The sequence below is a fragment of the Phoenix dactylifera genome, unplaced genomic scaffold (genome assembly GCF_009389715.1).
Source record: "Phoenix dactylifera cultivar Barhee BC4 unplaced genomic scaffold, palm_55x_up_171113_PBpolish2nd_filt_p 000007F, whole genome shotgun sequence".
Lineage (NCBI taxonomy): Eukaryota > Viridiplantae > Streptophyta > Magnoliopsida > Arecales > Arecaceae > Phoenix > Phoenix dactylifera.
Window position 1 is genome coordinate 2,042,886 of NW_024067666.1, and position 71,019 is coordinate 2,113,904.

The 71,019-nt window shown below is 42.5% G+C and overlaps 5 protein-coding genes, 1 long non-coding RNA gene and 1 other non-coding gene across 7 annotated transcripts; 4 read left to right on the plus strand and 3 right to left on the minus strand.

The window, feature by feature from the left end:
• Positions 1 to 2,578: 2,578 nt before the first annotated feature.
• On the minus strand, positions 2,579 to 2,670 carry LOC113461515. Its single transcript, XR_003383257.1, has one exon. It is a non-coding gene; the product is annotated as a small nucleolar RNA SNOR75 (small nucleolar RNA).
• A 5,046-nt stretch (positions 2,671 to 7,716) lies between these two features.
• On the minus strand, positions 7,717 to 11,923 carry LOC103698497 (cold-regulated 413 plasma membrane protein 2-like). The gene is made up of 4 exons (XM_008780526.4): positions 11,632 to 11,923; positions 9,690 to 9,797; positions 8,930 to 9,000; positions 7,717 to 8,195 (listed from the first exon to the last, which is right to left on the minus strand). The coding sequence occupies exons 1-4, from the start codon at positions 11,787 to 11,789 to the stop codon at positions 7,942 to 7,944; spliced, it is 591 nt and encodes a 196-aa protein (XP_008778748.1). The 5' UTR covers positions 11,790 to 11,923; the 3' UTR covers positions 7,717 to 7,941.
• Positions 11,924 to 13,935: 2,012 nt separating this feature from the next.
• LOC103721176 (octanoyltransferase LIP2p, chloroplastic-like) lies at positions 13,936 to 21,281 on the plus strand. Its single transcript, XM_008811255.4, has 5 exons — positions 13,936 to 14,334; positions 15,839 to 16,016; positions 19,093 to 19,357; positions 20,097 to 20,247; positions 20,632 to 21,281. Exons 2-5 carry the CDS (start codon positions 15,850 to 15,852, stop codon positions 20,916 to 20,918), a joined length of 870 nt encoding a protein of 289 aa, XP_008809477.2. The 5' UTR covers positions 13,936 to 14,334; positions 15,839 to 15,849; the 3' UTR covers positions 20,919 to 21,281.
• A 237-nt stretch (positions 21,282 to 21,518) lies between these two features.
• LOC103721177 (pentatricopeptide repeat-containing protein At2g22070) lies at positions 21,519 to 23,055 on the plus strand. Its single transcript, XM_008811257.4, has 2 exons — positions 21,519 to 21,606; positions 21,704 to 23,055. The coding sequence occupies exon 2, from the start codon at positions 21,894 to 21,896 to the stop codon at positions 22,857 to 22,859; it is 966 nt and encodes a 321-aa protein (XP_008809479.2). The 5' UTR covers positions 21,519 to 21,606; positions 21,704 to 21,893; the 3' UTR covers positions 22,860 to 23,055.
• A 1,634-nt stretch (positions 23,056 to 24,689) lies between these two features.
• LOC103721178 (protein HGV2-like) lies at positions 24,690 to 36,210 on the minus strand. Its single transcript, XM_039115728.1, has 7 exons — positions 35,686 to 36,210; positions 34,504 to 34,745; positions 29,591 to 29,797; positions 29,437 to 29,503; positions 29,020 to 29,308; positions 28,434 to 28,763; positions 24,690 to 24,886 (listed from the first exon to the last, which is right to left on the minus strand). Exons 1-7 carry the CDS (start codon positions 35,988 to 35,990, stop codon positions 24,821 to 24,823), a joined length of 1,506 nt encoding a protein of 501 aa, XP_038971656.1. The 5' UTR covers positions 35,991 to 36,210; the 3' UTR covers positions 24,690 to 24,820.
• On the plus strand, positions 30,466 to 32,835 carry LOC120104503. Its single transcript, XR_005506889.1, has 2 exons — positions 30,466 to 31,188; positions 32,619 to 32,835. It is a non-coding gene; the product is annotated as an uncharacterized LOC120104503 (long non-coding RNA).
• Positions 36,211 to 57,886: 21,676 nt separating the features above from the next.
• Positions 57,887 to 59,874, plus strand: LOC103715824 (allene oxide synthase 1, chloroplastic-like). The gene has a single exon (XM_008803583.2). The coding sequence runs from the start codon at positions 58,064 to 58,066 to the stop codon at positions 59,618 to 59,620; it is 1,557 nt and encodes a 518-aa protein (XP_008801805.2). The 5' UTR covers positions 57,887 to 58,063; the 3' UTR covers positions 59,621 to 59,874.
• Positions 59,875 to 71,019: the final 11,145 nt, after the last annotated feature.

Sequence of the window (71,019 nt, forward strand, 5' to 3'; positions counted from 1 at the left end):
TAAATATGGATCACTTTTTCATGAAAAAAACTATTAGAATTTCATAAAGAATCATGAAAAATCAATTACAAATCTTAAAATTATTTTTCTCTAACAAATCCAACATCTATTTGTTATTTTTTGTAAAAAAATATTTCTACTCAAAAATTGTTGGTTCCATGTAGAGTGTAATAGACTTCTACGCTTGATTTAGTAGATCTTTAAACTACAATATTAACATGAATTGCAATATAATAGTTTGAAATGTTATTATAATAATTATATAATAATTGCAATGCGATATAATTGGATAGTTATCTCAGTTTTTTAGTTTTTGAAAATGAATGCCTCGAGTAACTTGATTTTGATAAATTTTGTAATTAATTCATGATCAATGATAGGTTTTTTTGTTAAGTCGAATACTAATTCTAGCATGAATATATCCAAAAAAATTAAAAAAAAAGGAGGTGACAAAGAGAGGAGGGAAAAGACTCATAGCCTTCCCATATTCAGCCATCAGAATATTGTGCAACATATGAGGCGACCCAATCGGCTGCCTTATTTGCTGTTCAGTAAATATAGGTGATCCGAAAGACAAATGTCCTACAACAGCCGGTGCTTATTACCTACCGTGACGTGGCCCTGGATCCACCCAATCACGATCGCCGAGTCTCTTTCCTGGTGAATCCGATCAACTCCCAAGGTAAGCTGCATGTGGGTGATCCCTTCCCATACAGCTTTGATCTTAGCTTCAAAAACAGAAGTGTCGTAGAGTCAACTGCCTCTAGATGCAACCAATCTGGAATCGGGATCTCTTATCACAAACTTAGCACCTCCAATTTTTTCTTGAGAAAGCTCGAGGATGGCAGCTCAATGAGACAAATATCGTCTGAGTTGCTCTAAGAGTTGAATGGGAGACCCAAGTATCTCTTACGATCTTAGATCCTTTGACTGTCTGAGCCTGTATGAACTCATCTGCATGATGAAGTGCCCTATCAGCCACAGTTATAAAGCTCTGCCTCCATCCCTCAAATATTCTGGCATTTTTGTCCAACCAAACATGATAAACAATATAGGCAGAACTGATTCCCTCACACCGGTGGCTAGTCTATTCAGAGAACCTTTTAGGTAAACAAGGATTTTGATTCTATTTTTCTTTCTACACGTACAATTGTATATAAACATATCTTGTATTAGTTATGATGCACATGCAAACACATGTGGCTACTAAATCTAGATGAACTAACATATTTTTTTTAAAAAATAAATTCTTTCTTATTAAATTGGATTGCCATTCAAAATAGCAAGTTTTATAACTTTCAACAGCGAAATTTTATTAGTTATTATAAGCATATTTTAGCTTTTCAATAGAGATATAATATCTACGTGTTTGTGCGGATTGAATTGTTTATATAAGATTTGTACCACCCTGGATGATTTTAGCATTTTTTTTGTTTTGCTGTATTAATGTATAAATCAAAGCAAGTCATAACACATTCGATTTTTTGAACCATGGTTATGGTTATCCCATTTAATGGATTGTGAAATCTAATGTTGACAAACAAATAAAAAAGTTGCATTTCGTTTATTTAGTGTATTTTTTTACAGAATATTTATTAAAATAAAAAAAAACCATTCCAATCATTAGGGACTAGGGAGCTAATTATTATTATTTCAAAACCCATGATGTATTTAACATATATATGGGTAGTGTTTAAATAAAAATAATTGATTGAGCTTTCAATATGGTGGCTTGTTTAAACAATAAAATTTTCTCATATTTTTCCACATCTTTTAAAATTCTCGAAATAAAATAGGGAGAGAAAGATGTAGCTCAAAAGTGCTTGAAGACCCATCATCGTCCTACCTCAACAAAAGTATTGGTGAGTTAAGAGAGTAAGTTTGCTTTATTATCATCGCTGCATCAAAATCTCCCCCAAATTAAAGAAAAGAAAAAAACAATGAAACCATTAGAACTAAAATCAAAATTCTTAAAAAAATAAAATGAATCCTGGGCCTCTCTATAAGCCACATATAACTACGTATAAAGCAGAGGATTTAAGTTGTATAAAATCCAACAAGAAAAATTAGACTATCAGCAATAAAAATATCTGGTTTATTAAGCATATTTTTTTATTGTACAATATTTATACAATAAAAAAATATTGCATAACATCTATACAATAAATTGTATAAATATTGCATTTTGAACAATAAAAATGGGTATGACACTAGCAATCAAAAAAAGGATGAAAAATCAAATTGCCCAATTGACGCCAGAGCCCATTTATCAGCATTCTTTCAAATAAGTAGAAAAAAACAATGCAAAATCAACCCAATATTTTTTTTTAAAAAAAGAAAAACTTTTTTTCCGATCTTTCGGATTAAATAAAACTGGCATTCAGAATGAGTAGGAGGATTATTACACTCATCAGTGAGAAATAATCTCAGAAAAAATAGATTCATCACTATGCCCTCTTATTAAGCAGAAAACAAAAAAGATAATATTTTTAGTTGCAATCGAAAAGATTAAAACATTTTTTTTTACTTAGAACACTTTGGAAAAAACAATTAAAAGCAACAGGAGGTGTGGGGTTTTATCTCTCAGACAAATGCCTCGATTCGTCCTCATGGTGTTTTGAATGGATAAATCGGACTCGTCATCTATAATTTCTTTGCTCATCACTGAGAAACCCCTGGACCACGTGCTTTGGCTAATCAGAATACCTACTCTCGAAATTTGCAACGGCTTAAAAAAATAATAACAAAAAAGAAACAAAAACGATGAAAATATGGGAGTGGGGAAAGAGTGGAGGGCTCAAGATATGAGGAATCATCGCCAAGGAATTGGAGAGATCCATCGAATTCGACGTCCGAATTCCAAACAAGAGAACAGGGAACGGGGAGAGAAGGTGACGACGGGGGCGAGCGTGCGACGGGGCGAGGTGTGAGAGCGGAGCGGTTACTTATAAGTAGAGGAATCTAGGGTTAGGGCTCCGTTTTGCCCATTGCTTGTGGATTTACGGAAATGCACCTACCTGGATTGGCCACTTGTAATCTCAGCATAATCTCAACCCATGGATCAAGCCTCCACGGCTCGTTTGATTCGCAAAAAAGTAATTTTTTAAAAATATAATATTTAGAAAATAATTGGACATATTTTAGACTTATACTTAGTTAAGCACCTACATTTCTATAAAAATTATACAAAATATCTATTAAGTTGTACAAAATATTTATTATATTTTTAATAAAAAAACTTATTCATGACTTAAAAGATATTTTGGAAAAAAATCCAAATTTCTAATCGGTGGAGAAGTAGCTTTTTCATATTTTTCATAATTTTTTTCTCATGAGATATGAGAATCTTATTTCAATAAAATGCTAGTTTTTTATTTTTTTAAATCCAACTAAACAATATATATATATATATATATATATATATTTTTTCTGCGGTTCCGAGTCCAAATATCAAGTAAGACATAGAAAAGGCAACAAACAGCTCATGAGGGCCCATGCTTGGCACGAGGAGATCTGTTCATGGGCCAGGCGGGCCAGCTCATGAGACGTTCTAGCCCGAAGTTGTTTTTTTTGTTTCTACGTTTGCCCGAGGCGTTTTAGGCAAGCACGGTCCAGTGGCTTAGGCCTGGAGGGCTGGGCCGGGCTCAAGAATAAGCCTGTTTAGTAAACAGCCAGGCTTGGGCTCAGGAATTAAAGCCTGACCCAGCCCGGATTTTTTTTTTAATTCAGTTAATGGGATTATACAATTGTCGTTGATATGTTTGATGTATTCCAGTTTTTGCATGCTTAATTGATAATTGTCATTGATACATGAAATTAATGGAATAGGAGACATAATATAAGTTGTTGGCAATATTTAATTATTCAAATTTAATTTTTAAATATTTTTATATTTTTTAGAAATTTTAAAAATGGTAGGCCCAGTCTAAAGTCAGGCTTCAAGGTTGGATTGGATGGGACCCACGTCTAAACAAATCGCGTTAATTTTTGGGCAAAAGTGGACCTGGGCTTGGCCTGATCCGGCGCATTAACAAGCCTGGGCACAACCAACCTCCATTAAAGCACAAAAAAACCAATAGGAAAAACTCCCAAGGAACCGCCAACTTAGGTCAACTTCTTCATCTCCTCCCTTCCTCTTTTCTCAATAACAAACGGATGGCACAACCTCTCTTCTCATCAAAAAAAAAAAAAAAAGAACTTCTTTTCGCTTGGGGGGGGGGGGGGGGGGGGGGGGGGGGGGGGGGGGGGGGGGGGTAATGGTTGCGTCCACCTCTTGCTTCGAGATATCTGAACAATGGTGAGGGGATGAAGGGGCCTTTCAGGCCAAGCATATTTTCCGTGAAGCCAAGAAGGCTGCGGATTGGGTGACTACTTATGTAGCCAATCACTTCGGTAGTACCATGTGGGCTGGAGATGGAAAGTTATTCCGGACATTCTGAGGTATTCTATTTTTTGATTTTATTGGTTGCATCCATACTCGTCAGGTATGATCCATCTGTCTTAGCAAAAAAAAAAAAAAAAGACTTCTTCATCTGCTCCGTCGATTGCCGACGCGGATAGGTAATTAAATCTTCAAACCCAATTCTCAACGTCGTCGGTCGCCGTCATTGAACCGAAGAGCATTAATTTTGAGTTCCCCCTTGGACCTATTGCTTCGCCGATTCAAGGACGTAGGCCAACCTGCAGCAACGAGACATTGATGTCGAGCGAGGACGAGATAAAGCAAAGATGGCGATGTCGAACTTCCTTCAATTCTACCATATATGGTTAAAGCCGTCTAAAAGTCAGGCTAGATGGTTGAAGAAACTAATCATTCTTTAGAAAATTGAAGGTAAAACAAGTATTTAAAAAGAAATAGACAAACTTATTTTACATTGATGATCCACATTGAAATAATATGGATATTTTTTTTTTATGATCCAAATCTGGTCAAAACTTATGACTCATGCCTATCATTTCATTTTTGACTCAAAATTTTACTCAAATCCAATGCAAATTGGAAGAACCATGGATCCAAACTAGAACCAAATAGAATGGATATTGTTGGAATGATTGAGGAACGAGGAATGACATATCTCACTAAACTTCAAGGGTTGCAGCTCTTGCAAGCTTTAGTGGTCAATCTGTTTATTTTTAAATTTTTTAGGAAGAGGGAGGGTTGGAGGCCTTTGTATTTTATAACTAACTAATCCTAATGCTTCCAGTTGCATCATCCGCTATTTGAACCCAAAATCTTTGCTTGCTAGGTACAAGGATGTCCCTGGAAATAGTCCCATATTATCTTCAGTAGTAAATATTAGTCATCATTTCTTTTTTCCCTCCTTTAATTGAGTTGAAACCTCTTGTCAGCACACAGCTGTTGAGGATCCAAAGTAGGGGACTGAATTTTTTTTCCCAAGAGAAATAGATTTGCAAGGTTTTCTTACTGTTTCTAATGTATATAATTGCTGTTTTCTATTTTTTTTAATTATTCTCCTCATCATTCATTAATGAATAGACTACGAGAAATGCAAATTTGCAAAGAAAAATTCCAGAAAATACATATTTAATATGTTTTAGTAATATCCAAGATTTGAATTCTAAACATCCTCCAAGCAATGAAGAGTTGTTTAAATTCAACACCGACCTTGAGCATAAAACAAATGCTATGGATAACCTTTCCTCTCAAGAAACATAGCAGATAACCAATGTACTAATCAAGTCTGAGAAGTTGTGAATATTATAAGGGCCGCCGCTTACTTTTTGCAAAGAAGTTAGCACATACTTGCTGTGTTTCTCTATCTGTTGGTGTTTTTCACCCTCTCTTGTAAACTTTGGTGGAAACTTTTTCTTCTATAATAAATTGGATGGCTAAGCCTCCCTTACATTTATTTATCAAAAAAAACTACTTAAATTTCAATGTTAAGGTTGATAAATGGGATTTTTTCCCCCAACAATACTTACTTTCAAGAAAATGGATAGAAAGATGATGAAATTATCAAAAGGAATACAAAGCAAAGTGCTAAAGAGAGTAACCAGTCGCTTCTCATAAATTTTACTTCAACATGGATCGATTGACTTCCGCAATTCCACTTGTAGTCCAAAGGCAAGGCCAGCTTCATATAAACGCTAACCTGGAGGTACGAGGATGCTTGTCAACAAATTTCTTAGCAATAACAGGGAACAGTACTCGGAATGCTGAATTGATATAGGTGTGTATATGGTTAATGATCTGGCTCTCGAACTCGCAACTAAATCTCAAGGTATCGTACGATTGTGAGATTAACTACCTCTTCACACCCTCCTAATTTTTCTTTTGAATCCTCTCCTCAACAAAACCTAAGGCATAAACATCTACGTATTAGATATATGGAGCCGTCCTTTCTGTAATTTCGATAGAGGAATTTCAGCTACCAACACAACAACATAATCAACTCCATTCGTTAGAACAGCTTCCATTGAGTCTCTACACCTATCCTTTTTTTTATTCTAGTTTTATAAACCCTTATCTTCTCAAAATAAAGATTTAGTTCAGAATTGCCCATTTTGAATTTCAAAGTTTCTCTGAATTTGAAAGTTATCACTTAGTAGGTTGGAATGCCTACCAATGGGACTGGTGTATTGAAATTCATTGCTAAATTATAATCCTATTAAAATTTCTGTTTAGTTAGTCATTAGTCTTAATGACTTTAGGATTTAGATTCTATTTTAATTGAGTTGAGTCTTAGACTTAATATATCTGAATATGTTTTTTAGTTGGAATGAAATATTGATGTTTTTATATTTTAGTAGGAGATATTGATATTTTTATTTTGTTGTAGGAGAAAGAATGTGATTTTATATATAGAGGAGAGAGTTATATGAAAAATTAAGGAAAAATTTGGCAAGACATCTTTTCCGGTCAGAGGTAAGGCATCTTAGAAAAACATTAGGCTTCTTTGTGAGAGAAGGCTAAATCTATCGTTTTGATTTTTATTTTTTTTAAAATAATTCTTTTTTCTCTCAAATTTTCTTCTACTATTATTTTCTTCTCGTAATTTTCTGCAAATATTATTTTAATGTGTTTGGTATCTGTTCTGGGTCTTGGATCAGCACAATCAGTCTATTCTGGATGGCATGCTGTTCTACACAGATAGCATCAAAACATCTCTTATTTTATCGACCACAAGGAACACCTTGATTAATTATTGTCATCCATCAGGTTCCTTCAAGACGATTTTACTAAATCTTCTGTGTACTATGCCAAATTTTGAATTTGGATGGTGAGGATTAAAACAGTATGGAGCAGCAATCTCCAAAGAATGAAGTAAATAATGAAACTGCCATCATGGTCCTATACTGAAAATGCCATCCTTAAATCAGCCATATGCCCACATACAAGTTATCAAAATTATGGTATAGATTACCTTTTCTCCCATGCACCAAACTTCTCAAGAAGAATTTCATAGCTTTCTAGTTCACCTTTATAAGGAGCAGATACATGACCTCTAATCCCACATAGAGAGTTCTTAAGATGTTTTCAGACATGGTAGATGACTTGCGATTTCCCCACCCAACAGAACAGGGAAATGCAGCAAGAGCTCATCAATTCAGATGAATCAATTAAACCAGAAAAAGAACATGAGAGGATGAACCACAAAATCCAAATCCTATGCACATGGTGTCAGCGCTTGCACTAGCTTAGACCTACATAAAATTTATGCAAGCCAAACTCCATCTCCGACATGAAAAATATCATGGTTGAAGTACAAATCCATTTTTTTCTAGGAAATGTAAATCTCAATATTTTCATGGTTCATTACATATACAACATATGACAGGAAACCCCACAATCTCAAAGTTGCTACATCCAATAACAGATTTCGAGCTTTACAAACAAATGAAGACACACAAAACCAGAGTATTTAATGTACTGTCAATGGCAGCAAGGCAAAACATATCCAGAACTGGAATGAAAAGAACCTACAGAAAATACAGCACCAAGCACCAGATAGGGTAGACCAACAAAAGAATGATACCTACAGTATTTGATATGCCATGTCTCTTTGTGAATGAATTCCTAAAGCCACCGGATGCTCGGATGTGCTCCTGAAGCAGGTAGCAGCCAATAGCTAAGCATATGAAGATGCCAATCAGACCGTTCCTGATCGTGTCGGCAAAGAGGCTAGGGGCAACCACAAGAAGAAGGATCAATGATCCAGGCATCTCCAACCAGTCTGCATCAAAAGGAACAATATTCGCATCAGAAAGGATCCAGTTGCTCTCTCTAATACCTACAGCATTATGATGTCTTAACATGTTACACATGTAGATATCTTTCTATTGCAAGGATGAAAGCTTCGTAAGTGTACTGTGTCAGGGCACTTTGATATGGGAGGATCTGGGATTTAACGATGCACAGATAGATCAGAGAAATGGCTAGAATCACGTGCCTACATGTTTCAACTAATTATTAGTGCAAATAAAGGAGGAAAAGAAAGCGACACTTTTTTTTTTGAGAAAAGAAAATAACACATTTGAAACAATCAATATTTACAGCTATAAGGTGGACAAGTTAGCAAAGCTTTCAAACATCTAGTGCCAAATCTATGTAGAACACAACATAACAGAATGCTGACACAGCTACTCCATGATCCAAGAAATTTGTGGATCAAAGTGTTGAACATGACCATATGTAGACAATTCAGAAGAAATTTAACACTGAAATAAATAGTACGATGAAGCATTTCTCAATTTGCTGATAGGGAAATGTGAGAGACTAGAGAAATAGAACGCCCATCAGGAAAAAAAAAAAACAAAGAAATAGAACCAATTACCATTGCGTGAATCTGTAGACATATGATCACTATACAACTGCAGATAATCAAAACCTTCAGTGTGTTCGTGCCACCGCAGGCATATATAAGCAGGAAGATGGTAGATCAAGCTAGATGGATATTAAAAGCCATACCTGGGAAGTGCCGAGGAAAGAAGAGTCGCAGCACAACAGCAATAAATGCAATCCATTTACCAAATTCCCCTCTGCAAAAATATTTGAATAAAATTGAAGACCAAACCATGGAAAAATATTCAATAAACAACTAGGATTGTCCGATTTGTTTGATGCTACTTACATTTGTCCTCAGTTAATTTCTAACCCAGGATAAATCATCTGAGATTATTAAGTTAATCATTTCTCACAGTCTCCTTCCAAATCTTGTTTTCGTTTTTTTTTAGCTCATTCCATGAAACCACACTCAGGCAGTCTTTCAACCATTCAACTCCCTCCACAAGAAGGGCAGTTTTGGTCTGAACTTCCATCCATACCATACAAAGTTGTCTATCCTCGCTTTATATGGGTGACAACTAACCACATCTAATATACTCACTGTCCATGCTAGTATCATGCTCATGGGCCTCGTCCACCACCTAACATCCTGATGCTCTGACAAAGGTGGCCTGACCATTGTTTTTTGAAATTATTTTTTGAATCTAAATGGCATTTGATGATTGCATATTACCCCAAAGGCATATCAACACTTCATTTACCTCAATTTAATCCTATCAGGGATGTACTCATTTACCCATCCATCATTCAGTAAAGTTGATTCAAGGTGGCAAAAGTGATTTATTTGGGACATATCATTTTAATAGCACTAATTACATCTCAAATCCTCTCATGTTCCCACTACATCAAAATGCTAATATAAAAGAAAGGAAAGGATAATCACCTCAGTAAAGAAAACAGCACAGACGGCAAGCTCAGGAAAATATAAGGAACTAAAAGTGTAGTCAACATGTTTGTCCTCCAGTTTGTCCGGTCTAATATCAACAGATATCTGCAGATAGAGAAGCAAAAAAAAAAAAAAATTATATTAACTGCAAAGTAAGCTAAAACATTCAAATCAATAGAACGTCCTGGCTGCACAAAAAAGCACTTCTCATAAATTTCTTTTTCGAAAAAAGGCTGAACATGTATATCTATATCTGTATGTAATGAAGATTCCAGGCATTCCAAAAACTCTGGAGTGCATTTATTGATCTATACAGTTAAAAAATGGAAGATAAGTTGCATGAAAGTGGGTAAATTCTAACTAAACATACATGCAACATCATATAAGCATCAACATAAAGTCTATGGCAACGGCAATTAGAATTCACCATCTCTTGCGTAGATCAAGTTAAATTACTGTATCCAAGAAAAACAACCAAGTATCAACAAAAACAGGCAAAATTGCAGCTTTTTTTTGTTTGAGTCACAAAAACGAAGCATTTCCTCGTACATATATTGTTGTTTTAATCTGAGTGTAACTATGTATCTTAATCAGATGTCAGAACCTTTAGATCCAGCAGATACAGAACAATCAACAATCAAGTCATAACTGAAAACCTAACCCCAGTTCCCCTGTGAAAGTACAAACAATAATGATTTAGCTGTTTTATTTAATTATAATATATAAATACTCTCAATATGTAAGTAGAAAGTTGCAATCCCCAACATTAAGCTGGGAAAGAGATGTAATTGTATAAAGAGCTATCTTTTACATAGATAATTAGTAAGAGATTTGTGATGGATGAGCTTGTGAAAGCCCTACTAGGGAATGGAGTTGTGCTTTCATCTTGCGAAAAGTCTATAAGAGAGGAAGAAAATATGCTCTCACAAATTTAGATTTTCTAAGAGACTCCATATTAAGAGGGCGTACTCCACAAGCCCCTTTCCTTTCCTAATTATTCTTTCTTCTTTTTCTTCTCATTATGCAAATCCATCACCAAATTTGTGTAAGAGTCTGAACTCAAGTTGCATGAACTGAATATCAAAGCAAACAATTTAGAACTCGGTAGCAATACAATGGCATGGTGTTCATAAGAATAGACCCACCTGATATTACTAGAAAGTATCATATCATAAATTCAGGACATCAAAATCTTCAGCAATTGATGGAATCTGATGAATACTTTATGGAATCCAGAGCTTGAAGGGTGTAGATGTGCATGTGATATGTCGCAAGCATGTCAAGGTTCATTCTGTATGCTGCTTACATATTTGTGTTTATTTATCTCCTCTCCTCTCTCCTTTTTGCATGTGTTCTGCTACAAGAACTATAGCAATGGCCATGCCACCTGGCACCCTGTATATGTATATAAAATTATTGCCTCCAGTATTGATCTGATGTATTTGGCATTTCTTTTAAGCCTTCAGTCTCTAAATAACATGTCATAGAAGCCCCTTCAGGCCCCTTTATGAAATCATCAAATAATATTTGGAGCTTATACCCACCTTTGTAATTACAATTCAAATTATAGCATCATCAATTTTATCCTACTGAATCACTCTTGGAAGTATAGGACTTGAACATAGCAAGTCTTAGGCAAGTTGATTGTAGTTGATAAAACCTCGAGTCAGATATCCATGTCAAAGCTTTTCTCTTCCATCCAATTCTTTTCCCTTCTATTTTCAATTAATGGCGACAGAAAAGAAATTTTCCAGCCACCATGCTCTTGCTAGGAACTCACAGCCCTGGCAAGTGGCAACATGAACCGGAGAGAGTAATTCGTGTCCGAGATCAAGTTAATTCCCTTTTAAAAGTATCCGTACAAAGAAATCGGAACAAACGCAAACAAAGGCAAAGGGATCATAGAAAAGGGAAAAACGATCTAAAAAGGCGAGCTCACATTGCTGCTACGGAGGCAAGGAATTTGAGGAAGGTGGTGCCGAAGCCCAGGCCGCCGCCAAGCTTGAAGGCATGGTTGGCGAGCTTCTTCGCGGCGATCCCAAGCTCCTTGAGATCCGACTCGATCAAATCGTCGGCCAGCCGATCCGCATTCCGCATGTTCGCCAAGCTCCAAAATTTCCCAATTAGACGAAGAATAATTATCGAAGAAGATGAAGAACTACTCCCTTTTTTTTTTCGGGGTTTGTCTCCAGATTTCACAGCTCAAGCTATAGAGTGCGAGAGAGGAGAGAGTGGATAAAGACGAGCGGGGCGCAATAGGTCGGTTGGCCTATGGACACCTGTAGAGCCGTACGGACTGCACCTGGCGCTGTCGGCACGCCTTTGAGAGTAGTGCTACGCCGTGCCATTCCCCCGGCCAGGATACCTGATGTGCCACGAGGGGATTGGTTCTAGTGATGGTGTTGGCTCTTCTTCGGGCCTCCTGGTGTCGCCGCGTGGAAGGGCAATGCAGCGAGGAGTCATTTGGTGCTGTAACATTTTTTTTCCCGGTGTCCCTCCTTCGGTTCCGTCACTTGGCCGGAACGATGCAACGGTGTCCTTGCTGGTACACGTGGCTTTATCCGAGTCCTGGGGTTCGAAATTTCCAAATCGAGGGAAAGCGTCGTTTGACCGTTCGATTTGCACCGGCGGTTTTTTTGGATAATGACGTGTCCCTAGTTTTGCTTACTGTCGGGTTTGCTTGCCGCGTGTCTTATATGCTTTTCCTTCTTTGTTGGATGCTATCTGGTCAGCAACTATTTTTCTTTTGCAGGTTCGCTGGAACAAGCTATGTTAAGAGTTTGAAAAAGATGGGAGGCCTTGCTTTGTTCCTCTGAATATGCTTTTGAGATGTTCAGAAACATTGGTTATGATTTCCTTGGATAATTTTGCTAGACCTTTTTGTATACTTCTTTCTCCTACAATTTGTTGAGAAAATGGATGGCTTGTTATGATATGAATTTCAGTCTTGTTTTGTTCCATCTTGATATGGACTTTGGTTAAGATTTTAAGGGTGATAATAAAAAAAATACGAGAGACTATTCATAGTTTACACATATAATACAATTTAAAATTTTATATTTCTCAAACATAAATTGCACATGTTGTTTGCTAGTGGTTTGATAACCATTATTTGGAAATATGAATTGAGTCTCATTATGATTAATGAACTATAAAAGTAACATGCTAGGAAACTTCATTTTAATGTACATATAGTGTTTGGAAAATAATTTTGTGGCCACTATATTACAAAAGCAATATCTAAACTTTATTATAACCAGTAGGTAAAAAAAAAATTGCAATCAAATTTTATTTTTCATATTTCATCTGCAATTATTGAACATATATATCCTAGAAATGTACTAATATAATTTGATAAATCTTATTAGCTAAATTATAATCAACTATAATTTTAATCATATTTTATTTGACTAGTTATAATGCATACGCACATGACTGCTAAAAGTATTGAATTCCAGGTAGTTTGATATTTTTAATCTAACATTAAAGTAAACTAATTATTAATTTTGTTTTATAAAACCAAAAGAACCATTTTTAGTGATCTATTCCATCTTAGATGCAAAGGTGCATAATAGAGTGATATGATTATCATGAGTTGTCCTGTAATAATTAATAAAACCAATTGTTAGAAGAGCGAAACATGGCCCATTGCTCATGCAATTTGGGATCCTTGTTTTGGTCAATAAACCTTTGCTCAAGGAGGTGCAATCAGCCTAGTGAATATTATTTATTTTGATATTTATCAATATTGTTATGCTTGTGAAAGCAGAGGACATCAATAATTATCGAAGATTCAGTTAAATGAGATTCAATAATTGAAAATTCACCTCTTTCATGATTTGTTTGAGTTGAAGTCACAAGCTGGCACTCAGGATCTGGGAGGGCCTTTCTTTTAAGCCTCTTTGTTCTTTTATATGATCTAATGCCTTGGAAAAATTTAGGAATCCATACCATGTAGCTTGTCCCTTGGGAGGGCCTGGACCTGGATTTTAAGACCGAGGGATGGGCCGGGCCTGAAAAATGAGCCCGTCTTATAAACGGGTCGCATTCGTATGTAGATGTTGAACTCGATGAGGCTGGTTCGCCGCCTGGCCCGTCTCTCATTCCGAGTCCGCTCTTCCCCTCTCCTCCTGCAGTCCTGCTCCTGCCTCTTCGAGAAGATCGTCCTCCTCTTCTTTCTTCTCCGATCGTCGCCGGCAGCGACCCCTCTCATCCTCTTCTTCTTCCATCGCAGCTGCGGCATCCGCTACAATCATCTTCTCTTTATTCCATTCGACGCCTCTCCCTTCTCCATCCCCAACTTCAAAAGATCCGTCGCCGCCGTCAACTGGTGCACTGCCACGCCAGCCCTCGGCGGCGGGCAACCGGCGGGTCACATCGTCGACCACGACATCGCTGAGGGCGTCCACTGGGCGTCGCTGATCCAGGCGCTCGTCTTCTGCAAGGAGGGTCCCCCGGCGCCGCACCTGCAGATCACCGCCGTCACCGCGGGGCGGAGGCTGGGGGCATTCGGGGAATCTTTCGGTCGGAAATCGGGGATTAGGGCACAAATCAGGTCTTTTCTCCTCTTCTTCCTCTTCCTCCGCGCTGCCAGCGGCTAGCCGGCGGTGGACGTCCGGTGAATGTTGGACGCACAACACCGGTAAGCCTTTCAGTCTCTCTCAACCTCTCCCTCTTTCTCCCCATTTCTCTTCCTCCATAGTCCAGGCTACTAGCAGCTGGCGATGGACGGCCGTCGGACGGGTGATTCTCATCCTCGAACTTTTCTCTTCTCCACCCTTCTTCTTCATCCTGTCTGTTATGATACCAGTCAACGGCAACAGTCGTCTCATCCGCCCTCCGAAAATCTCCCCTTGAACACGCCGCCCCCATCCTTCCGTTTCTCTCTCTCCCCTTCCCCATGAACTTCCCATCTTCCTTCCCCTGCTCCCCTTCACTCTATTCACTTTCTCTGACTTTGCCTAGCAATAGCTGGAGCTTGGAGCCAGCTATTTTTTCTCTAGTTTTCTTTTTTTTTTCAGCGTTAGATAGTGAAGTAACTAAGATTATAAAGTACAATTCTGTGTTCCTCTTCTGAAGAAATTTCTAATTATAGATCATTAAATTACATATGTTATTTGATTTCTTTTATCTTTGATTAATGATTTCTTTTTTGAGATTGTTCTTGAATTCATATTGTAATGTTTTTAAAGTTTTTTCATCACTGTATTTTTCATGTTAGTAACTTTTGTTCTGAAAGTGCCTAATGATGGATAGCAGAAGGGAACAATATAGGACAGGGAATGACTCATCATTCAGAAAGCTATCTGATTTGGGAGACTAGACCACAATATAGTTAATTAATTGGAAGCTGGATGGGATTGACTTTGTATTCTGGATGTTATGCATGTTTAATAGAACTGTTCTGTAATATACTAGTATTTTTTGGTATTTTCTAAAACATTTGCAAGTATTTTTTTGCATTTTCTTTGGTTTTAAATGAAGTTTCAGGAAGCCTGAGGCTCGGCCCAAAGCTCGAAGCCCGAGTAAGTACTGGGCTCGAGCCTGGGAAGTAGGCCTGAAGGTCGGGCAGGGTCCGGGCTGACCATATTTGGTTATACCTTGGACGGAGCCCGGATCTAACCTGACTTATGAACAGGTCTACAACTACAAGTACCGAGTTCATAACAGAGATCCCATAGCAAAAATTTCAGGCGTGGCTACTGATTTGCAGTTGAATCTTTTCAAAATATGCTGTTTTTGTCTGATTGTATGGTTAAATTTCCCTATTTCATTATCATGCCAATCCATGTTTTTCCTTTAAAAATTACATCATTAAATTTTTTCCTTTCAGCTTTTAATATATTCTTTGTGTCATATGAATTCCAACATGGATTTGTTTTCTTTTCCCATGTATCACACTTTTCTCTTTTCTCCGATAATCTTATGTGAGTTCTTATTGATCTATGCTTAACAAAAAAATCTAGCTGCTGAACTCTTTCTACTCTTGTATGGTATTTAGATTAATTCTATTTACTGATTCTCTACACTTGTTGCTAAGTAATTTACATTTAAGTTTTTTTAATTTGTAACCAATCATTTCACTTTGAAATAATTAATCTGTTCCTTAGTTCTTTATTTTGAATTCTTTGGGAATTATGGTACAGATAGATGAAACATGATGAGCTTGATAAATCTTGGGATTATATTTCCATTTCCACCTCATATGTCCTCGGAGAAGGTGCAACATAGACGATTTCATTGTGTCGGGTTCTCAAAGGTTGGTCAAGTTTATCATAGTGAGGCTAAAGAAGCTGCCAGAATAAGTCATCATGCAAGGAGGAGGTCAGCTACTTTCACCTTTTTGATTTCTTACTATATTACTCACTCTTCATTTTATTTGTCCCAGGGCCAAATGCTTTGGGATTGGACACTATCATATAAGTTTCTTGTGCGTTTCAACTGATTTTTTGGGATTTTTTCTTCATCTTTGTCATGTTTTTGATCAAAAGAAAAGAAGTTCTGTTGACTTCTTGAATTCCTCAATGTCATTTGTTCCTATCAGGGTTAAAATATTGGTGTGAGCAATCTATCAAGTCCTTTATTATCATGTTGTCCTTAGATTTGTTCATCATCTCTTTTACTATTTTTCTCACATATTCAACCCCCTATTTCCAATTGTATTAGGAATTCTCTTAGTAATTGTAGCACATGATCATCCAAGCACAATGTTCATCAATTATCTTTCTTCTTAAAATACAATTTATTAAATTTCTGACAATGGCGATTAAAGAACACTTTGAACTCATTTCCACGTTGTTAATCCTACTTTGATTGATTTAGCAACTCCATTCTTACTTTATATACGTACTTAAGATTTTTGTACTACATTTTCCCCTTCAAAAAATAGATATAAGAGCAAGGTTTAATGAAATGTGTTCAACCAAATCAGCTAGTAAATTTGAAAAGGTGTCCAACCAAGTCCAAAGTGATTAATCATTACAAAGCTTATGAAATTGTTAAATGGCCAGTTAAGTTATGGGCAATATTGTCTTTTCTTTTAATTATTTTTATTACCCCCTCTTGATTAAACAAATTAGAGGCCTAGTATTGAATTGTAGTATTTTCTAAATTTCTACGAAAACATCCTATCAGGTTGTCAAATTATGAATGGAACAATACTACTACTACTTCAACTACCCAGTTTTAATATTTCTAGGTTGCTGGCATATTTGGGCACTTGTTGATATCTTTAAAATATTGTCTCTTATTTACCATGACCAAAAGTGTCAGCATGTAGTCCTTTCACAACACTCTAGCAATTGGCTATTTCTGATATTGAAAGATATTAACCTAGAATTTCTGGATTTAAAGCCTAATTTTCCCCTTTGAGTAATATGTGCAATATATATAGTTTTTTAAAAAATTGCATGATTGACTCGTCAACCTTGTCTGCTAGTTAATGCAGTTTGATATAAGTAACTATTTATTTATATTGTTAGTTTATCCCAATGTTGAACTGGTCATTTTGTGTTAGTGGGACACTTCCTATGCTAGATAAAACGAGGAGATGACATGCATGGAATTGTTAGGGCTTTGCTTGTACAATATGTATATCTCCAGCAATGTATGTGTCATTGCTTGGGATATTATTGGACCATCATAGTTTATCTTCAAGTCATTATGGAGCATGCTCATGATATATAACTCTAATGTATATAGATCATAATTTAATAGTTTTAAGTCCTAATCCGTTATTCCTAGCAGCTTGTTGATTTGGTAATAGGATTTGAGAAAAAATTATTATGGGAGTTTTTCTGAATCATAAAATATTAGCTTGCACCTAGGTTTTCAATCTCAACACTAGAACCGGTATGGGTACAATTTAGGTTGATACAGTACACCCCCATACCAATACATGGTACATTGTTGGAGGCGAGATAGTGGGTGTATCATATATCAGTACAGTATCTTATCGAGCCCCCGTACAAAATTAGTACCTAATGAGGTCAGTATGGTATGCGAATTATTGGGCGGCATGGGTTAATGCTTGAAAACCTTGGCTCGGACAATTCAAATAATTAATATTCAAGGATGACCCTACATACGAAACTTGTTGCTCCAATGGTGGTGGAACATGAACAGGACCCACATTAACTGCACCATTCGAAGGTCAAGAGACATGGTGACCAAGGGAAGGACTCTTACTGTGCTCTTGGTTCACACCTCTCTCATTAAACGAGGAGATGGTTTCTGACATAAGAGATCTGAACTTGAAAGCAGTGGAAAGTGTGGCTTTGGCTCTAAGTTGGAGTAAATGGCTCAACTAGAAGCCCAATAACCAAGTGGTATGTGCCTACTTCCTTTGTCATTAGGATATCAACAAATAGGGAGGCCTATCTGAAATAGACTATGAAAGCCTTTCTGATTTACATGCTCACCAATTGGAGCACCTGTAATTAAAAAATAAAATCCTTGAGGGCAAGAAGGTTCACTTAAGAGAAGCATTGGTTCCTCAATCATGCATGGTTGGCAGATTGGGAGTCAAGAAGATGCCTCCAGTTGTTGGAGTTGGTTTGGGTGGCGGCTTATGCCCAACAGCTGGCCCCCTCCCACTCTGGGCTGCTGGCATAGTGGTATAGGAGCATTAGCAACCACTTTGGGAAGGGCCAGCTGACCTTTGTGGCATAGATTTCAATTGCTTTTTAATAAGTTGACATCGAGATTGGCTATCTTGGTAAGTTGTGCACATTCATGTGTTGCCTCATTGTTAACTACTGGTATTTGTGATTGAATGGGTGCACAAGCTGTTAAGGAATTCCCTTCGTGGCATTCTGCTGAGAAGAGGGGTTTCATTTACTGTCTTCGGACTTTGTATGCTTAAGCAGTTAGGCAGGAGGCCCAGGCATACCCAGGATATGGTAAATCAGTGGACTTCTTCTCCATTGTTGGGGCATTGGAGGACAAAGCTATGGTAGATGTGAGGCAGCAGTGGGAGATGTAAAGCATGCCCTTTTTGATTCTGATCTACCAAGTGCAATAGGGCTCTCTACAAGCAATCAAGTTTTTCCCTATAGAAGTTGGGTACTTTGCTGGACTTTATCCTAGAAGCCTCCCAAAGATATGCCTCAGATGAGCTTGAAGAGCTTCAAATCATTGAGAGAGTGTGTGTATTGTGGTTGTTGTGGAAGTCTTAGAATGAAGCGATATTTGTTATTTGTCAAACTAGCTAGGTATTGTAGTTCCTAAATTCTGATTCTTTTTTTCATCATGACTTTGATTTTCCAGTATCTGCTAAATAATATTGATCCAATATATGAGAAATTACTTTAGAATCAGGATGAATGTCTACTTTAGCAATATGCTACTTGCCTATTTTATTGCCTCATTGAAGGTCAATAATCTCTGTGGTACCAAATAGGTGTGACTGCTTGGACCTCCACAAACAACAGATTCCTTATATGGAGGGATGGTCTTGGCAAAAATTCTTGGTAAGGAGGAGGCACATTTTGATAGAAAGGGATGAAGATCACTCTGACACGTTGATTATTCTTCAACATCCTCCTGTTTATACATTGGGTACTAGCAGTTCGGAGAAATACCTGAATTTTGATATACAAAATTCTCCCTATGATATTTACCGGACTGAACGGGGTGGAGAAGTCACCTATCATGGCCCTGGACAGGTATTTCTTCTATTTTAATATGCTCATAATAGTTTGTTGTGGGTTTAATTTCTGCAGTCTATAAAATTACTGTTTGTGGACAAATGTTTCATTTGAACTTTCTTTTTTTTTCTGTCTGTAAATTTCAGCTGTTTTGGTTCTTGATGTTGGTTTACTTTCTCTGCTTCAGGCTTTAAACTGACTATAAACGAGAGTAAATGGACTCATTAGCCATGTTTAATTCTACATTTTATCTTTATAGTGCATTAACAATAAATAGATGCCCAGTTCCTCTATTAGTGATACCAAATATAATTCATCAACTTATGGCCGCGAGTTTTGTGAGATCTGGGATCATTTGTTGTTTCAACTAAACCATAAACTTGTAGTCTAGGTCACCTATTTCATATATTTCTTCGCGAAGCATTTTAGTAAAATAAGCTTTCCTTTTGGGAAGTTAAAAATAAAAAGCCTGTGGATCACTTACCTATGCCATTATAAGAGGATGTTTCTATCTATTTGAGTTTTCCATTATTTGCCTTCCTTGCAAGATAAATAGTTGAAAACTATCTTGTTATTCTGATCGTGGAAAAGTGGACATAGCTTGCCAGAGATATACGTTTGTATATACACGCAGAAAGATCTTGAAGTTAATTAGAAATGATTTTGGAATTGTGTCATGACTGCTTGCTGATATTATCTTCTTCATTGTATTTTTGGAGTTCCCTTCTTACAGTTTGTCTGCTGTCTTTCTTTTTAGCTTGTTATGTACCCTATTCTCAATTTGCGGTATCACAAAATGGATCTGCATTGGTACCTTAGGTCACTTGAAGAAGTGATAATCCGGGTCCTTTTATCTACTTTCTCTGTCAAGGCATCCAGACTTGAGGGTTTCACTGGAGTTTGGGTTGGTATGTCCCTGCTTTCTTATACTGATTAGCTTCTTCCTTGTGGCATAAATGGGTCCTTGAATGTGCCCATCTTTGCATGCATGCATGCCATCCCTAGGATAGGTGGAGCTGTTCAGGTACAAGTACACACTCATGCTAACTGATAAGAGAAAAGAAAAAGGGAAATTTGTTAAGAGTTACATATATTTATAGCTCGCTGCATCAGAATAAGATAATGAATCACCATAATATTGCTATCCTAGACTTTATTATTTGCTATCCTAGACATTTTCCCCTCTAGACCAACTGCGAATATAATAATGCCAAGCACAATGTAGTAATTCTGTAAATTGCTGCTAACAGTTTTCTAGATTTACCTTATTTGTTCGGCTCTGGATTTTCTAGGAAATCACAAGGTTGCTGCAATTGGAATTCGGGTTTCTAAGTGGGTAACATATCATGGTTTGGCATTGAATGTTACGGCAGATTTAGCTCCCTTTCGGCACATTGTTCCCTGTGGCATACGGGACCGTGAGGTTGGTAATCTAAAGGAGCTGTTGGGGACAACTGAAGATGCTAATTTAATGGATGTCGCTCATAAATCCTTGATTGAAGAATTCTCTGAAGTTTTCCAGCTTTCTCTTGATTACAGATTAATCTCTGAATTGGACCTTCCTGAGGGAAGGTCATGAAGTTTGTTTGCAGGGGTGTCATTCTTCTGAAAAAGCACTCATCGCTGATTTATCACTGAGAAACATCAGATTGTACATACGCACTTGGCATGGTGGAAACCATAGTCGCTATTCACAAATCGTTAGGAGCATGTTTTGTTGCTATATCCGGCAGCCTCATTCCATAGTCGCTCTTCTGAAAATGCAAGGATGTATATTTTTGTGGCAAGCTCGATAGTTGTTTTATTTTTCCTTTTTTTTTTTGGCCTACAGACATTTATTCTGGCTTTTTTTTCATTTATTAAAAATGCCCGCTAAAACTCCAGCTACCCAAAACATTTAAGGATTGGTGATTGCAGGTTTTGCATATAATCACCATTTACACGGAGTACTGTGAGGAAAGCTGTATATGTAATGAGTTGTATGTTATCAATTTATTGATTAAAACATATTACTACTCATAAGTTTTTTTATATCATGAATAAGCTGTATTTGCATAACCAAACATTTAAATCACAATTATTTTTCTAAAATATTAAATTGTTGTAGTGAGACCTTTGGTTGGTTTAAAGCGGAGCTGAAAGGTGGACGGGAAGGACAGAGACGACGAAATACGACAGAAGTTGAACATTATAAGCAAACCCCATATTTCAAACATCCAAAACTCGTCTCCAAAATATTTTGCTTTTTTCACCAAAAAAACCATGCTGTGAGTTATTAAAAAAGATTTAATATAGATTCAAGAATGTAGTTATCGTCCCATGAAGATTATGAATCAGTTTTTTTTATTATTGTTTATGAATCAGTGTTTCATAGCTGAAGATTTTCAAAAGGCTGGTGTTCCTTACTGATTGCTTTCTACCTCATGAGGTGCGGGAGTCTCATCCTCACAAGGGCAAGGCTATTTTTGTAACTTTCCGTTTGGTTCATCCTTTGGCAAGCAGCGACTTATCATCCGGTGGGATTGGAACAGAGTTTCCCTGCCTCTCTGATACGATGACCTCAACTGCTGCCACAGCCACTCTGTTGAACTCCCTTTTCCCGGCCAAGATGGTCAGTTCAGAAGAACACCCATTTGGTCGCTCTTATCCCTCAAAGAATGCCGGATTTTATCCAAATTGCTTCCCTCGTAACAAGAAGATGGCACCTCTAACTCTAAGAGAACCCAAGCTCCCAGTTGCCACCTCCGATGCAAGCACTGTAGCTAGATATTCTTCACAGATGGCATCCCAATCACAAGGCGCAGACAGTCTAAATAATATTCTAGAAAGTTTATGCAAGGAAGGAAGAATTGAAGCAGCCTTTCAAATGGCAGACCAAATGGCCACACAGGGAGCTTCAGCACAACCTGCGAACCTCGTTCTTTTACTCCAAGCTTGTATCGAGTCCCGCTCGTTGGCTTCAGTGAGGAGAGCCCACCAGATTATAATGAGGAGGTCCCCATCTATATGCAGTTCACCAATCCTTCACAATTTGGCCTCTGTGTATTGTAAGCTCGGAAGCACCAAAGAAGCTCACCAACTGTTAAACAAAATGCTCGAACACGGACACCGGGGCTCTTCGAAGGCTCCTTCCGGTCTGAAATTTATGGAGAGAGGGGTCAGCAACGGTGGTTGGAACGCGAAAAGGAGAGAGGCATTTGAGAAGGTGAGGGAGCTGCATAAGGAGATGAGGGCGGCAGGCTACGTGCCGGACACAAGGTACGTGCTCCATGACATTGATGAGGAGGCGAAGGAGAAGGCGCTGATGTATCACAGCGAGAGGCTGGCCATTGGTTACGGGCTTATAAGCACGCCGCCAGGGACCACCCTGAGGATCATGAAGAACCTCAGGATCTGTGGTGACTGCCACAATGCCATCAAGATCATGTCCAAGGTTGTGGAGCGGGAGATCATTGTTAGGGACAACAAGCGGTTCCACCACTTCAAGGATGGGGTATGTTCTTGTAGAGATTATTGGTGAGAGATTTGTACGAAAACTGTTCTGTATTGGTTAAAAGTTCTTTAGGTAGGTTCTCAGGAGTGTAGTTATAACAACGCTATTGTTATGCTGCATCGGTCATGAGTACATCAGCTGTTGAACTCTTGAGGTTATGTGTTCATTGTGATCAGTCAGTGATTCAACAACTAAAAATTTTGAAAAATTCTTTTTGTAATAATGCCATTCTAGCATATCGTAAACCTTTTCAGAGTCTAATTTCAGTAGGATTCTTTATTGGCAACACAATTACAGAGCACGCTAAGCTTACAGAGAACAACAAAAACTGCAGTCTTACTTCATTAATCTATTGCAGAAACGTTTCAAACAGCAAGCAGACCGGAGACCTTAACAGAAGCGTCGACTTATGTCGACATGTTTCTTTATTCTTGTTAAAGACCAGAGGTTTATTAAGCATTGCTATAACTTTTATTGTAGCAATGCCAATTACTTCTAAATACACTGCAGTTTCCTTCAGCCTCCCTTCTAACCATTTGCATCCTTTATTCTTCCATCATATCATCATGCAATTCCACAACCAGTTGCTCCCATCCTTGGAATCAGGCACTAGTTTTATCTGCATGTCATCATCGAAGAGCAATTGTAACCAATGATTTGAAGTGATTCCTCAAAACTGAGGTCGGATATAAAGCAATAAACGAAAGCAAGAAAGTTTTTATCGGATTAAGTAGCAATTCATCTCACTTTCGTTCGAGCTAGTGGCAGGTGAGGTCTTGGAGGGCATCGGAACTCCCGGCCATGGTCGACACATGCAGTGCTTTCCTTTCTCGATGCTACTGTAAACAGAGGCAGCATGCTGCCCACAACCACCCCAGGTAACGTTCCCACACTGCTTGCAGTCCACCTTAAAGCACATCCTTTCTCTTTTATTTGCAGGAGGATTACTACTTCCTCTCGTTATGGTTGATAGGCTACAACTTCTAGGGTTGGTTGAGCTCTCTCTCTCTCTTTCTCGCCACTATTTGAAGTTCCTTCACCTCTTTGGTTTTAGCACCCACAGCCTGTCTCAATACATTTGGTGTTAGTAGCCGCATTGTGAGGGCTTCCGGCAAACACTATGCCCAAAATAGTCACGATATATTGGCTTCTTGCATTGGAAAAAAAAATTCAAAATATGGGTAAGATTTCCGATAAGATTGTGGGCACACAAAGGGAAGTCGTATCTTTTTCGTTCAGTCGAGGACCCCCGCACGCACGCGTGCAAGCACCACACGTGCATGCGTCCGAGAGAACCTTAAAAACTAGTGGAACTTCTGATGTTTTTTAAGTCAACGATGGTTACAAGCATTGCAAAATTAAATTCTAATGCTTTTGAAAATATCGACGAAGCGGCAAACGTAGAGAAAAAAATTACAATGCTTTACGTTTACGTCGTTAAGTTAAAGATTCTTCTAGATGTAGTTGACCGATGTTTTTTAAAAACGCCGTGAGATCCAAAACATGCAGGTCTGCCATGTGGCTGGTTTTTAATGTCATTTATAAGCGTTGCTAAGTCACGATGCTAGTTTGAATCGCTAGGTGATGGCGCTTGTTTGCATTGTTAAGTGACAATGCATTAAAGCATCGTTAAGTTGCGACTTTGACAACGTTTTTAAACATTATTAAAATAGCTTTTGATGACGATTTAAAGCATTACTAAGCCATACATATTTTTAAAAAAAATTAAAAAGAAAGAAAATCTGTACATATATATAAAACTACATACATAGAAAATGGTAATTTACAAATCATAATTCCATAACAAAAGGAACAAAACTTGCATAAACGCTAAAACTTGCATAAACACTAGTATCATATATGAAAATGACAAATATTTATATTGTCAAACTTATTGAACATCTATTACAACTCAAAGAACTAAAAAGACAAAAATATACATTAGATATAAAAACTTCAAAAAAAAAGAAGTCAAGCTATAAGGGCTATCAGTGGTCGATGGCATCGTCATCATCATCTTTACAACTACTACAACTTCTGGAAACATCGAAAACCTATAAGAAAAAAATAAAAATTTTAGATGTTGAGTATACGAAAATCACAATATAACGTAAATCATTAACCTTATACAAAAATATACATAATAATTATATAAAATATACAAATAGATATAATTATTTACTTGAGGTGGGACAAACCTCTGCAACAAAGATATAATCTGATCAAACTGAGCTCTCATGGCATGCATCTCTATCTCATAGCTCTGCTTCAAGTATTGTATCTCTATCTGATGGTTCTGTCTCATATTTTCTATTTCTACCTCCAGCCTACAAATATCTACACTACTACCACTCTATCTAGTATCTCGAGTATATTTGCTCATTGCAGACAATTGAGTGGGGGTGACTCCAACCTCATAATCCCTTACTTGACCATAATGCTCCGGTTTCATAAGTTCGGTAAACATCTAGGATTCGACGTGACTGGTCTCCATAGATGACGACGACTCGCCAACACGCTCTACAATAAAAAAATGCAGCCCTATCCTATATTTTAAGAAATAAGTTACATATTAATGATAGAAAAAATAAAACTACAAATCATTGCACAAATCTATTATCAAAAAATATACGATAATATCTTTAGACTCCTCTCGAACAAAGCTATCATCTCAGTAGGTATGAGTCATCCCGTAGAACTCTACCTCACTCGACTCACTTCTATGTTCTTCCATCTATAAAAAATAGTATATGTTACATGATATATGGTCCATGATGCATAATATATAATACAAGATACATACTTCAATATGAAGATTAAATTTTCAATTTGAAGTAAAGAAGTCCAAACGTTTAAATAAGACTCATAAATATTATGATACATAATACACGATACATGATATACGATATATGCTAAAACAAATCATTAAGAAGCATAAGAGGAGGAGGTGGAGGTCAACAAGACAAGCAAAGGAGCTCGGGGAAGCAGGAAGAAGAGGAGGACAACGAAGGATCTCAAGATAGAAGGAGGACGAGGCCAACATATTTGGTGGAGGTCAGAAGAGAAGGTGGAGAAGGAGGTTGACGAGACAAGTGGAGGAGCTCGGGGGAGGGGAAGGTGCTGGAGGAGCCGTTTTGGCATCCGACGACACTTAATAGCGCCGTCTTGTTTGCAACATTTAACGACACTAATGAGCAACGTTTTATTAAAGCAATCCGATGATGCTAGCCAGAAAAGCATTGTGAGAGGCTAATTTAAAGTTCTCAACGTCTATAACCATCATTAATCTTCGACGCTTATAAATAGCATCAAGAGGTTTTGATGCGCTTGAGGAGCTGTTGACGCTTTCTCCTAGCGTCAGCAACTTAGAGCTGACATTCACTCTTTTTTTCTGTAGTGAAAGGATACCATGGAATTAGGTTAAGACAACATGTGCTATACCATACACCAAGGCTAAACAACCTCTATTTCACGGCCCATTATGTTGTCATATTAAGGCAGAGCTTGGTTCGGAAATAAGTAAATAAGAATAAGAACGGTAAAGTAAGAATATATATATATATATATATATATATATATATATATATATATATATATTATGACATGAGTCAGTAGCTTGACTTTCAAATAGCAAACAAACATCTTTTTGGAACAATTTTTGAATGATGATTTCTGTTGATAAAAAAAATAATAAGTATAAAAATGTCTTTATACTAAGAAATAGTTTATGATAATTTTTCCATGTAACAGTTATGCAAGCAAGTTTGATGGGCATAACTATTTTTTGGCTGTCTTCTTTCCAAATGCCATTTGGTAAGCATAAAGCTTATTCCAAATCTTATGTCTACTTTATTCATTAATGTTCATGTATACTAAATAACATTAATAATATGTGGCATGTTTACAAATATGGGCATTGCTTTTGTGGTTGCTATAATGCATCTCGACCATTAAGCTGGACAGCCAGCCCATGCTCATGATAGAATCAACACTAACAGAGCCCAAATATGTAGATTGGCAAGAAAATATTAGAAGATGTGCACACCTGCTTTTCATAATGGGCATGAATGTAGTTTAATCTCCAGAAACAATGTCAAATTCTGCGCCTTTGACTAATTACCAGTAGTGCAAGCTATGTATTATTAAATAAGAGTTGGAATCAGAAGGCTTCTCCCTTTGGCAAAACAGGGGTTAGGACATCCTGTGTGCGTGTATTATATTCCCCACCCTAGACCCATCCTAACCAGGACCGAGCCTAGGCCCATAAGCAGATTGAACTGTTGCTTGTGGGATCAGGCCTCAATATAATCAACTCCCACCCATTGACAAAAACAGTTGGTGTGAAATTGTGAAGACCCTGAGTGTGTATTTAATCCAACATCAGCTATACTAGATTTTGGATATCTATAAAAAGTCAAGAAACCTAAATAACATTTTTCAGCTATAAGTAAGATTCTGAATTATTACAAATGATATCAATGCAAAGCAGACCTAACACAATATGTTTAGGTTGACAATATTTTGATCATGATATTTGTGATTAAATTTCTAATACTTATAATTAGATTTGAATTGATTGTGACTTTTAGCCTGACGAGAATGCCAAAACTTAAATAGAAGTATGTAAAAATCTGTACTGTCTAATCCTACAACAGCTATGCACTAAATAAATCTTGGATACCTATATAGGACTAAAAAATCCGAATAACATCTTCTAGCTAGTTTTTTTTTAATAAGATCCTAGATCATTACCAAAATAGCACAATATCTATTTCCTGCCAACGTGTAACCTCGAAGAAAAAGAATCTTCACCATTGTGAAATAGAGTTACAAACAGACTAAGTTGCGTAGAAAGAGATGGGGCTAGGCTTAGTAACAGCTTGCCTAGCTAGAAAATGTGCCTAGCTCATAAATAAGCCTAGAACAATGTAGAACAGTGCAAAATTGAAAAGCTACACTCGGCTCAACAATAAGTTCCTCAAAGCTGAATTCAAATGATAAATACACCAAGCTTTGAACAACATCAAACTGGGCTCGAGCTAACTTGAGCTCAGGTACCCCTTATAGCCAACAAAGCCTGAGCAGACAAGTAATCAACTTAGCTTGCTTGCACCCCTAATGTTAAAACATGGTCTACTTGAAACAATTCAGCATACAGCTGTGTGAATAAAAGGTGTACCTCAATAGAATCAACACATCGACACAAATATTCAATAAATTTCTCTAATTGTTTCATCCTTTGAACATTATAGATGTATCTGCCATCATTGAGAAAAAAACACTGTTTCTATATTTTATAGCAAATTAATGCATCAGACAAAAATAAAATGATAATAGAAGTCAACCTTACAGTTATGCACAAGAAGCTAGAAAAGCAAGCTCTAAGAAACATTACAAAGTAAACCCACAATCAGCAAATAGCAGGCTAACAGAATAGCAGCATATCAAACCTCCTACTGGAACAAAACAAGTTCAGAGCAATCAAGTGACAGGAATCAAATATTGCGCTAGTGTTAAGTCAGACAGTAAAGGCCGATAAATAAGACAAGCATATAAATACTTTGACGAAGTCTAAGAATCTTGGGCTATGGAATTTATAACCTCTGAAGGGCTGCTATCAGCTTTTTCTGACGATGAATCAAGCATAGGCTTCTTAGGAGATGGCTCTGCACTGACTGAGCTTATAGTAGCCCGCTTTATGCCTCTCCCCACAACGCCCAGGTGTGTGACACCACGATTCATTGCAGCAGTAGAAATAGATGGCGAATCAAAACCAACACCAGTACCCATCTGTGAAGAGCTAAAAAATAAAGATCTCGCAGCACTCTCTGGCTGGTTATTCTCACCAGACGTTGACTTGGAAGCAAACACTTTCAAAACTTCAGACACAACAGAGCTTGGATTTGACTTGATTTGCTGCAGGTCTTCAAGCTGCATTCCAAACGGTAAAAACTTAATTTCTTTCACTACCAAGATTATATTCTGTCTACAGGTAACCTTTTGTTAGAAGCTATCGAGAACAGGATTGTTCCAGAGCTCTGATTCATATGTTTAAGTGTAGCCAAAAAGGAATATATATATAAATATATATAAAAGTCACGCCTCTAAAATATATGAGCAGTCATATTGAGACTTGTGTTATTTACTTAATATCAAATATAGTTTTTAAAATGGTAAATAATTTAACCTGCATAATTCCAGCTACCTTCTTTTCAAGCTCAGTCACAATGCCACCAAGAAAATCCATCTCTTCCTCCAAATTAGACCATCTGGAACTGGTTCCACTGGCGCAATTGCCACTTTTATCTACATCGGACATAGAATCCCCATTGGCTGCTGCAGAATCTGTTGACTTCATTGCATTTTCCTTGAGTCTTTGTCCACGGGATTTACACAAGGAGATAGCCTTTTCACAATAGGGAATAGCCTCTTCAATCTTTGACCCGATCTCCAACACCAAACATATCCTAAAATTTCTATATTCAAGTTAAGTAAGCTTAAGAAAATAAAAGCATTATGACAAAATTTGAAATTTTTAAGTTCTCATTCCAGAAAATGGTCTTGTAACTAGCAGTAAGCAACATGTTCAATTTGATAAAGATACAATTCAACGATTCGTCGATTATCTGGCTCAACCAGACGTTCCAGAATGGATAAAGCTTTCTGATAGTCTCAATATCCTCTGCAATTTAAACAAAAGAAGTTATTAGTTCAATATAATTTCTGACAGCTGCTAATATGCATAATCAAAAGCTAACCTCTCTCCATAGACACCTCTCCTAGAGCAGCCATGATATTTACTTTCTCCAGAGAGTCTTCTGGGCGCTTCTCAACAATCGCTCTAGCAACATCTAACATTTTCCATGCCAGATCTAAATCAGAGTCATCTTCATCTGCTTCTGCCGAATCCTCACCATCTCCTTCACTTCCCTCGTTACCATCTTCCTGATCCTTGTCACTACCATCTTTCAGGGAAACATGATACGAGAAGTCATGATATTGTTAACACTAGAATAAGGAATTGCATATGTCTATGTGCAATAAACTACAGAAACTGCAAGTATATCATCAAGATACCAACATGCTTTTAAAGGAAAAAAACACATGCTGACAACTTCAAATTATATAGATAGATTATATCAGAATGAAGGGGAGAACAAAAAAAATCTGGAAAAAGTTATTGTGCAAGGCTTGTGAGGACATTCAAATAATTGCAATGTGGATAACAGTGAATTTTTCCCAGTCAGCAAAAGCACTTCATAGAGATAGTGATTGGAATTTTAGAGCTCCATGAGAAGCATCAAATTCTGTACTTTGTGAATTTATTTAATGATTCTACCAATGGCAATTAGAAAAATAAATCTTTAAAAAAGTAGACATTATCATTTGAGACTTGAGAAGAACAGAAAAGGTAGATCCTTCTGACCAAAATTTCAGTTCCCATTTCATTTCATCCTAATATTGACGATAATGAAACCTAATTTTCAAGCATACCATGAGTACCAAAAGATCAAGATAGAAAGAGAAAAGAACTTCTTATTTATTGAGATTTTCTATGAGACAGCTCCTCCACAATCAACAAACTTAATATAGATGATAGGTGCCCTCATAGGCCATTATCACTAACATCTGTTTCCTTGTCCCTCAGAAAGATTCCCTTTCCCCTTTTCCTGGTGGAGATGTTGGTGGTCAAAGCCCTTCACAAGATTACTAAGAAACATCTATAACTGGGAATTCAAAAAATGTAAATAGTTGGCCAGCTAAAGGGGTCAGAAACTTTTCACACATGCACTGCCTACTTCTTAACTATATCAATTAGGGTTATCAAATGTTTATCAATTTGATGTTCTACCTACTTCCCAAGTCTGTAAACTAGGTCACTCATCCCATATGATGATAAACTTGTTTCCCTTCTCATCGTTCTTTTGTAGTGTACATCCAAATAACAATTTTCATGATAAAGGTTAATCCAAGATCACATATGAAGTATTGGATCATTTACAAAGGTAGTGTTTGGACACTTGCAACTGGGTCTAAGTGAACCCATTTGCAAGAAGTGGCTTTTTTCCGCTGTTTGGGTGGGTGTAAAGTGGTGGGGCCCATGTATTTGGAGCTACAATAGGGCCTCACTTGCTGCAAGAGGTCGTACGGCTGGTGTCATAGGACAACGATGCAGCAAGTGGCTTCCATGCATTAAAGGCTTCATTGCGCATCAGTTGGGTTTTACTCCATGTTACCATCCCCTCTAGTGGGGACCCTCTCTCCCTATTTTCTCTCACGCTGGTCCAGCAGTCTAGCTTCCTTCAACCACCATCCCCATCCTCAGAGCTTCATCGACCCCCTTCTACTACTCAAGGTTTGCTTCCTTATCCTCTCATCCCCTTTGCGCATCCCTCTTCTCCTCCATGCCTCTCTCCTTATCCTTCTCTCGCCCTCTGGCTCTCCCTCCTCTCCTCCGGCCAAGCCTCTGTAGTACTTCTCCTTCCATCCTCTAGGCCTAAAACCTTAAACCAATTTCTACCTAAATCTTGACCGCTCCCTTATCCCTCTTCACCAATCTCTATGATTTGGAGCTCATCCATGGCTGTCGAGCCCATCTCTCGCTTGATCCACTCAAGATCGAACCCTAACACTAATACCCAATTTCAACCTAAACCCTATCTTGATTTCTACCATTCTACGACCTATTTGTCTTTGATTTCTTCCTGTCTCTATAGTTTTATGCACCCATTGGTGGCAACATGTTTGATCTGCAATGGATCAAGCATGTACTGGCATCTGTGGACCTATATGCTTAATCTATCCCAGATTAGGCGGTTAGAGATATCTATGTTGGCTGCATGCTTGTTCCTGAAATGATGATGGTGTTCACTGCTGCTTATGGAACCTATGTCCATCTTGGTATGTAGTGGTATCATTGGGTGCAATAGTGGTGTGAGTTTATTTCTTACCCTTTAAAATGATGGTGCTAATGGTTTAGGATGGGATCTTCTGCAATGGAGATGGGTGTTTGTTGTTGCATTGATAATATGTTGCCATGATTGTTGTGTAGATAAACTTTGTAGCTGTCTACCAGTCATTACTGATACATACATCAGAATATTATTGCCATGATTACTGACTATATGCATTAGCATTGATTACATTAACTTGTGCAGTTACAAAATTATGATTGACTTGTCTAATGCTTCATTCTTGCATTAGTGTATCTGTTCCTTTAGTGGTACCTATGGTAGTGGCCACAATTATGGTCATTGTGCTGATAGTTGTCTTCCTTGTTATCCTATTTTAAATAGAGTCCTTGCATTATGATACCGTTATCATTTGTTATTTTGTCTATCTGGCAGGTTAATGTGACTTCCATGGGTATTCTACTGATTATGGCACACATGTTATGCCACTTGACTCTAATTTTGCCATGGATGATTCCTTGGCAATTCTGTCCTATATACAAATAATTTACCTTACTTTCTCGTACTTATTGCTGCTATTAATTTTGATGTTGAGTTATATGTGGATGGTTGATTAGCATAGGTGTTTTTGAGCCATTTACTGATCATTTTGTTGTAGAGCTATATGTGACTGGTTGACCATCGCAAGTATTGTTGAGCTATATAATTTTGTTGTTGAGCTATTTCTCTCTTTTGGAACATGTGAATTGTAATATTGCAATTTTGTTCTCCCATGTATCTTTTTCAATTTCTCTCTTAGCCATTTTTTCTTGCAACAACCCATGCATCTTCTTAATTTTCCTATAGCTCATTTTCGTTTTCTTTTTATTTTCAGCTCTATGATGATCGTCCAGTTCCACATGTGCTTGAGAGCTATCACTGCAATGTCCCATTTTGGGTTTATATGATGCCTCTGTTATTCACTTCCTCTTTCTTTCTCATAGTCTACCTTGGTTTTGATAGCAAAAGGTGACTTGGCTTTCAACTACCAACTTTATACTTTGTGTTCAGTGTACTGAAAGCAATACGATATCTGAACTGTTTTCCACCTTCCTCTTCTTGTTAGAAAGTAGTAATTGCAAAGGAATGAGATCATCCACAATTATATAAGTAAAATATATGCCCTATAGTTTATCACAATTATATAAGTAAAATGTATGCACGATAGTTTATCCTTCAAGTTAAGGCTGAGTCAGCATTAATAGTCAAGGTGGACCTTAGTTACCTAAAGCATGCACAGCTGTGAGAGCTGATCAGGGTGTGATACAGGTAGAGGAAGTGTATCTCTCCAAAAAATTTTGAGATATGACACCCTAAATGGAAGTTTGCTAATACTAAAAGCTAGACCCACACAAAAACAACCAATTGCTACCCTTGGTAGTTTTATTGTAAAATAGACACCTTAAATATTGACTGCAACAAGGCTGATGAGAAGGTATTGTAATGTTGCAACCTTTCGAACACCATATAACTTGAAGAGAAATTAATTTGTAAGGCAATCATAAACCAGTTAAAAGGATCAGAGTGATGTAAAAGATACATAAGTATAGGTTGGGATAAATAGATTGGGACATATGTGCAGTCGTTTACACAGAATCAAAATGAAACAGTGAAAGAGGATGTCATAGAAAATCCACAGAAAAACAAGACGACAAACATGAGTGCACCTTCTGACATATCTATCTCTTTCATGAGAAAGCAATTAGAACAAGACCATTTCTTTAGGCCCATCCTCTTGTTTTCCTAGGTCCCCCTTACAAAGACCCCAATAATTCTTTCAAGCCAAACAACTGAAAAACCAAAATGACACATGTATCTAAAAGTAGAACCAATGATAAGTGCTTGTTATGCAAATATTTTGTGCATACACTTTATACACGTTTGCAAACAGCATATGTGCACTGCATATTGTTGAGCAACATATACCTTTCAAGCGCATCAACATAAAACTTGATGAACATGAATGAACAAAGGAGCACAAACAAATTTATGAGTAACAAGTATACACACATGCACAAAGCCGAATACAACTCCCGTTTGTTTAAGTGAAATATTATAGCCAGCTTAGCTTTTCAGTTGCAGTTGCCTCGACTGGGACGAGAGAACCAAGCAAAAGCAAGGGTTTACTCAACTTTTGATTTTGATGATGCAGATCAATCCTTTTTCAAACCACTACATCAAACGATCGCTAAGTAAGCCACTTAACTAAGAGATTAGTGGATCAAGTGGAATGTGCAGAACCAAGACCTAAGGAACGAGCTTTTAGCAAATTTAATAGCTAATCAAGCTGAAAGTGAATAAAAACCAAAGGACTGGTGCAATAGATTCAATCTCCAAATCAAAAATAAGAAGACTGATCAAGACAAAGCCTCCACAGTCAGAATCATCCTATTTAGAGTAGTCTATTCTGCCAGGTCAGGATAGGTGAGTTGAATTCTTTCCTTAGGAAGCACATGTAAACTTCGAGGCCGACAGAAGCATTCTTGAATTAAGAATATTTCACTCAACTGACAACATTTATAATGAATTTACTATTATAAGACATCAGTGACAACATTTACAATAAATTACTTTTATGAGATAAAAGTGAATCAACATGCATAACATAGACACAATGTACTAGCTATAATCAGTTGCATTCATCATTATCTGAATAAAAGCACATAATCTTTTCAACCCCATAATAATAACAATGACACGGCTTACATAGAGATGCATACCTTCACCAGCTTCCTCATTTTTACCACATGGAATGTCTTCTTTAGCATCACGAGCAGAATCCTTTGAGCTTCCGCTATTTTCCACATTATCACTAGTTTTATCATTCTCCAGGTTTGTTGGAGTGTTCCTAGGAATATTACCCAATGGATCAGCTTCTTCTTGAGCCTTGTATAATAGTGCACATCCATATTTATAATAGGCGCTAGCACATTCCTGAGAAAGTTCTCCATAATGTGCAACCCTGAATAATCACAATATGTGGGTTAACTTCAATTGATGATGATAAGCATTATCTGCAGTAGACTATGGTTTATTGCTTCTCTTACCTCATTAAAGTTTGACAAAGATATAAATGCCATCTTGTAAAGCAAAGAATCTATTTGTTCAAAGCTGAACAACTTTAGAATAATATAGTGATAATGATAATCAGAAAATAATTCATAATGCATATGCACATGCATACGGAAACATGCAGACATATGAAAGTACATAATTGGTACATACATATACACATGAGGTCCGCATTAAAAACATTGTACATAGTGATCAGTGCAAAAAATGGCGCATTTTTGAAACAACTTTTTAGTAACATGCACCTCTAAAATTCTTGGAAGACAAAGATAAAACAGCATCCAGCTAACATATAATTTTGATCTTTCTATTGTCCCTCACAAGCTGACTCCAGCCAAAGACATGCACCTGACCAGATCCTGCAAACAGACTTTTGGCTTTGCAATAACCAGCTCAACGTCATCAAATGGAAAGGAAAAGCAAACTTAACTGGAAAACGACAAAGACCCAGACGAATTGGTGACCCTTCGTATGATGATATAATAAAATAAAATAAAAAGGCAGGAACTTTAAAATAACTTGATGCTCACGAGGACAAATTCAAAATACAAACTTTACCCCATCAATTTGGCAACACAAAACTTCATCACAAGTTTCGAAAACTTTGCGACAAAATTATTGATCATCGGTCCCTCAACAACCAAGAATAAAATATTGAGGCTAAAATATCAAAAATAATAACAATAATTAGAGAAAAAATAGTATATAAAATGGAATCGCGGCTATAGGGAGAGAGCATAGTACGCATTTCGATGAGGAATCAAAGCATGCTGAAAAAAGAGGAAAAAAGAAAAATTCAAGAAGTAATAATTGAAAAGGAAAAACTCAACCTGATTTCGAGGGCGCGGCTCAGACAATCCACGGCATCAACGAAATCCCCGTCCTCTATCGCCTTCGATCCCTTCTCGAAGAACTCATCCGCACGGGCTAGGGAATTCTTGGAACTCTCCTCTTCCGGGCCGGAAAACCCAGCTCCTCCGCCGCTCGAGGAATCGCCATTGCCTTTGAGGCTCGGGCCATTCCCCTGCTCCTCCGCAGTTAGGCTTTTCTCAGCCTCGGGAGCGACGGTATCCGGCGCTAGGGTTTGCCCTTCCTCGGCGGGCTCCAAGGCGGAAGCTTGGTCGGGGGAAGCCATGGCGGAATAGAAACCCTCGAGGGGACTTGGAAAACCTCTGAGCTCTCCGTAAGGCGGAAGACTGGTTTTGCGATGGGTGTACTTCGGGGAGACGGAACGGGGCTTTTTAGTAAGAAGGGGATTGGAAGATCGGACGGTGATGTTTTCCGTGGCAACACTTTATTGGAGGGCTTCGGCTTCGTGGGGAGTCGTTTGCCGGGAAATCTTTCACGGTTTCGAGGGGGGAAAGAAAGTCAAGAAGGTCTTATTCATCACGCCCGCTGGAAATGGGTGAGCCCTAAATGGAACCCAACGTTCCTAGGTTGCACCGTCTACAATTTGGCGGGCCTTATATATATATACACATACATACATACATACATACATACATATATATATAGATGTATATGTATATATACATACATACATACATACATATATATATATATATGTATATATATGTATATGTATATATATGTATATATATGTATATGTATATATATGTATATATATGTATATGTATATATGTATATATATGTATATATGTGTATATATGTATATATATGTATATATGTGTATATATGTATATATATGTATATATATATATATATTGTTGCTGGAAATTGGACCCGGGGGCGATCGTCCGTCGAGGAGGGGGAGCTGTCGGCGGACGCGAGGGAGTGATGATGCGTCGGCAGGCGGCGTCCTCTGTCGGGGTGCCTGCAGAAAAGTCGGTGGCCGGGGCTTCCGGCGCCGGCCCTCCGATGCTTAAGTTAGAGGGGGCAAAATAGTGTTTAAAGAAAATGGGAGCAGTCGTGTTCCCTCCTTCTCTCTTCCCCCCTTTTTATAGGGGGGGTTTACCTGCGATGTGACTGGACAAGGCCGTCGTACAGCTCGGCATGTTGCTTGATCCGGTGCACGGACAAGTAAATAATTACACTGATGTCGGAGGTAAGGCCGTCGTACGACCTGAGCCGTCACGCGATCGGGTGAATCATTGCATTGATGTCGGCGGTGAGGCTGGGGTCAGACTTATCATGGCGGACAGGACTCTGCCGAGCTGATTTGCCGTGGAGAACTGAGGATCCGTAGATGAAAGGAGCCACGCGCATTAATTGTTGCGTAGGCCGGAGATTCACATTAATTGTTGCGTAGGCCGGAGATTCACATTAATTGTTGCGTGAACTGAGGATTTGCCGGGATCATGTGTAATAAATGCTGGGGCAGTGGCAGGATATGGCCCTTGGCCGGACATCGGAGAGGTACGGCCGCGGCAGGTGGTCGACAAAGACCCGCCTTTGAGGTCGGAAGTCCTCTAGGTCGGATGATTCGGGATCGGACGCTCTGGGGTCGGGCGCCGACCTCAGTCATCCGGGGTCGTCGACTGCGTAATCTTCCGGTGGCAGGGTTATTGTACTACTGGGGGAAAACCGTATTTTCCCAACACTACCCCCCGACTTCCGAGTTCGAGCTGTAGGCTCGGACGTGGGAAGTAGAAGTTGTTATCGTGGTTATCGAGGTCGAAGGGGACCACGCCCGCACCCCTAAAGCTTCTGTAACGAAGTCTGCGCCTTTTGAACCTTCGAGGTCGCTTCATGTGGTGGATTTATGATGAGGTCCGCGCCTTTAGGCATTTTGAGGTAGTTATGGCATGGGCTGCGCCCTTTGGCCCGTCGAGATCGCTTTATACAGCGGACTTATGACGGGATCTGCACCCTTACGTATCTCGAAGCAACCATGATGATGATTACGCCCTTTAGATCTCCGAGATCACTTTGAACGGCGAGCTCATAACGAGGCTCCCCGGGCCCGATGAGGTGGCGCCTCGACCTTATAATCGACGCCGCCTCCTTAAATAGGCATGCCGTTTCGCCCTTCGAAATGAGCACGTGGCATGATCTGAGGTCGGACGTTTCCGATTTCGTATTGGCGGAATAACGATCTGGGAGGCTGGGGTTATCTCGGCGCTCCACGTGTCCCTGAGGTTTATTAAATGAAGGGAGCGAAGGTGATGTCCGCTCGTCTTTTAAGGTGATCCGGTTTAGTGGGCCTATGATGAGGCCGTGAGATCCGATGGGACGGTGCCTCGGTTGCGTACCCGGGATATTGATCCGAAGTAAATGCGGTGCTTCGGGTTCCGAGGTTGACACCTGGCGCGATCTGGACGGGGGATGGAAACTAAGCCCGCCAATCCGGGCCGTCAGGGGGGTCTATATAAGCCCCTCGAGTTTGCCCTAATAGTCCTATTTGGTCGCCCTTTTGTCGTCCCTACCTCCATTCTCTCTCCCAACGATACTTTGCCGACGGTCCCCGGAGCGGTTTCCGACAACTCTTTCCGTAGGTTCTTGCCCCGTGCTATTTAGGGTTTACCTCCTTCTTCTCCTACCTACTCCTCTCATCTTTTAGTTTACTTCAATTTTCTGAAAAAATGGGTCTTGGTCCGGAGGAGGTAGGGTCAAGCTTATCGGGGGAGGAGCTGGAGTTAATCCGCTCCCGGTTCTTCTTCCAGCCCGGGTTTCGTCTCGAAACTGCAGGGCCGGAAGACAGGGTGACGCGGCCGCCCCCAGGTCGGATCGCGATTTACCGCGAGACGCTCTGAGCCGGCCTGCGGTTCCCTGTTCACGAGTTCGTGAACAACTTGCTGGTGGAGTATCAACTCGTCCCAGCACAGCTTGCTCCGAACTCGTGGAGAACTATTATCGGGTTCTTGTCCTTGTGCCTCGCGCACGGGATTCCGATCTCGGTGAGCATTTTCCGCCGGTGTTTTTTATTAAAGAAAAATCCGGCGGATGCAGAGTGGCTATACTTCGCCTTTCGGGGCGGTATGTCGCTCTTCCAGGGTGCCCCTTCCTCTATTCATGAGTGGAAGGGGAAATTTTTCTTTCTTGCATCCGAGGCGCCGTGGGGGTTCAACCCGAGGTGGGGGCATCCTCGGTTGAAGACTCTCAACAGGCTCTCCGATCCCTCGGGGAGGGAGCTGAGGGTCTTGGACTCCCTACGGGCCCTCGGAAAAGGATTCAACCTAACCGAGCTCCTACGGGAGGGCGCCTTGGCGAGCGTGGGTTTGAGCTCGGCGCGCCCCGAGGGTAAGAATAGTTGTCTCGTCCTATTTTTACCTATTTCTTCTTTTCGCTAACACTGGTCTGACACTCGAAAAATTTTTTGGTTTCAGACATCCCCCACATGCCGACTAGCAGCACATCCCTCTTTTCTCGGCTGAAGAGGCGGGAGGCCGAGGCCGGCGGGGCCATCCCTCAGCCCCGGAAGAAGTCGAAGTCGGCCGCTGCTTCCACCTCGGCCGGGACGGGAGGCCCGGAGGCGGGGGTCTCTGCAGATGCCCGAAGGCGGGCGCCAGATACCGGCGATGCGGGCTCGGCAACCCCACTCCGTCCTACCCCTGTCGCCCAGCGGGGAGGACCGATGGTGATCCGACTGCGGCCTTCAGAGCCCGGGCCGAGCAGGGGCCCCGAGGTCCCCAGCTCGGGCGAGCCGAGCTCCCCGAGGGATCAGGCGGGGAGGTCAGCCGAGCCGGGGTCCCCAATCCTTGAGGGGAGCTCGGCCTTCCACAATGCCGATACCGCGCGCGCGGTATGTCGGCACGCCATGCTTCCAGCGGACCGGGCCGAGTTCCGGAGGGCGTCGCTGGAAGAGATCGTCGACAGTACCTACTGTAATACTGTTCGGGTGAGCTATTGCCTTAACCTCTCATTGGCTACTAACTTATGCATACACTGCCTGCTTTTTACTTATAGCTGCTTTCTTCTTCTTTTTTCCTCTTTTGCAGCGTATCCATGAAGTCGACTCCCTGGTGTTTATTGCCCAAAGTTGCCAGGCGGAGACTCGACGACTCAGCCGGCAGTTGGAGCCGGCCAAGAAGAGGATCGCTGAGCTGGAGGCCGCGCTGGCCGAAGCCAAAGCGCGAAGGGAAGCCACCGAGGCCGGGCGACTCGCCGTGGTCGAGGTGCTCGAAGAGGAGAGGGCCGCCCATTCGTTGACGAAATCGGCCCTGCGTGCCTCGGAGGCGTGCCTGGGGGAGGCCCAGTCCGAGGTCGCGGGTCTGAAGTACGAGGCTGGGGTCTTCCGCCTCAAGATCGAGCAGCTCGAGGCCCGGGAGAGGAGGGCGCTCGAGCGGGCCGAGAACGCCGTGGAACTCTTCAAGGAGTCAGAAGAGTTCCGCGATATGTTAGAGGAGGAGACTGTGGACGGGTTCCTCCGGGGCTTTGACAACTTCCGGAAGCAGATGGCCCGGATGTGCCCTCAGTTCGACCTCTCGACGGTCCGTCCGAGGATGAGGTTCGGGTACGGCCCCGACGACGACGACGACGATATTCCCGCTGCCCTCGTGTCCGAGGAGGACCTCGCTGAGGTCGAAGCCGAGGCAGTTGAACCGGCGAGGGCGGAGGCCATACCTCGTGAAACCAGCGAGGTTGTTCCCACGGCGCCAGCCGAGGCCCCCGCCGTAGACCCTGAGCCCGCGCCCGCTGCAGACCCTGAGCCCGCGCCTACTGAAGGCCCGCAGGTCATTCCTGTAGACGACGAGGGTGATGCTAATGAAGCCGCCGCCTCTTAGGACTTCGGTTTTTTCTCTGTTCATTGTAAACGAGGTCGGCCTACAACTTTGTAAAAGGCTGGCTTCTAGTTTTGTACTTAGCCTTTTGGCGTTTCATCAATGGAAGCTTTTTCTTTCACTTCTACATTTATTCTTCTTCTCTGTCTTTTCCACTCGGAAACGAGGTCGGTACTTCTGCCGACTCTCGACTTCGTATCCGAGCCTTCGGATAATATTAATAAAGACATGTCCTTTGGCTATGTCTTACCTTTCTTCTGGTGTGTATAAGTGTCCGAACTCTGATTACGCTAACTAGGGGGGCTCCGAGCTTAGACTTTAGGAAATTTCACCAAGTCTTGTAGCTCGGATTCGTAGGTCGCAGAGGTTGCCAAGTTTGGCTTTTAGGTTCTCATGGCTCCGGGTTCGGGCTTCGGGTCCCCAAGTGGGGCCGCGCTAGACCTGCATAGGTCGCTACCGAGGTGCTCGGCCAAGCTTTTGAGCCTGGCTCTTGGGGCGCAGGCCCGTAAGAAAGTTGTCCCCCAAAGGGGAGCTTAGGCCAATAGTCACATCGTCGCCAGGTTTTTTGCAGTCGTTGCCCTCGGACTCTGCCGAGATTCAGGCGAGCGAGATTGGGGCCTGTAAGGAACACCTCGGCCTTTGAGGTTATCTTCACAGGTTGACATCGGAGTCTGGGCATGGGGGCCGAATTTGGCCCTTGCCCATAAGGGTTTATATGAGTTGTGGTGGAGATCGTCGGTAGACGAAGCATGCACAAGGTCAGCGGGAGATTAATCTTACACCGACTTGTAGAAGCAATCCGACCTTGGCCAGATTAAGGTCCCGATTTCAATCGGGGTTTCACTGTCAATACGTAGATAAATATAACAAGGCGAGCGTCAAATAGGATGTACCTTTTGTGTCTCCAAAATTGCGCCCCTCGTATCAGAGTAGGTGGCCTTATCTCCTCGCCAACTTCCGAAGTCATTTTTCGACTTTTGAGGAGCTCGGGCTTTTTATGAGCCCTATGGCGCCCGCCGAGGTTGAGGGGGTTTGGGGATGCTCCATCAATCTGCGACTCTTCCCGAGGTCGAGGGAGTTTGGGACTCTACGGTCGAGCCTCGGGGCATCCGATCTTAGTCGAGGGATCGTGCGCCAGGTCGGTGGGTCTGGGAACGCGCTACCGACCTGCGACGCTTTCCGAGGTAGAGGGAGTTTGGGACTCTACGGTCGACCCTCGGGGCATCTCGACCTTAGTCGAGGGATCGTGCGCCAGGTCGGTGGGTCTGAGAACGCGCTACCGACCTGCGACGCTTCCCGAGGTCCAGGGAGTTTGGGACTCTACGGTCGACCCTCGGGGCATCTCGACCTTAGTCGAGGGATCGTGCGCCAGGTCGGTGGGTCTGGGAACGCGCTACCGACCTGCGACGCTTTCCGAGGTCGAGGGAGTTTGGGACTCTACGGTCGACCCTCGGGGCATCTCGACCTTAGTCGAGGGAACGTGCGCCAGGTCGGTGGGTCTGGGAACGCGCTACCGACCTGCGACGCTTCCCGAGGTCGAGGGAGTTTGGGACTCTACGGTCGACCCTCGGGGCATCTCGACCTTAGTCGGGGGATCGTGCGCCAGGTCGGTGGGTCTGGGAATGCGCTACCGACCTACGACGCTTTCCGAGGTCGAGGGAGTTTGGAACTCTACGGTCGACCCTCGGGGCATCTCGACCTTAGTCGAGGGATCGTGCGCCAGGTCGGTGGGTCTGGGAACGCGCTACCGACCTGCGACGCTTCCCGAGGTCGAGGGAGTTTGGGACTCTACGGTCGACCCTCGGGGCATCTCGACCTTAGTCGAGGGATCGTGCGCCAGGTCGGTGGGTCTGGGAACGCGCTACCGACTTGCGACGCTTCCCGAGGTCGAGGAAGTTTGGGACTCTACGGTCGACCCTCGGGGCATCTCGACCTTAGTCGAGGGATCGTGCGCCAGGTCGGTGGGTTTGGGAACGCGCTACCGACCTGCGACGCTTTCCGAGGTCGAGGGAGTTTGGGACTCTACGGTCGACCCTCGGGGCATCTCGACCTTAGTCGAGGGATCGTGCGCCAGGTCGGTGGGTCTGGGAACGCGCTACCGACCTGCGATGCTTTCCGAGGTCGAGGGAGTTTGGGACTCTACGGTCGACCCTCGGGGCATCTCGACCTTAGTCGAGGGATCGTGCGCCAGGTCGGTGGGTCTGGGAACGCGCTACCGACCTGCGACGCTTTCCGAGGTCGAGGGAGTTTGGGACTCTACGGTCGACCCTCGGGGCATCTCGACCTTAGTCGAGGGATCGTGCGCCAGATCGGTGCTCCGCTGTCCTGCAATACTTTCCGAGGTCAAGGGAGTTTGGAACTCTACGGTCGAGCCTCGAGGCATCCCGACCTTGGCCGAGGAATCTGGGGATCACAAACGACCCAAGGTTAGAAGAGATAACTGTAATTATTGGAATGGTCGGATCATATGTAAAAAGGAGACCGAATCCGTGTTTTTGGTTGTCTTGAACCCCTAGGGGTCTTATTGGTAGTACATTCGTAGATTCTCGGAATTCCAGCTTCGCGGAATGGAGGTCTCTTCGAGAGATTTCAGCTTGTATGCTCCGGGTCGTTGTACTCGGGCGATTTGATACGGCCCTTCCCAATTCGGGGCGAGCTTTCCCTGCTCAGTTGGCTGAGAGGCTTCGGCCCTCCTGAGGACGAGGTCCCCTACTTTGAAGAGCTTGGGCTTGACCCGAGAGTTGTAGTATTGAGCCGTTTTTTGTTGGTATCTTGCCATACGGACCCGGGCGACCTCTCGTGTCTCTTCGACGAGATCCAGGTTGTTCCTGAGCCGAGAAGAGTTGGAGTCAGGATCGTAATGCTCCACTCTTGGGAAAGGGAGGCCGATTTCCAGTGGGATGACAGCCTCTGTGCCGTATGCCAGGTTGAAGGGGGTCTCGCCGGTGGGCAATCGGAACGTAGTCCGATAAGCCCAGAGGACGTTGTACAGGTCCTCAACCCATTGTCCTTTGGATCGGTCAAGCCTGGCCTTGAGTCCCTGCAAAATAGTACGATTCGTTACCTCAGTTTCCCCGTTCGTCTGGGGATGGGCGACCGAGGTGAAGCGGTGGTCGATGCCGAGCTCAGAGCAAAATTCTCTGAAGTGGACGTTGTCGAACTGCCGGCCATTGTCGGATATAAGGATACGGGGGAGTCCGAATCTACAGATAATGGACTTCCACACGAAGTCCCGCATCTTATGCTCGGTGATCCGAGCCACTGGTTCAGCTTCGACCCACTTGGTGAAGTAGTCGATGGAGACGACCAAAAATTTCCTTTGTCCGGTTGCCAGAGGGAAGGGTCCCAGAATGTCGATTCCCCACTGGGCAAACGGCCAGGGGGCGGTGATTGAGGTCAGCAGGGCCGAAGGTCGGCGTTGGATGTTGGCGTTCCGCTGGCACCGGTCGCACCTCCGAACGAAGTCCGTCGCATCCTTCTGGAGGGTGGGCCAGTAATACCCTTGTCGCAGGATCTTATGGGCTAACGACCGACCTCCCAGGTGGTTTCCGCAAATTCCTTCATGGACCTCTTGGATGGCATAGTCCGCCTCAGAAGGGCGGAGACATCTGAGGAGGGGAGAAGTGAATGACCGACGATAAAGCCTATTTTCGTATAGGACATACCGTGGAGCTTGACGCCTGATCCGGCGAGCCTCAATCTCATCTTGAGGGAGGGTTCCGTCCCGGAGATAACGGACGAGCCCGTCGATCCAGCTCGGCTCGAAGTCGATGCACATGGTGGGTTCGGGTTCCTCCGTGCTGGGTGTCCGAAGATATTCGAGTGTCGTCTCCTTAGAAAGCTCGCTCATGCGGAAGGTCGCTAGCTTGGATAACAGGTCCGCCCTGAGATTCTCCGCTCTGGGAATGTGCTGGATGTTGAAAGAGCCTAGGGCGGACGTAAGTTCCCGCACTTTTTGAAGATACTTTTGCATCGATGGCACTTTCGCTTCAAAGTCCCCCTGGACTTGGCTCACTATCAGCTGGGAATCGCTGAAGGCCTTCAAATCTTCCACTTTCAGTTCTTTCGCCAATTTAAGCTCAGCAATAAGCACCTCGTACTCCGCCTCGTTGTTTGAGGCCGGAAACTCGAGGCGGAAGGCTTGCTCGGCCACCACTCCGTCTGGGCTGGTGAGGATTAATCCAGCCCCGCTACCCCCCGAAGCTGAAGACCCGTCCGAATATAGAACCCACGGTTGCTTCGGGGTTCCATCCATAGGCGCAGATGGTGGCTCAGGGTCGTCCGGCAAGGTACATTCCACGAGGAAGTCGGCGAGAACTTGAGCTTTGATGGCCGGCCTGGGCCGATATTCGAGGTTGAATTCCCCGAGCTCTACCGCCCACTTGGCGATCCTCCCTGCACGGTCCGACCTCTGCAATATTTGCTTCATAGGTTGGTCGGTCAGTATGACTATTGTATGTGCTTGAAAATAAGGGCAGAGTCTCCGAGCCGAGATGATAAGGGCGAAAATTGTCTTCTCAAGTTTAGAATATCGGGTCTCAGGATCCCTGAGGACCCGGCTGATGTAGTAGACTGGCTTTTGGAGCTTGTCCTCTTTCCGGACCAGGACTGAGCTTACCGCGGTCGGGGAAACGGCCAAGTATAAGTAGAGGACCTCGCCCCGCTGAGGCTTGGTGAGCAGCGGGGGGAGGCCAGAAGGCGTCTGAGCTCTTCAAAGGCTCGCTGGCATTCTTCTGACCACAGAAAGTCCTTTGGCCGCTTAAGGATCTTGAAGAAGGGGAGACAGCGCTCGGCCGATCGGGAGACGAACCTCCCCAAGGCGGCGACCCGTCCAGTGAGTCGCTGCACTTCTTTTGACTGTCTTTGGGGGCGTCATCTCCTGCAGCGCCCGAATTTTCTCGGGGTTGGCTTCAACTCCACGCTGGGTCACTATGAAGCCCAGGAATTTGCCAGAGGTGACTCCGAAGGTGCATTTTGCTGGGTTGAGTTTCATTCGGTACCTCCTGAGCTTGGAGAATGTTTCGTTGAGATCGGCCACATGGTGCTCCGCCACTTGGCTTTTCACCAGCATGTCGTCCACGTAGACCTCCATATTTCGGCCGATCTGGTCCTCAAATATTTGGCTGACCAGCCTCTGATACGTGGCTCCAGCATTCTTCAAACCGAAAGGCATCACCTTGTAGCAATAGGTGCCCTTGTCGGTGATGAAGGCCGTCTTCTCCTCGCCTTCCGGCGCCATCCGGATCTGATTGTATCCGGAGAAGGCGTCCATGAATGTCAGCAGTTGATGTCCTGAGGTAGAATCCACGAGCTGGTCGATACTTGGGAGGGGGAAGCTATCCTTCGGGCAGGCCTTGTTCAGGTCAGTGTAGTCCACGCACATGCGCCATTTTCCATTGGCCTTCTTTACAAGGACTATGTTGGCGAGCCAATCTGGGTAGGAGACCTCCCGGATGAAGCCGGCTTTGAGGAGTTTGTCTACCTCCTCGGCTGCGGCCCGTTGTCGTTCCGGGGCGGAGCCCCTCTTTTTCTGCTTCACAGGTCGGCTGGTTGGCTTCACCTGGAGTCGATGGACTATGACCTCAGGGTCAATTCCCGGTACGTCAGCGGGCGACCAGGCGAAGATATCAGCATTGTCCCATAGGAAGCTGATGAGGTGACCCCTCTCGCGGACGCCAAGGCCGGAGCCGACCTGCACAGTTAGCTCGGGAAGATTTTTTCGTAGGGGAACTTGAACAAGCAGCTCACCAGGCTCTACTTGCTTCTTCCAGGGATTATCCCTTGCGTCCAGGGTTTCTATGGGTAACGAGGGACCCGTTGCCTGGGCCGGCGCCTCGTTTGGCTGCTTCACTCTGTGAGCCGCCATGTAGCACTGCTTGGCGACCAGCTGATCCCCGCGGGCTTCGCCTACTCCTCGGTTGGTGGGGAATCGCATGAGTAGATGTCGAGTCGAGACCACAGCTCGGAGGGCATTTAGCCCTGGTCGCCCCAGAATGGCGTTGTAGGCCGAGGGTAGACGGACCACAAGGAAGTCCGTCCTCACAGTGCTTTCTCGAGGAGCGAGGCCGACCGTAACAAGAGAGCTGACCTCGCCCTCGACCGGGACCGAGTCTCCGGTAAACCCGATAAGTGGGGCATTAATTTTTCGGAGTTGTCCTTCTAGTGACCCCATTTTTTGGTAGGCATGATAGTACAAAACGTTGGCTGAACTTCCATTGTCAACTAGGACACGTTTTACATCGAATTTATTGACAATCATGGAGATGACCACAGCGTCATCGTGAGGGGTCTCAACCCCTTCCAAATCCTCGTCCGAGAACGAAATGACTTCGGCAGTACGCTGGCTCTTCGGGGAAATTCCTTGGGCTGGTCCTCCCGCCGAGGCTTCTCCGATTACATTGATGGTGCCGGCGATGGGCCTGTTGTCATCCGGATTCTCGGACGGTGCTGCGTTTTCCACTGGCCTCCTTTCTTCGCGTCGGTTCCGAACGAACCGATTGAGCACCCCACGGCGAATAAGCGCCTCGATCTCGTCTCGGAGCTGAATACAGTCCTCCGTGTCGTGTCCGCGGTCTCGGTGGAAGCGACAGTACTTCCTGGGGTTGCACGGAAATCCCGTATCCCGCATGGGAGGTGGAGGTCGGAAGAAATCCCGGCCTTCGATCTCCATCAAGATTTCGGCCCGGAGAGCGTTGACAGGGGTGTAATTTTCGTACCTCCCTGGGTGTGTCCGAGGCCGTGGTGGGGACCTTGGTCGTAGTGAGGTCCTCCGTTGAGGTTGTCCCTGCTACTGAGGCGGGCTTCTCAGTCGGGGGAGATTCTTCTCTCGGCGAGGGGATCGGCTTCTTTGGCGGCCGCGCTCCTCGCGGCGTTTCTTCTGCTTTCTTGAGGCGGGCTCGATTGCGCCTCGCCTAGAGGCGATTGCCTCTTCGGCCTTAGCGTACTTCCGAGCTCGGGCCAGCATCTCGGTGAAGTCGGCCGGAAAGCTCTTCTCGATGGAGAAAAGGAATCGATAAGAGCGGGCCCCAGTCTTTAAAGCCGACATGGCTATGGACTGGTCCAGCTCGCGAACTTCCCATGTGGCGGCGGTAAAGCGGTCCAGATACTCCTTCAGGGACTCTCCCTCCTTCTGCTTGACATCCAGGAGGGAATCTGACGTCCGCCGTTGGCGTCGGCTGGCGGCAAAATTGGTGGCAAATTGTCTGCCAAGTTACTCGAAGGAAGATACTGTGCTCGGCTTTAGCCCAGAAAACCAGAGTCGAGCTGTCCCTCGAAGAGTCGCCGGGAAGGCCTTACAAAGCACAGCCTCCGAGAATCCTTGTAGGGCCATAAGAGCTCGGTAGCTCTCCAAGTGATCGAGGGGGTCGGTGACTTCATTGTAGGGCTCCACTTGAGGCATTTTGAACCTCAAGGGGACCGGCTCATCCTCGATCTGGCAGGAAAAGGGGGACTTGGTGGTGAACTCAAAATTCCCATCTTGTCTTGCCTTCTTGCTGTGGAGCGCTTCAATCTGGCGCTCCAAGTGCTCGACTTTCCTATCGAGCTCCCCAACCCGAGGAACCGTCGCCGTGGTTTGCTCCGGCTCACGGTGGTCTGGGGCAGATTCGGCTTCGGAGGGTTGGGGTCTTCCGTTGGGACCTTCCCCAGGCAGCTCTCTCCGGGGGGAGGTCCGCCCTTCATTGTTGGCCCTTGAAGAGCCATGAAGATTCTGGCCCTGGGGGACCGGACCGTTGGGAGGGGACTCCGGCAAGAGCTGGGCCTGCGGGGGGAGCGTTGGTAAGGCCTCCTCACGTCGCAGGCCTTGAACGGCGGCTGCCAAGGCCTGGACTTGCTGCACCAGGGCATTGAATTGCTCCGGCTGGACCTGAGGAACCGGGTCAGCCGGTGCAGGTGAATTCTGGATGGAATGTCCAGGACTCTGTGGGGGACGCCGAGAGATGTTGGAGGCTCCCTTACTTCTCAACTTCATGATCGCAACTTGGGCCCTTCCTCTAGCGCCAACTGTTGCTGGAAATTGGACCCGGGGGCGATCGTCCGTCGAGGAGGGGGAGCTGTCGGCGGACGCGAGGGAGTGATGATGCGTCGGCGGGCGGCGTCCTCTGTCGGGGTGCCTGCAGAAAAGCCGGTGGCCGGGGCTTCCGGCGCCGGCCCTCCGATGCTTAAGTTAGAGGAGGCAAAATAGTGTTTAAAGAAAATGGGAGCAGTCGTGTTCCCTCCTTCTCTCTTCCCCCCCCTTTTTATAGGGGGGGTTTACCTGCGATGTGACCGGACAAGGCCGTCGTACAGCTCGGCATGTTGCTTGATCCGGTGCACGGACAAGTAAATAATTACACTGATGTCGGAGGTAAGGCCGTCGTACGACCTGAGCCGTCACGCGATTGGGTGAATCATTGCATTGATGTCGGCGGTGAGGCTGGGGTCAGACTTATCATGGCGGACAGGACTCTGCCGAGCTGATTTGCCGTGGAGAACTGAGGATCCGTAGATGAAAGGAGCCACGCGCATTAATTGTTGCGTAGGCCGGAGATTCACATTAATTGTTGCGTGAACTGAGGATTTGCCGGGATCATGTGTAATAAATGCTGGGGCAGTGGCAGGATATGGCCCTTGGCCGGACATCGGAGAGGTACGGCCGCGGCAGGTGGTCGACAAAGACCCGCCTTTGAGGTCGGAAGTCCTCTAGGTCGGATGATCCGGGATCGGACGCTCTGGGGTCGGGCGCCGACCTCAGTCGTCCGGGGTCGTCGACTGCGTAATCTTCCGGTGGCAGGGTTATTGTATTACTGGGGGAAAACCGTATTTCCCCAACATATATATATATATTATATATATATATGTATATACATATATGTATATATATATCTATATAATATATACATATATATATATGTATATATATATACATATATATATGCATATACATATGTGTATACATATATATATATATATACATATATATATATATATATGCATATACATATGTGTATACATATATATATATGTATATACATATGTGTATATATATATATATATATATGTATATACATATGTGTGTGTGTATATATATATATATATATACATATATAAAAGGTTAATTAGCAATCATCATGAAGATTTCAACGTAGCAGCTGTTAGCTTTTAGCTTCTTCAATGTCTATAAGCAACTTGCAAGAATCAACATGATCAAGATCATCCATTAGAATTACCATCAATTAGCGGAATTAAAATGAGATTGATAGAGAAAACTTGCCAAATCAATAATTTGATTAGATAAAAAACAATAGTACAAGATTGTTAACAATCAAGACATTCTTACAAATCTTTTGATTGCTCCATGAGGGTTACCAAATAAATAAAAGGAAAACTCAAAAAATGTTTAACTAAAAAATTACCTATATTGGTTGAACTTAATTTGTCTAATTCCAGATGACCTGAAAATTTCATTTGATATTTTGATTTCATGTAAATGTCTCATTTCGTACCAAACCATGTCAAGTACATGTTCATTGGTTACCACTCCTAATCACATTTAACTCAATCTAACCGAGTTTTTACATTTTGGCTCTAATTCAACCATGAATTTAAGAACAGATGCTTAAATATATCATTGGATTTGTGCTTTTATATGACTAGGGGTGCAAATGGGTCGGGTCGGGTCGGGTCCTAGGTGACCCCGATCCGACCCGGTTTTTTGTTCGGGTCCCAATTTTGGACCCGGACCCGACCCGGTTGAAGATCGGGTTGGGTCGGGTCGGGTCCGAGTCGGGTTCGGGTCGGGTCCGGGTCTGATTCGGGTCGGGTCCGGGTCCGATCGGGTCCAATTTTTTGTGCTTTTGGGAAAAAATTTGGACAAATCTAATTTGGTCATACCATAATTATGAGGTGCTGGGTGACCCATGACTTGAAAGACTTTGCAATTGAGCTCCAGTCAGAATAGATGACCCATGACTCACTAACTAAGTCGGTCTACAAGCCAAATTTCATATCACACTATTTTTTATCTATATGACTGATTGGACGGAACTCGGTGTCTCCCAGCTCCCCTCTCACGAGGACAAAAAAAAATCCCAGACCTTCTTCCAAAATCCAATTCCATTACAGAAAACTGGCACATGACCCATATTCAGTTGCAGTGTTCCCTCACTTTCTCCCTTCAAAAGTTAAAAGAAACAAAAACCAAAAAACAGAAGGAAAAAAAAAAAGGCAGCTACACAACAGAGGTCTCAACAGTGTAATAGATCGAGAGAGAATCCTAACGGGCCGACGTTCCTTTGGATTCTGTGAACCTATGCTTGTTGCTAACTTGCTATCCTCCCACACTGACCAACAGTACCACAACCCACGCAAAAAAAAAAAAGAAAAAGAAAAAGAAAAAGAAAAGACTTTCTTTTGCTTTTCCTCTCTCTCTCTCTCTTCGGGTCCATTCGGGTCGGGTCGGGTCCGTTTGGTAAACCCAGACCCGACCCAGAAAATGATTCGGGTCCAATTTTAGGACCCGACCCGGACCCGCGGGTCCTAAAATTCGGGTCGGGTCGGGTCTACGCGGGTCGGGTCGGGTCGGGTCACGGGTCGACCCGACCCATTTGCAGCCTTATATATGACTAACAAGTAATTGGCAATAGATCAACTTTATGCCAATAGTCAAATTGGATGGTAACGGTCATTTAGCACTGTTGTGGTTCAAATCTAGCCCGAGGGTGACCACGCTGGAGGAGTCAAGGGAGCTGCCGGTGAGTAGAAGAAGAGGACGAGCGCCACCTCCCGTGCGGCGGCGGACCTGCACAAAGCCTTACCGGTGGGGTTCCGGTGAGGGCCCTCCGATGTTCAAGTTAGAGTAGAGTTTAGTAGGCTCTGCCAAAAGTTTCCTTTACGTTATCTTATGGGGCTATTTATAGTCCCTGTAGAGGTGTCCAGGTGGTGGAGGCATGACTTGTTCCCATCATGAGTGGGGATGGCACGCAGCAGAGCTTGCTTGTGGCGCACGGTGCAGTCTGTTCTTGTATGATCTCTAGTTGATATGTCGTGGCGTGGCCGGCAAGCAAAGCATGGTGTGGTGAGGCTACTGCAGGGTATGGCCGCAGCATGTGGACGACGAGGTCGGCCTTCTAGGGTCGGCTTTCTGAGCTCATGCCTTCTAAGCTCGGCCTTCTGAGGTCGGCCTTCTGAGCTCGGCCTTCGGAGTTCATGCCTTCTGAGCTAGGCCTTATGAGGTCGGTTTTCTGAGCTCGGCCTTCTAGTTCTAAGCTTGGTCTTCTACGCTCGGTTTTCTAAGCTTGGCCTTCTGAGCTCATGCACGCTGAGGTCGTGCATGCCGAGATCATGCTTGCCGGGGTCATGCCTGTCATCGGATTCGGGTGCTCTGATTGTGTTTGTGGGGTGGTCCACTTTTTCCCCAACACTACCCCCGACTTTCAAGTTCGAGCTGCTTTTTGGCTCGGGCGAAGGAAGTAGTCCAGTCTTTGATCGTCCTGTAATATAACCAAATAAATATAGAGATGTATGTGCCGAGTAGGATGTACCTCTCGTGCAGTTGGAGCTAAGTGCTTCAGGTCGAGCTGTCTAAGCCGAGCTAAGCGACTCTACTCCTAGGTCAACTTCAGCAGTCTTCTTTGGCTTGTGGTCGACTCAACATGGCACCCCCACTCAAATCGGGGCGCGTTGTCGTAGGAGGCGTCAAATGGCATTGAAAGGCGTCGAATGGCGTTGAAAGGCGTCGAATGTCGTCGAAATATCGTCAAAATATCGTCGAAGGGCGTCGAATGTCGTCGAAATGGCGTCGAACGTCATTGAAATGGTGTCGTAATGTCGTCGAAGTGGCGTCGAAATGTCGTCGAAGTGGCATCAAATGTCGTCGAAATATCGTCCAAGTGGCATCGAATGTCGTCGAAATATCGTCGAAGTGGCACGAATGTCGTCGAAGTGGCGTCAAAAACTTAGATGAGCTCGAGTACGGAAGAGCTCGAGCACTTGGATGAGCTCGAGAACAGAAGAATCCAGCTCGGAGGTAAGCATCAGCTCGAGAACATAGACAGGGGGCGATGTTGGAGATGGAGGTACCTTTTGGAGATATATTGATAGCTCCCGAGCTTCAAGGTCCCTCAAGACTTGGCTCAGCACCGGCTGGGAGTCGTTGGAGGCCGTTAGGCGGCACGTGTTGAGCTCTGGGCCGCGCTGCTGCCCCTCAAGGTCGAGGAGCCCTGATCATGCAAGATCCATGGCTACCCAAGAGCATTTTCTTTTTCCAGGCTGGACCCGATCTCGTTGTTGCCTTGGTTGGCCAAGAGTTGCGTTGTAGATCGAGCTGACCTGGGCCATGAGAAGGTTTAACTTCATAGTACTTTCTTGGGATGGAATCTCCTGTAAATCTGGCTAGAGGAGCGCTCATCCTTTGAAAGGCATTACAAAATAAGGCATCAGCCAAGCTTTCATTATGTACTAAAATCCTTTTTAAAGCCTTGCAATGATGAAGGAAATAGCTACAACATCATCATAAAGAGGGCTCAACACCCTTTTGGTCTTCATCAGAAAAGGAGATGAATTTCGCAGTGCACTGATGCTTTCAGGAAGCTCCTTCTTCCGAGCTCGATGCTTCAGGTGCCTCTACTCGCCCGCCCTTTGATGGTATTGATGATGCCCGCGAGAGGTTAGTTGTCGTTCCACTCCTCAAGCGGCACTGGGTTTTGTTCCTCGGGCTCTCTCCTGTAGGTCTGATCACGGACAAAACAACTCAACCGACCTCGGCGGACAAATGCCTCAATCTCATCACGAAGCTCGTAGCAATCCTCCGTATCATGGCCGTGATCTCGGTGGAAGTGGCAGTACTTTTTCAAGTGCTTCCGTGACTCTGTCGATCGCATCTTCAATGGAGGTCGGAGGTAGCCCTGACCCTCAATCTCCATGAGAATCTCTGCTCGGGTGGATATGAGGGGGTGTATGTCTGAAACTTTTAGAGGGGAGACCTCGGGCGAGCTAGGCTCTTGGGCCAAGGAGGCTCTTTCTTATGCCAGGGGAATCTGCTGCTTGGTTGGGAGTGCTCCTCTTGGCGCTTCTTCTGCATCTTGGCAGGTCGTTCGGCTGCCTCCCGCTGAGAGGCCATGGCTTCCTCAGCTTTGGCGTACTTGCGAGCTCGGGCCAACATTTCAAGAAAGTAGGCGGGAAAGCTTTTCTCGATGAAGAAGAGAAATTTGTAGGACCGAACTCCAGTCTTCAATGCCGACATGGCGATTGACTGGTCGAGATCACGAACCTCCCATGTGGCCGAGGTCAAGCGATTGATGTAGTCTTTTAAGAATTCTCTCTCCTTCTGCTTGATGGCGAAGAGGGAGTCTGAGGTCCGGTGCTGACGCCAGCTAGCAGCAAAATGGGTGGCGAGCTGCCTGCCCAGCTGTTCAAGGGAGAGAATCGAGCTGGGCTTTAGTCTGGAGATCCAAAGACGAGCTGCCTTGCGGAGAGTCACTGGGAAGGCTTTGCAGAGTAGAGCGTCTGTGGCTCCTTGGAGTGTCATAAGGGCCTTGTAGCTCTCCAAATGATCCAGAGGATCAGATGAGCCATCATATGGCTCAATCTGTGGCATCTTGAACCTATGGGGGATTGACTCATCCATGATCCATTGAGGGAATGGAGACTCTGTTTGTAAAGTCAAGGTCGGCGTCTCGCTTCGGGCCTCGGTCTTGAAGCGTCTGTATCTACCGCTCCAAGTTCTCGACTTTTCTGCCGAGCTCGGGTGGGACTTCTGTTGCAGCTCGGCATGGGGCAGACCCCGCCTCAGATGGGTGCTCCCGTGTTCGAGGCGGCAGGCTTCGGCGTGAGCTTTCAGGATAATGGATGCGCAACAAGCCCTCACGGCTTGGGGGTCGAGCTCGGTGGGAGCTTCGGTGGTGGCAATGCTGTACAGAAAAATGACGTCGCGAGCAGCATCCTGAGGACTCATGCTCGTGAGGAGGGAGTAGAGGCTGGTCTTCTACTTACTGTAGGCCTTGAACTGCCGCAATGAGTGCTTGTACTTGTTGAACAAGCAGGTTGAACTGCTCTGGTTGGACTTGAAAAATTTGGTCCGTCGGTTCTGCAAGGGGTGGACTTTGGAGCGAGTTGCGGAAAGCTGGTGCCTGGCTCCTCGACGCATTTGAAGCTCCTTGACCCCTCAACTTCATGATCACGACTCAGGCCCTCCTTCTAGCGCTAAATATGCTGTGGTTCAAATCTGGCCCAAGGGTGACCACGCCGGAGGAGTCGAGGGAGCTGCCGGTGAGTAGAAGAAGAGGACGAGCGCCACCTCCCGTGCGGCGGCGGACCTGCACAAAGCCTCAACAGTGGGGTTCCGGTGAAGGTCCTCCGACGATCAAGTTAGAGTGGAGTTTAGTAGGCCCAGCCAAAAATTTTCTTTACTTTACCTTATGGGGCTATTTATAGTCCCTGTAGAGGTGTCCAGGTGGCGGAGGTATGGCCCATTTCCATCATGAGTGGGGATGGCACGCAGTCAGAGCTTGCTTGTGGCGCACGGTGCAGTCCGTTCTTGGGAACGGTGAGGCGTTGACAGTCATAGCAGGGTATAGTCTCTGGTTGATATGTCGTGGCGTGGCCGGCAAGCAAACCATGGTGTGGTGAGGCTACTGCAGGGCATGGCCGCAGCATGTGGACGATGAGGTTGACCTTCTAGGGTCAACTTTCTGAGCTCATGCCTTCTATGCTCGGCCTTCTGAGCTCCTGCTTTCTGATGTCGGTCTTCTGAGCTCGGCCTTCTGAGCTCAGCCTTCTGAGCTCGGACTTCTAAGCTCGACCTTCTGAGGTCGACCTTCTGAGCTCATGCTTTCTGAGGTCGGTTTTCTGAGCTCGGCCTTCTGAGCTCAGCCTTCTGAGATTGGACTTCTAAGCTCGGCCTTCTGAGGTCGACCTTCTGAACTCGGCCTTCTGAGATCAGCCTTCTGAGCTCATACCTTTTGAGCTCAGCCTTCTGAGGTCGGCCTTCTGAGCTCGGCCTTATGAGGTCGGTTTTCTGAGCTCGGCCTTCTGAGCTAGATTTTTTGAGCTCGGCCTTCTGAGCTCATACACACTGAAGTCGTGCATGCCGAGATCATGCTTGCCGGAGTCATGCCTGTCATCAAATTCGGATGCTCTGATTGTGTTTGTGGGATGGTCCACTTTTTCCCTAACAAGCACCTTTGATGTTGGATACTTGAAACTACCGGCATTGTAAAATGACCACCTTGATAACGTCTTTAATTCAAACTAGATTCACTTTTGAATGTGAACCTGATGGATGGTCCAAGTTGATGCTGTTTTGCTAAACTTTTGCACAACGATATCTTAGCATGGAGATTTGTGTCTATTGCATATCATTTATTTCTCCCATCTCCACTACCCTATCCTTAGGAATGGATCATCAATCACATGCCACTGCATGTGTATCCCTCCTTCCTCAACCAGATCTCTATCATCTATGCACACGATCACATCACAAGCTGTGTGTGCATGGTTTTTTACCCTCCCTTCGCTTGATCTCGGCAATTATATATGTGCTAAATTTGATTTGCAATCACATATACTTCACGCATGCATAACTCTACAATCCCTTCGCTTTGTTAAGTATCTTCTGTCACATATACTTTGTATATGTGCTAAATAAGTGGATATAACAAATCATGTTTGGTCTTTGTTAAAATATTTGCAGAATAAGAGAAAAATAAAAGAAAAAGAGAGAGAGAAAAAAAAATTTATATTTATATTTTCTCACGTTCAGTACATCTTAGGGGTTATATATAGTAGTATATAGACTCTATATAAGAAAAATAATACTAGTTAATATAGGATCACGCTAACAAAAAAAAGGTCTGATATAGATTGTCACGTGATCCCTAAAATCATGCTAATAAGATCATACTAACAAAAAAAATAATACAAGAATAATAATAATAAAGAAAAATACTATGGAATGGTATAAATTGTTATGTGATTCTTAAAGTCATTCTATACCCCACCTCAAACTTAAAGTGGTGCTATAGATACCAACTTGACTTTAGAAACCATAAAATGAAATTATTTAGAAGCTCGCACAGTAGATCAGAAGCTAAAGTAGCAGCTCAGAAGCTGACGTGGTAGTTTAGAGGTTGAAGTAACATATCAAAAGTTGACGTGGCAGCACAAAGTCTGATATGGTAGATCAGAAGAAGCTGCCACAGTAGTTCAGAAATTGATATAATAAATCAGAAGCTAATATTGCAATTCAAAAGTTAATAGGATAGATTAATGTGTCATACTGATGTAACAGCATAGAATCTGTGACAGATCAGGAGCTGATATAGCAATCCAAAAGCTGATATGGCAAATCAGAAGCTAATATGGCAGATTGATATCAGGGAAAAATAAGAGAGAGAGAACTCATATTCAGAATATCAGGGATTATATATATTGGTGTACAGACTTTATATAAAGAAAATAATACTTCATACTAATAAATAATATTATAGTAACAATATTTTTATGCTAACAGAAAAAAAATAATATAAAGATCATACGAATTAAAAAAAAAATATTACAGGTTGATGTAGATTGCTCTGTGATCTTAAAAGTCATGCTAACAAATGTTTTTATCCTCAGCTCCACTTATCCGAACCAAACACGGTGGAACACTCGGCAATACATGCGGCACATCACCCTTTTTATCTCTTCACTAATCTCAACGACTTCCCACTAGCACAATAAAGGATGCTCTTACACGTCCGGTAAATGCTTAGCTCAATGTGTTTGTGTTTTTTTTTGGTGAAAAGCTCAATGTGTTTGTTCAACGCGTGCCCGCTCACCTTGTGCTGAAATTTTACCAACGAATGGAAACACATTCCCACGCGCCGCTTGAAATCCTGCATTCCAAAAGCGTTTTCCACGGCTCAATTCTGAGCGTTGACATAAAGGTTCCCAACGAAAAGTCCGCATACCTTTCCCCGCCATCCAAATCCGACGCAAAGCCTTTATTGTGGACCAACAACCAGGTTTTCTCACGTCAGCAAACACACCAGATTGGACCCATCCGTCTACGTCCACTTTCACCGATTCCACTCGGGAGTCGGGGCCAAGGGCCGGCTTCCGGCCGCGGCTCCCGCATGCCGACACCCATTCCGACGGACACCTGTTGTGCGTTTACTCGCAAACTGCCGTGTTTCGTGCATGCTCGCACCGACGAGCTCTCTCCATCCCCTTACGCGATGATCCGTGAACACGAGTGGAAATTAAAGTTTTCACCTTGCAGCGGATCAAAATTCTAAACGGCAAGCCGATTAAAGCACGTTTCCCATGTATATATGTTAGTCGCTGCACGGCTTTTGGTTACATACGATGGGCCAACCATCTTCTCCCCTCTTTAAAAACCCCACCCTCTCTGGGTCCACCCCAGCGACCACCACTGCTACGAGTGCCGACGGAGTCCTCACCTCCCCTCTTCTTCATATAATAACAATAATACACGCTTTGATCCAAGGAAGAGAAGAGAGAAGAGAGAAGAGAGAAGAGAGAAGAGAGAAGAACAGGTGAACAAAATATGGCCTCCGCCTCCTTGACCTTCTCCTCTCCCACTATCCCGCGCCGCTCCCAAACTCGTATCACCACCCGCCGCCCGATCCCTAATCGTATCGCCGCTTCCGTATCGGGAAAACCCGTTACAGCAACTCCCTCCTCTTCCTCGTCGTCCAAGCTCCCGTTACGGAAAATCCCCGGAGACTACGGGCTTCCCTTCATCGGCCCACTCCGCGACCGGCTTAACTACTTCTACTTCGAAGGCCGCGACGAGTTCTTCAAGTCCCGGATCCAGCAGCACCAGTCAACGGTTTTCCGGGTCAACATGCCCCCGGGACCCTTCGTCGCCCCCGACCCCCGCGTCGTCGCCCTCCTCGACGCCGCCAGCTTCCCCGTGCTCTTCGACACCTCCCTCGTCGAGAAGCGTGACCTCTTTACGGGCACCTTCATGCCCTCCACCAACCTCACCGGCGGCTTCCGCGTCCTCTCCTACCTCGACCCCTCCGAGCCGAACCACGCCCCCCTCAAAAAGCTCCTCTTTTTCCTCCTCTCCTCCCGCCGCCACGCTATCATCCCCGAGTTCCGCCGGACTTTTGGCTCCCTCTTCGATACCCTCGAAGCAGAGCTCGCCAAGAAGGGGAAGGCCGACTTCGGGGAGGCCAACGACCGGGCGGCTTTCGATTTCCTTGCAAGATCACTCCTTGGCAAGGATCCTGTCGAGACCAAGCTCGGCCTCGAGGGCCCCAAATTGATCACGAAATGGGTCCTCTTCCAGCTCGGTCCCCTGTTGACTTTAGGCCTCCCCAACTATCTAGAGGATTTCTTCCTCCACTCCTTCCGCCTCCCGCCGGCGCTGGTCCGAGGCGACTACAACCGGCTCGCCGATTTCTTCTGGGAATCTGCCGGCCCTGCGCTGGACGAGGCGGACCGGCTCGGGATCTCGAGAGAAGAGGCGGTCCACAACATCCTCTTCGCTACCTGCTTCAACGCCTTCGGCGGGATGAAGATCCTCTTCCCGAGCTTGATCAAGTGGGTGGGGCGCGCCGGAGCGCGGCTGCACGGCCGGCTGGCAAATGAGATCCGCTCGGCTGTGAGGGCCAACGGCGGCGAGGTGAGCATGAGGGCGATGGAGTCGATGCCGCTGATGAAGTCGGTGGTGTACGAGACGCTCCGGATCGAGCCCCCCGTGCCGCTTCAGCACGGGCGGGCGAAGCGGAACCTGGTGGTGGAGAGTCACGACGCCCGGTTCGAGGTGCGAGCCGGGGAGATGCTCTTCGGGTACCAGCCCTTCGCGACCAAGGACCCGAGGGTGTTCGACCGGGCGGAGGAGTTCGTGGCGGAGCGGTTCGTCGGGGATGCGGGGGAGGCGATGCTCCGCCACGTGCTGTGGTCGAACGGGCCTGAGACGGAGGCGCCGACGACGGAGAACAAGCAGTGCGCGGGCAAGGACTTCGTGGTGCTAGTGGCGCGGATGCTGGTGGTGGAGCTCTTCCTCCGCTACGACTCCTTCGAGATCGAGGTGGGCTCGTCGGCGCTGGGCTCGTCGGTGAAAATGACGTCGTTGAAAAGAGCCACCTTTTGAGGCGGCACGGGGGGCCGTTTCCGGGAAGATGAGGTTGACGGGTCAAAGATATTGGCGGGTCCACCATGCACGTGAAAAGGATATAAAAATGCAATAGGATCGAGATTCACTGTTAATTGCGTGTTTGACTGCAGAAGCAAGATGCGTTCTTATAGAATTTTTAACTTGATTTACGAAATAATTTAATCATGGGTCATTATCTCTATAATTAAAAACTTGCAATGATATTGGATGGGCCCTTTGCAAGCTCTACATTTGATTCTTTTGTGTTGGCAGATGGTTAAATATGTGAATAGTGGTCCTATGGATTCTGGTGAATGGTGCCTTATCATAAGTGATGATATAGAACACCATGTCCCACAAGGTACTTAATATTAGTTTGTAGCATGATGATAGGTATTATGCACCTGTTTATGCACATAAAACTGGTAACTGCTGAGTATTATGACTGCTAGTGATTGACAAGTTACATTCTAGAAAATTTCTAGCATTGCAAATTATCGAAGCATGTGAATTCTCTATAAATTAGCATGCTAAATCTGATAATTGGTAGGCCAAAAACTAAAAAGTTCTGACAAATCAAATCTGAGAAATGTTGTGATTACAAAAGCTTTAGCCAATAATCTTCGTAAGTTTCGTCATATACACAAATCGATCGGATATCATGTTTGTGTTGGTCCCATGTGTCATGAAACATTTGCCTTGAAATGAGAAAGTAGTCGGATGCAAATGTTTTCCCCTCGTAGCAGCATGTGCACTGTTTGAAGCAAAGCTAACTTATAGAGGAATAGTTCATCATGCAAGCCCTCCATGACAAATTACTTCTGAACTAGTTTGCAACATTCATCATTATATATCCCGGATGCATGTGCTAGATTAATTGGAAAAGCAGATTCCATCAAATATAGAAGAACAATTTATCATGCGACCCCACCACTACAAATGAATTCCAAAGTTGTCTGCGAGATTCATCATTCTACCACTTGGATGGTTTAGACTTATGATTTAATATTATTTCTGAAAAAAAAAACCTAATTTTGCCGTAGATCTTGCTTGTGTTTTGCCAACTTCATTACAACATACTGCATCTAATTATATAAACCAAAGTTTTTTTTTTTTTTGTAATAATAGATATGTACACATGTTGAACGCTTCAAAGACTTGAAGATTGGCAATAATAGGCATAGAAAAACTAGAGAGGAGCTTATCACCAGCAAAGTAGCCCACCAGATATAGCTGGTCAGTTGTTTTCTTGAAAGATGTGGCTAGCACAGAAAGAAAAGACAAGAAAGCTGAAAAAATTATATTCCACACCATGTGCACTACATAACAGTGGAGCCTACAGCTGCTCTTTATGTGGCGATGCATCGAGACCAGCGCTTGATGATTGCAGCCTATAGAAAGTAGTTATGATTGGTGGGGTGCACCACTATATGGTATGCGTGGTGTATGATATGATTTATAGAAAGCTGAGGGATGGAAGATGTCGTGCAGGAGAGGGTTTGGCTGGTCCACCATTGCCATGGACTTGGCGATCCAAAGGAATCGAGCCAAATTATTTGGTCCTGCAAATGGTGATAAGCTCTATAATGCTCCTTGTTCAGCCATAGGAGTGAGGTGTGATGGAGATGGGCCACCTAACCAACCACAACAAGTGAGGAAGGTGAGGGGCTCACCAAGGAGCGAGACTTGCACCCCTGTGCGATGCATCATCGGTAAAGATGAATTCTGACCTTGCCTGAAGAAATTCTGACATGAGATAAGTGCCAATTCAGCAATCCAGGAACCATAAGCTGACTTGTTCGGAAAAATCCTCTGATTTTAAGCATCCAATGGCAACCACAGAGCAAAGCTCACAACGCTTCTAACCTTACAAACAAAGAACTTAGGATGCAGCAAAACATTATGGATTATTGATAGCTATAAATTTATATAAAAATTTGATTAACAAATAATTTTAAATTAATTGGTTTGAACAACAGCAGGTGCTATCTGCATGTTTTATGTTAGTTATATGCATTTATGAATTAAAAATGTAGTTCTTTATATATATATATATATATATATATATATATATATATATATATATATATATATATATATATCTTTCTTTAAATTGCCTGGTTGATCCTAACAGTTTCAAAAGTCATCTACAAACTTGTTAGGAAAGACCTCTTTACTAGATGAAAACTTTCCTATCTTTGTGTGAGTAGAATGAGAATACCACAATAATTAATCAATGTAAGAACCACCAAAAACAAACTACAAGAAAGAGACAAGAATTTTTAGGTGGAAAACCCTCCAATATGAGGGGAAAAACCACCGGACCTAAGTCCACCACAAACCTCCACTATCAACAATAATGGGCTTACAAAGTATCTTCTCTAGGCTAAGCTAGAGGATCACATACATCAAGGATCTCTTCCTTGGATCACAAACAAAGAGTTTATATGAAAAGAGTTTAGGCTCCAATAATAAAATGAGAACAATCTCACCGAGTGTAGGTTTGCACAAGGTTCTTCTTCCTCTTGAAATGCCTTGAATAAGATCTTCACCTCCTCCTTGAGATGGATTCCACAAGCACTTCTCCCAAGACGGCTACCCTCTTTTGTTTTCTTCTCATCCACCCTCTAATAGAATAATTAACCCTAACCCCTCTTTTCCCTCTTTTTGTTTCCTTTTTTTTTTTCTTTTTTTTTTATTTAAATTGCTGGGTCCCACCTCACATAAGGTGGGACTCGGCCAACAATTCTCCCCCTCCCATCTTATGTGAGAGGCTCCACCAAGCTTGCCTTAAGCATACAAATATCATGCTTCTTCTTAAGCAAAATTTTAGTCATCATATCCGACCCATTCTCATCGGTATGGATTTTCTCTAGATGCAAAAGTTTTTCTTCCAACACATCCCGAATCCAATGATACCTCACATCAATGTGCTTCGACCTTGAATGAAAGCTGGGATTCTTGCTAAGATGAATGGCACTCTGATTATCACAAAAGAGAGTATACTTTTCTTGTTTCAAGCCCAATTCTTGGAGGAATCTTTTCATCCACAACATTTCCTTACATGCCTCTGTCACCGCAATATATTCGGCCTCTGTAGTGGACAAAGCAACACATTTCTGCAATTTGGACTGCCATGAAACAGCTCCCCCTGCAAAAGTCATCATGTATCCCGATGTAGACTTTCGAGTATCAATATCACCAGCCATATCTGCATCTGTGAATCCTTCTAGCATAGTTTTTCCATTTCCAAAGCATAAGCAAGCTTTGGAAGTACCTCTAAGGTATCTAAGTATCCATTTGACTGCAGCCCAATGTTCTTTGCCAGGATTCGAGAGAAATCTGCTCACAACACCAACTGCATATGCTATGTCTGGTCTTGTACACACCATGGCATACATCAAACTTCCTACTGCTGAAGCATAGGGTACATTTTGCATCTCCTCTTTCTCCCTTTCATTTGTAGGACATTGCTTGTTTGTGAGTTTGAAATGATTTGCAAGTGGAGAGGAAATCGATTTAGCCTTTTCCATATTAAACCGCTCGAGCATCCTTTCAATATACTTTTCTTGTGATAGCCAAAGCTTCTTGATCTTTCTATCACGAGAAATTCTCATGCCAAGCATTTGCTTTACGGGCCCCATATCTTTCATGGCAAACGACTTGCTTAAGTCTTTCTTCAACCTATCAATTTTGTTAGTATCACGGCCAATAATCAACATATCATCTACATAAAGCAATAGAATGATAAAATTACCATCACTAAACCTTTGTACATAGACACAATGATCGGATTTTGTCCTCTTGTAGTCGTGGCCCATCATGAAAGAATCGAACTTTTTATACCATTGTCTTGGTGCTTGTTTAAGCCCATATAAGCTTTTCTTCAACTTGCAAACAAGATGTTCTTTGCCCTTAGTTTTAAACCCCTCAGGTTGCTCCATATAAATTTCTTCCTCTAGGTCTCCATGCAAGAAGGCTGTCTTCACATCAAGTTGTTCAATCTCAAGGTCCATACTAGCTGCCAAACCCAATATAGTCCGAAGAGATGACATTTTCACAACCGGAGCAAAAATTTCATCAAAATCTATACCTTTCTTCTGACCAAAGCCCTTCACAACTAATCTTGCTTTGTACTTAGGTTTTAAGCCGCTCTCATCCTCCTTTAATCTGTATACCCATTTGTTCTTGAGTGGTCTCTTACCCTTAGGAAGCTTTACCAAATCAAAAGTATGATTTTCATATAAGGATTTTATTTCTTCTTGCATAGCTTGAAACCATTTATCTTTGTCCTTATGATTCTGCACTTCTTGTATGCATTCTGGCTCCCCCTCATCTGTAAGAAAAACATACTCTGAAGCAGGATATCTAGATGATGCTCTGTGCTGTCTAGTAGACCTTCTGACCTCTGGTTCTGTCATTTCAGACTGACTTGATAGCTCACCATGTTCTGAAGCTTCACTGTGACCATTATCACCTGTAGAATCCTCACTAGCACCTGTATCACTATGCTCACTGTCATCCTGCACATCTCCTCTATCATCATCATGTACCATAGGTGGAGGAACTGGATCAAGATTAATTGGAGAACTGTTCAAATACTTCGGCTTCTCTTGCTTTCCAAAGTCTTCAATAAATTGATCTTCAAAGAAGACAACATCTCTACTCCTGATCACCTTTTTGTCTTTTGGATCCCACAACCTGTATTCAAATTCTTCATGGCCATAACCTAAGAAAATACATTCTTTAGACTTTCCATCAAGCTTAGACCTTTCATCTTTTGGAATGTGAACAAATATCTTGCATCCAAACACCTTCAAATGACTGTAGGATACATCTTTTCCTGTCCAAACTCTTTCTGGCACATCACCATCCAAAGGAGCCGATGGAGAAAGGTTGATCAAATCCACTGCAGTCCTCATAGCTTCACCCCAAAATAGTTTTGGCAACTTTGCATGAGAGAGCATACATCTGATTCTCTCTACAATTGTTCTATTCATTCTCTCTGCAACTCCATTTTCTTGCGGTGTTTTAGGAACTGTCTTTTGGAGCTTAATGCCATAGTCTTTGCAATATTTTTCAAATGGCCCTCTATACTCACCTCCATTATCTGCCCTGATGCACTTTAGCTTCTTGCCTGTCTCTCTTTCAACCATGACATGAAAGTGTTTAAATATATCCAAGACTTGATCCTTGGATTTCAAAGCAAAAGCCCATACCTTTCTAGAATGATCATCAATAAAGGTAACAAAATAAAGTGCACCACCAAGAGTTCTACTATCCATCATGCATACATCACTATGTATCAAATCTAGAATGTTAATTTTTCTAGATATAGGTGTTCTATGAAATGCAACTCTATGTTGTTTTCCGGCTAAACAATCAACACAAGTTTTCAAAGACACACCTTTGGTATTTGGTAGCAACTCCTTCTTGGCTAGAATTTGAAGTCCTTTCTCACTCATGTGCCCAAGCCTTTTGTGCCAAAGCTTTGTAGAGAAATCATCATCAATTGTATTCACCTCTCCTTTCTTTAGCTTTGCTTGCATCATATAGAGAGTATTATTTTTCTTTCCTCTTGCTATCAACAAAGAGCCTTTTGTGAGCTTCCATTTTCCTTCACCAAAATGATTGCTATAACCTTCATCATCAAGCTTGCCGGTGGAGATTAAATTGAGGCGGATATCCGGAACATGTCTAACATCTTTGAGTAGCAACTTGCACCCTGTATTGGTCTCTAAACATACACTCCCCATGCCAACAATTTTGGATAAACCATCATTTCCCATCCTAACACAACCAAAATCACCAGAAGTATAGGATGTGAAGAAACCACCATGTGGAGTGATATGAAAAGAAGTACCAGAATCAATCACCCAGTTACTATCTTCATATGCAAGGTTGACACAACCATCACTAACAACAATGACATCTGCATCAGCTGCAACTGCTGTAACATCCTTTTCCTCTGTCTTTGCTTCACCTTTTTCTGTGTTCTGCTCTCTTTTCAATGCTCTGCACTCTCTTTTCATGTGTCCTAGTTTGCCACAATGATAGCATTTTATGCCTTTCCTTGACTTTGACCTGCCCCTGGATTTATCTCTATTGTAAGGATACTTGCTTTTGCTTCTACCTCTTCTTTCTATCATAAGAGCCTCAGCTTCAGGAGATATTCCCTGTTCCTTTTTTCTAACCTCTTCATTTAGCATGCTATCCTTTACCATATCCAAAGTGACCTTGCCATCAGGTGCAGAATTGCTTAGAGACACCACAAGAGTCTCCCAACTGTCTGGCAAAGAACTAAGAAGTAACAAAGCCTGCAACTCCTCATCTAGGACAAGCTTCATAGTAGTCAACTGATTCACCAAGCCTTGGAAGTCATTCAAGTGTTCTGTCACACTTTTCCCATCTTTATACTTCAAGTTGACAAGCCTCCTAATCAAAGAGGCTTTATTCTGTGCAGTCTTTCTCTCATACATGGCCTCTAATTTCTTCCACAAAGAGAAGGCATTGATTTCTTGAGCAACATGATGAAATACAGTCTGATCAACCCATTGTCTAATTTGTGCAACTGTCTTTCTATTCATTATCTCCCATTCCTTGTCAGTCTTCTCTTTTGGCCTAGCCTCATCTCCATGGATAGGTTCATACAAATCCTTACAATAAAGGATATCCTCCATCCTAGGTTTCCAAATGGCATAGTTGGAAGATGTCAATTTAATCATACCTCCCATAGAATCCTCCATTCGAGTCACACAAGAATTTTATCAAACACCTTGTAGGCACAAAACCTTGCTCTGATACCACTTGTTAGGAAAGACCTCTTTACTAGATGAAAACTTTCCTATCTTTGTGTGAGTAGAATGAGAATACCACAATAATTAATCAATGTAAGAACCACCAAAAACAAACTACAAGAAAGAGACAAGAATTTTTAGGTGGAAAACCCTCCAATATGAGGGGAAAAACCACCGGACCTAAGTCCACCACAAACCTCCACTATCAACAATAATGGGCTTACAAAGTATCTTCTCTAGGCTAAGCTAGAGGATCACATACATCAAGGATCTCTTCCTTGGATCACAAACAAAGAGTTTATATGAAAAGAGTTTAGGCTCCAATAATAAAATGAGAACAATCTCACCGAGTGTAGGTTTGCACAAGGTTCTTCTTCCTCTTGAAATGCCTTGAATAAGATCTTCACCTCCTCCTTGAGATGGATTCCACAAGCACTTCTCCCAAGACGGCTACCCTCTTTTGTTTTCTTCTCATCCACCCTCTAATAGAATAATTAACCCTAACCCCTCTTTTCCCTCTTTTTGTTTCCTTTTTTTTTCTTTTTTTTTTTATTTAAATTGCTGGGTCCCACCTCACATAAGGTGGGACTCGGCCAACATATGTGAAAGAGTAATATTGTGGTAACCACCCACAACCAAGGTTCGAACATGAACCTCCTTTATGGGCAAGCTCTAAGGAAAGGTAGACCAATTAACTGAGCTAGAAGTAATTATTAGCTTAATCTGCCAAAGAGTGAATTAAGACTGCTATTTTATTAGAATCAAATGCCAAGTCGAGCCACTCTTTGGAAACTCACCTACTCGAATTATGATCCACTTGGATTTCTACCGATCCGAATGGACTAGTAACTCGGATGAGTTAACTCAGAAATTAGTGTAGAAACACTAAAATATTTTGAGAATATAAAAAATAAATAATCGATGCATATGAGACCAAGAAACAAATTAAATAACAATTATATCGTAAGAGCCAAAATGATCCATACCATCAAAATTATAAAATGAACTTCCCACTTATTTGCATAGAATTGTTTATTTTGTCAACCCGTAAGTAATTCATTAGCTAAAAAAAATCAGCACAAAGCCAATTAAGCAGTAACTAATTCAGAACTTTGGGATTTCTATAGATGAAGAAACTAAAAAATATTCTGATCATAAAAATTTCTCAAAATAAATCAGATCATATAAACAATAAAAAGCTTCATTTCAAGGTTAGAAATAAATTTAGATCTATAGATTGCTTGATGTGAGGTTTAAATAACTAGTTTTGGGAGGTTTACACATACAGTTTTTCTCCCGCTCGGGAGAAAATTTCTTATGGACGATCCCCTTGGCATATAGAACCTCTAAAATCCTGGGAAGTGATTAGAGTCCTTGGTATACTTATATCCACTGTATTACTCTTCTGATTTTTCTATGTAAAAAATGACCGAGTCAGGGCTTATTTGGATGGTTCGGCTGAAAATCCCATAGAATTCATGGGTTAAGTCAGTACAACCACCAAAATCATAAAATTATAGTCTTAGATCTATATTTGCAAATATCCAAAAGTAGTTTTGGAGTGGATAAGCTTGAATCCCATAGAGATAAAAAAAGAAGACCTCAACCTACTCAGCTTTCCAACCAGTCACATAAAGAGAGCTTTTAAACATTTAGTCAAGCCGACCATAGTGAATAATGAGGGCAACTCTTGATCTGGATATGGTTTAAGAACCACGACAGGGATTTGTAACCTTTTTCTTCCATCCGATGTGATATGACGCTCATAGGCAAAAAGCCAACAACAACAGGGTTTCACTGGCAACTTGAGACCCTCGTATTGGTCATATTAAGTTAACCCCTAATGTTCAAGGCATTTGCTTTACCCTCGTGAGTCCATTGAATCCTAGATGGGTTCAAATTGTTAGATTTTGTTGAGAAGTCAATCAAGTGACTTGCTGTACATTTGGGTTTAACTAGTGAAATTTATTGTATTTATTGTATTCAAAAATCAAAACACAGCGATCACCTCATATAAAGAGCATCATGGAAATGTGGGATCCTCTGTTTTGTTGATCTCCCTTCTTTATTTAACACAGAAGAGTCTCTGATATATCTTTAGGTCTCAATAGTTTTGGATGCACATGTAGGGATGGGGTCACAGCTCATTTGTGAGATCTAAGTCGACATTGAAAAGTGCTCGAATGGTTATTTCTAAGTGTTTGTTCGATTGAGGATAATTTGGTATGAAAAAATAAATTTTATATCAAACTATCATGTAAAAAAAAATGATGAAAATAATAATAAAATAAATGGTGGGTTCCATAGTTATTTTATTGAAAGAGAAGATAAAACAAATACTATCGGATGGTGTTTTTTTTTCCTATGCCAAATTATCGAGTGAAGATAATTTAAAATTATCATTAATCAATGATTTTAGATAGAATAGTTTAAGTAGCTTAAATTTAATAAAGATTTACACGTGGTCATTTGCCGTTTTCTTTGAAAATCTAAATAAAGTTGCTGATAGATGAATCCAAATCTAAGTACTGTCAGCCTTTCAAATTTTAAAACATCTCAGTTTTTAAGCTTCCTTTACAAGCATGGTTATATTCTCCCTATTATTACGAAACGCAAAACTGCATTCTTTGTTTAAGCTATTGGATGCTCCTATTTTGAAGAACATTAGTCTAAAAAGCATGTTGTCAGCTTATTTCGTGCAATTGACAGCTTTGTACCATCTCATTAGCATGTACTTGTACTTTTTAATTAAGAAAACCCTCAATATAAGATGTGCTTTTCTTAAAATATGTGCAAATCTAAAGTTTAAATTTATATGATAAGAATATGAAAAAGTGAAAAATAGACAACAACAACGTAAGAAAGGGACCAAACTTTACTTCTTTTCCTTTCTTTTTTTTTTTCCTTTGAGAGAATTTACTAGTTTTATGATTTGGAGAGAGTTTGTAAAAGACCCAAAAGGTATTAAAAGATTATCTCTTTCCTCTCTCTCAAAATCAACCTCAACTCATCATCCTAGCCAAATACTCTCAACCACTCCTAGTAGGATTCGCAGCATACTTCAAAACCTCATGCTCTTAGGTCTGAGTGTGCCCACTCCCTAGACATCCGGAAAGCCGGAGGCCAGATATTAAGATAAGAATAAACGAATGTTGCTTTAATTTAGTGGATGAGATAAGATTCCGAGACTCTTCTCAAATTATTTATGCACAAGGACTTATTTTAGGCACAAGGGCATTTGACATAGGCGTATTCTGGATTTATGAAGGTTTTCACACAAAACAACAGAGACTTTCGTACATAGTAATAAGGAAGACAAGTTTAAAACCTATGGAATGCACAGGCGTTCTCTCAATTTAATGTGCAACAACTTGAAATTTACTCCACGACTATTTGAATTTTATAAACATGCTGCAAACCGGTCCGAAATGAACTACAGAAATATGATAAAAATATCAGTATAAACTCTTGGGAATTAGAGTCAAATACACTGAAAACGCACATATTTTCTAGTACAATCACATCCCACATTAAAAAGTAAAGATTTTTATAACAATTTTGATTAAGGGAAGCACGTTTGTTTTGACTATTGCCCTACTCATAGTTAGATCCCCAAATAACATTGTCTAGGAGTCTCTAAATGTATATTGCTTTGCAAGAGATTAAAAAAAAAAGTCGAATCTTTTCTTTGTAAAATCAATATTAAATAGTTCTTTATGCATAATTCACTAGTTTGTAAGTCTGCTAGGCTACTCTAAACATGATTTGTCCAATATGAATGCATGCGTGTGCATGTTTGTTTACACTTTCATGATGAGAAACTGTGAGAGAATATATAGATGGGGAACCATCTAATTAACTGACTTGAGTTTGTGTTGAAAATGGGTTTGGCTGCCTTGTTTTGAACTTTGAATATATGGATGCGAAAATAGCTTTACCTAGCTTATAGAAACATATTTTATTCTCAGAATATTGGGAGTCTATATATTTTGAGATCCTCACTAATATACAATTCCCCGTGCTAATTTAGAATGAAGAATATATTGCCTTGGCACCTTAACCTTGTACGGAGAATTCACATCCATGCAACTTCCTCGTTTCACAAAAATTAGCTACTATTTAATTGAGATGCATTGGCAAAGCGAACAAGATGGCCAACTTGCTGCATTTGTTGGTTTAAATATCTAGTCCTCTTCTTCGATGATGCATGAATCAGACATCTAAAAAAAAATTGGACATATTAATTAAAGCATATCAGAACGGGCTCAATTGCACCCCTGTAAGGTGTGATGTATCCACTTAGATCCTGTTTGGGAAGTTGTTGGCAGTAGAGCTGTTGGAAGTAGAGCTTTTATAAAAACTATTTGCTATTTGGTAACTATATTTCTAAAGTACTGTGGCGCTTTAACATTTGTTTGGTAAACAAACTGGAAAAATACTTTTGTATGACAAAATGACCATAAATGTACTAATACAATAGTGCATAATAAAATATAATATATATTAATACATAAATATATGATATAGTATAATATTAATGTAATATAATATAATATTATTATAATATAGTACTATAACATTGTATACTATAGGATAATA

Excerpts from the sequence above, each read along its gene's own strand:
- LOC103698497 (XM_008780526.4), bottom strand. The coding sequence starts at position 11,789 with ATGCGGAATGCGGATCGGCTGGCCGACGATTTGATCGAGTCGGATCTC. Across the intron at positions 9,798-11,631 it reads CTTGCCTCCGTAGCAGCAAT|ATATCTGTTGATATTAGACC; the intron begins GTGAGCTCGCCT and ends CTCTATCTGCAG. Across the intron at positions 9,001-9,689 it reads GTGCTGTTTTCTTTACTGAG|AGGGGAATTTGGTAAATGGA; the intron begins GTGATTATCCTT and ends ATATTTTTGCAG.
- LOC103721176 (XM_008811255.4), top strand. The coding sequence starts at position 15,850 with ATGATGAGCTTGATAAATCTTGGGATTATATTTCCATTTCCACCTCAT. Across the intron at positions 19,358-20,096 it reads CCTATCATGGCCCTGGACAG|CTTGTTATGTACCCTATTCT; the intron begins GTATTTCTTCTA and ends CTTTCTTTTTAG. Across the intron at positions 20,248-20,631 it reads TTTCACTGGAGTTTGGGTTG|GAAATCACAAGGTTGCTGCA; the intron begins GTATGTCCCTGC and ends TGGATTTTCTAG.
- LOC103721177 (XM_008811257.4), top strand. The coding sequence starts at position 21,894 with ATGACCTCAACTGCTGCCACAGCCACTCTGTTGAACTCCCTTTTCCCG.
- LOC103721178 (XM_039115728.1), bottom strand. The coding sequence starts at position 35,990 with ATGGCTTCCCCCGACCAAGCTTCCGCCTTGGAGCCCGCCGAGGAAGGG. Across the intron at positions 29,309-29,436 it reads AATCGACGAATCGTTGAATT|AAATTTTAGGATATGTTTGG; the intron begins GTATCTTTATCA and ends ACTTGAATATAG. Across the intron at positions 24,887-28,433 it reads CTGATAGCAGCCCTTCAGAG|GTTTTCGATGTTTCCAGAAG; the intron begins GTTATAAATTCC and ends TTTTTCTTATAG.
- LOC103715824 (XM_008803583.2), top strand. The coding sequence starts at position 58,064 with ATGGCCTCCGCCTCCTTGACCTTCTCCTCTCCCACTATCCCGCGCCGC.